The 57974-nt window shown below is 40.0% G+C and overlaps 1 protein-coding gene across 1 annotated transcript; it reads left to right on the top strand.

Moving 5' to 3' along the window:
* Nucleotides 1-5209: 5209 nt before the first annotated feature.
* Nucleotides 5210-30747, top strand: LOC104072182 (opsin-3-like; the record flags this gene model as incomplete). The annotated part of the gene is made up of 4 exons (XM_009572882.1): nt 5210-5546; nt 29036-29361; nt 29843-29930; nt 30653-30747. Coding segments are annotated over exons 1-4 (846 nt in total), but the record flags the coding sequence as incomplete, so codon positions are not given.
* Nucleotides 30748-57974: the final 27227 nt, after the last annotated feature.

Below are 57974 nucleotides of genomic sequence, written 5' to 3' on the forward strand. Positions count from 1 at the left end.
TGGGGTGCCGGGGCCCCCGAGCGTCGCCGCTCAGGACGCCTCCGCCGAGGAGCCTCAGGTGGCTTTTTTTACCTTTGGTTGCTCTGGATGATCGATGCAGGTGGGTTTTTCTTCCAGTTTTGTATGCTCACCCCCGCCCCTCCCAAATAAGTGGAAAAAAGTTTGTGAAGGAGAAATCGTAAACTGAGATGGAGAGGCTTGGGCTTGATGCAACGTTTAAAAGCTCGGGCAGAGCCGGGGCGCTGGGTGCTCCGCTCCCTCTGCTGCAGCCATCCCGGCCCAGCCTCTGAAGAGACCCTTCTCCTCGCTTCGGCGCAGCTTAGGAATGGCTCCGTCTCATTTACTGCTAGCATAGACGTTTCGGTACAAAAAATTCCTCTTCGAGCGTAAGAGGGGTTTCTGCACTTACGTTGTTCTCGTTTTCATGTTTGTCTTTTTCATGAATGTGAATTCCTAAAAGTAAGTCTGCATGCAAGAGGTTCTCCCACCGTTTTAGGAGCTGGGAGATACCTAAACATCTGGAGCCTCCTCTCTGTCTTCTAGACTACTTCTAAAGACCTACCTCTGGGTCTCTTAACATCTCACGGTGTGACTTAGGGCATGGAAAAAACAGTCCAAGAATTTTGTCTGCGGTGTTGCAAAGTCCCACGCAGTCCCTCATCTTTCAACTGTGTTTGAAAAAAATATTTCAGGTGATACCTCTGGTTGTGGTTGCTTGCTCTTAAGAATAATTCAGTTTCTGATCAGGAAAACAAGGTTTAGAGTATAAAAACTTAAAATTATAGTATTTCTGCCATAATTCTGGCGTCAGGTCAAAAAATTGATTCCTCCTTCGTAAGATTTCAGCTGGGAATGTCTTTGAAATTTTATGAATATTTTTAGATTTTAACTTTTCAGTAGAAAGCTAAGTTCATAAATGAAGGAAAATCACCGTTTTAAAATTGATTTTAATAACTCAACAACAGGCTTATTAAGGCTGTGTGCATACATAAATGTAAGGGGTTTTTATAGCTCCTCTATATCACAAGAGAATAATGTAAGTATAATGTAAGAGTAGTGTAAATTTTTTAGCAAAAATTATTTTGAAGTTTGAAGTTTGATTTTATTTATTTTATGCAATTTTATCAGCTGTTAAGTATTTAAATTGAATTAAGCATCATCTTTGGCATGTTGCAGAACTTTGCAAGGGAAGATGGTGAAGAATTTGACAATTAGAAATAATGAATGAGTTCATTTAAGAAAAAAAACCAAACCAATCCTAAACCCTTAAAGCTAATGTGTTCAATAAGTTAGTACTTATTCTGAGGCAAAGTGAGAAAGAAAAACCAGCTTCACTGGTGTAGGATACTGCTCAAACTAATGTGTGGTGGCAAGTGCAACAAGAAGCCTTACACACTCAGTATGAATGCCCCTGTTCCCAGAAGCTGATACAACATCTTTTGAAACCTTTTTTTCCGACAGACTGCTTCAGAGAAAAGTGCAAGCAGCGATGGGTGTCTGTTTTGCTGTATCTTTAGATTACTACTGTCAGAACCGGTTAACAGATGAAACATTTAATAACTGGTGACGTTAAATGAACTTTTGGCCTGTTTCACCTGGCCCTATGTTTTGTATCACTTTTGGGTATGTTTTCCGTTCCACATCAACTCAAACGAATTCAAGGAGACAAACTGGATGCTCATTTATTTGTTTTGAATGCAGTTGTAGGTTTCATTGGCTTTTTTTAAACGTCTTTTGAGAAGCAGAATTAGCAGAATTAGATAGAGTTCAGTCCTGCAAGCTCCTGAGTTTGCCAGAAATCAGGAGGGTTCAGGATGTCCTGCTAGATCGTGGAGACTTGGGGAGCACAGAGTGTCACCTGTAAGACAGGGTTGTCAGAGTTACAAAGTAACCTCCATTAAACCCAGCTGTCTGACTGGAGAAAAAAAATCAAGTGAACCTTCGAGCACACAAGCCCATATTGAGGTATTTTTCAGCAATAATGTGTATAATTCAGTTAAATGGTAACATTAGGTAAGAGTTAGACCCATTCCTCAAGGGATTTGTATGGGAGTTTAGAAGCCTTATTGAAATCTGAATTTGGCTTGTACTTCATCCAAAGGTGTGAAAAACTTAGCACTTTATACATGAGCTAGTAATAAGAGACTTTCTCCTACACAGCCCAGATCTTCAGATGTTTTCCTCTGCAGACCCCTCTCTCTTAAGTTCGCCCCCAACTTTTCGAAGCACATCCTTTTTGTCATCTTTTGATTTCAAGTGGCCGCGTGGCTCGACCTTCACAATGTGTGTACTAACTTTTAAAAATCTATCTTACACTGAGTCGCCAGAGCCTGCTCCTCTTGCCTGGGCGTTACGGCATCCTTCCCCGGCGCACCAGGGCAGAACTCATCCCGCTGAAGCCGGATGGGTTGCGGTCAGCGGAGAAGTGACCTGGGCACCGGGCTGTGCCTGCACACCCGGTGTCAGACTGCTAAATTGTAGTCAGCTGAACCCCATCCAGGGAGTGAATGTCCTTTTACTGTCACTGTAAATATGAGCTCTTAATATGTCTTTAGGAATGCAGGATGTATGTGACTGTGTATAAAAGATCTACATCTTATTATTTATATTTTGAGCATAATAGAGATACATATATAAAGTCAGTCATGTTTGCTAAGGGGATTATAACCTTTGGCTTTGTCTAACAGCAAGGCTGTGATGCTTTAACGATAATATTATTCAGACCCTTTGCCTGTGATTATTCTGGTGACGTTAATTCCCACATAGAAACATTTGTGATGGCATACTATAATCTTTGCTACAGATTATCTAGGTGTAACCAGTTCAGCTTGAAAAAAAAAAATTGCATCTGTAACTGAAATTAATCTGCATGTAAATAAGACTTAAGTCTCTTCAGATTTTGAAGCCAGATTCTGCAATATGCTTTGCAGAAGGGAGGAGCAGATACAACTGACCTTAGTTGCATTTCTCAATAAACAGTCATGTGCAAACAGATTAGACAAAACTGTCTTTGAAGTGATGGAAAAAGAATAGAATAGTTTGGTAGAAGCTAGGGCGTAAGCAGAATTATTAAAAATAAAATCTACAAATGATTACTTACTGAGTTTATTTCAGTGTATGTCTTCTTTTTCCACGAGTTCTTCCTTCTGAAGCCCTCCTTCAGCACAATGCCACCATGCTTTCTTCCTACCAAAAAAAAGTGCAGCTATTTGCCTTTTCAGTCATACAATTAGTGACTGAGAAACGCTCAGCATTGTATTTTTTAATCAGTTGTTATTTCATTTGTGTTTTATTCCACTAAACTTTAACTCTGTTCCTTTAAACAGTTATGAGTAAATTTAAAGTATATTGATGGTTAATCCCAGTTAGTTTCCTTCTATAACCTGCAACCAGAATAGGACAGGGGATATTTTGTTTCAAAATGGTGGAAAGAGGATTTCAAATGTTCTTTCTCTTAGATATGCTACCTGAGACACTTACCAATTTAAATTACCATGTACCTCCTAAATGGGGGAAAAAAGCAGAAAGCATCAGCGTTTCAGATTGTCAATGACCAAACGGTAGAAGGTCTGCAAAGTGTACATATTTACTCATCAGAAGAGAAAGTAAAGACAGACTGTATACATTAGAGTTCAGAATCACTGCAATAATGAGACATATTTAGCACAGTGAGTTTGTGGAAGTAGGGAAATAGTAAGAAGATATACTTGCTGTAAACATTCACCATGACACAAAGATCTGATAAAAGAAAAAAACCAAACAACCTCTGTGTCTTCCGTAAACTCTGAACTCTCATTTTTCCAGTTGGTTAACACATCTTTTCCTACAAGACAATTTCCAAAAAGCAGTAGTTAGGAGTAATATAGAAAATGCTTCATTTTAAAATGTTTGTAATCATTCTAGGAGCACATGACTCATGAAAGATAAGTTTTCATATTTTTTAGTTCAGCAAGCTATGGGCATCATGCATTTTGCACCGAGGAGTGGAAAATCCTACATATAGATATGTATATACACACACTTTACATATATCCATCTCTGTTTTTATAGAAATGCCTGTGCAGAATTTGCCTGCAACCATGCAGAAGGCTGGCTAAGCAGTTACGCATCCACATTAAGCACTCTGCTATTGCTTCACAACACGCACACACAGAGTATATTCACTGCGTGCAGGTATACAAATTCATGTCTGTGGTGGAAGAGATATGTGAAGCTTTGGGTGTTTGGCTGCTTTATAAATAATGAAGGAGAACATCTGTCCACTGGTAAATGTGGGAGAAGTGAAATTGATATCACAGCTCTGCCAGCCTTTGTAAGCACATGGGAGCTTCAGGGACTGCGCTTGAAGTTAGTCTTCCTGGGTAAAGAAATACTTTCTTCTCCTCCTAAAATTTTCATCGTTTTAATTAGCCAAGACTGAAGCTTCACTTGGTGTGGATTGACTTAATGTAGAGGAAGATACAGTTCTTCTTCTGGGAAGCTGTTGCAAAAGATATGTCTTACCATGCATTTTCTCACCTGAGCAACTTCGCTAGAAAGGTGCAAATGGCCTTCTCCATGCTAAACTGTGAGCTAGGGAAAAACTGTTTAGAATAGCCAAGGAAATATCAACAAACTGATTTTTCTGTTGAAAATCAGAGACAAAACTGAGAAGTGTTTGTTACGGTTCAAAAAGGGAGGAACTGTTAGTCAATTATGTACGTACTTTTTGGTCTTGGTATGGAAAAGGTTGTTTTGTTTTTACCATTTGTTTTCTTCTCTATTTTCAGAAGGACACCCATTGTCAGAAGAAACAACGGTAGCCGCCCTTCGGTAGAAGGGCTGCCCATTTGCTCTGAAGGAAGAGACCATGCTAAAGCATCTTTTTAAGATACTTTCCGTTCTGAGCCTCAGAAAAGATCATCTAACATGATCCTGGGTTTAAATAATAAAGGTGAATTTGAGGTGATTGTTTGCTTGGCTCTGCTGTGCTGGAGTTAGCTGCAGAGCTGACCACTGGAAAGGCACAGCGCAGGAAAATACGCCTGTGCTGCAATACAGTATTTCACACCTGCATAACCATCTAAGAGGTACCTCAGCTGAGTGAAGATCGCAAGACTCCTGAGATGATTTGACCTGTGATGGAGGGACGCTTCTGGGAAACTGCTGGAGGACTTCAGCACAGGGCACCTGGCGTCTCTGCCCTCACCCATCTGTGTCAAAGTCCGAAATGAACCACACTTGGACATACAACCTGAGCTTTGGTGCACCTACAGATCCTGTTGAGCCAAGGGCTGGACTCTCACGAAATGGGCACACAGTAGTGGCTGTTTTTCTTGGATTTATCTTGGTTTTCGGTTTCTTGAATAACTTGATTGTCCTCATCCTCTTCTGCAAGTTTAAAACCCTCCGTAACCCAGTCAACATGCTCCTCCTGAACATCAGTATCAGCGACATGTTAGTGTGCATCTCAGGCACCACCCTCAGTTTTGCATCTAACATCCATGGCAAATGGATTGGAGGGGAGCATGGTTGTAGGTGGTATGGCTTTGTCAATTCCTGCTTTGGTAAGAGTTCAATGATAATTCTTTTGTCTTATTCTTTTTAACACTGGTGCGTGAAGCAACTTGGTCAGTGAGCTCACTGCTGCTCTATGGTAAACAGAAGGATGCTTTGATTGCCTTGTTATGGTCAAACACAAGTGAAATGCATGGTTTAAAACATTTTAACAAGAGACCTCATGAAAGAGTAGCACAGATCTGATAAATATTTCCTGACATACCCCATTTTTTGAAATTACTTGTTTTTAAGAGTTAAAAATGGCATCTAGAAAGAGGCAAGCCACTGAAAGGAGTTTGACTAAGTGTATGAACATACATAACACTTCCCTCTTTTTCAGGAAAATCTGTGCCAGTGCTGAACTACAGGCCCCTCAGTGCTGCTTCTGTCATGAACAAAGCCTCCTGAAAGTACTCCATTTACCATTTGTAATTATCTGTCAATCTGTAATATGAATTCCCTCATGTCCCAGATAATGACAGTTTTCATCATTAGATGCTTTCGGTTCTCCCCCAAAACAAAATCTTTATTTTAAAATTACATGCTTGCAGATTCAATAGCAAATTAAGTCATAGGATTAGATTTGTCGGAAATAGTCAAAGTGTGCATCAAAGCCGCAGTAAAATAGTGTTCAGTGTTCTTCTCCTGTCCAGACAAAACTTTTCCTGCAACCAGCTTTTGCACTGCTAGATTTAAGTGTTTTAACTGAAAATTATTTTAATTATTAAAAAAAGATAAAGGAAAAAGCACAGTCAAAGGGCAGCCTTCATCCCTCCAAGGTGGCTTTAAGAATTAGATCACCAAGCAGTGACCCTTTCTGCATTTATTCCTATGTTCAAAAAAAGGTCCACTAAAGCATAAACTGGCCTGTGGGTGCACATCTAGACGTGATCCTTATCCCACCCAGACCAGGGGACCTGGCGCCGCTCCCTCTTGCTGTACGTCCTTGCTTTGGTGCCTCCCGGCCACCAGGACAGGACCGAGCTCATCCCTGGCTCTTCTCCCACCCTGGAGCTGCGGTGCATCTCGTGCAGGCACTTTGGCCCGAGACGTGCTCCCGCAGCCCTTGATGTAGAGTCAGGCTGCAGATCCAAACCCACGTTTTCTACCTGAATTATAAGCTCTCGCTGCTTCCAATGGTGTGGTGTCTGGAACCCTTCCCTTCCTCAAACGTATGCTCCGCTGGTGACAGTTAACTCAGCCTGGCAGCTTCCCCTGGGAGACTGCTGCTTTGCCCAAAGTGAGCTCTCAGGAGTTAGCAGTGTTGTATAATATAAAAGGACTGATTTTGGCCATTCCAAACCAGACCTCATTATCAACAATGCCTTGGCTTGTTTTGATGGGCTGTTTTTGGTTTGGTCTGTGCAGAGCAGAACAACATGTCTTCTCCTTCCACGTTTCATTTCCGTTTTTGTGAATTTTATGAATTCCAACATTTCAGTAAGTAGTCTTCTCAGGGAGAAAGAGGTTAGGACTGTTTTTTCTCCATCCTTTGATTTAGCCTCCTTTTTTTTATTTAGGGGTGGGAGGGGAGAATAACATTTGAAGGGAGGGGAAAAAAGGTATGCGTTTAAGGGATTAGAAAAAACATATGTTGAAGGTGCCCTTCGAGCCTGCTGGCTTGTCAGGATACCTGTGTGTTACCACCCCAGTAACTGTGGAATTACACCAGAAAACAGATGAGTTTGATAAGTTTCTCCTAGGGTGACTCGCTTATGGGATAATTCTTCTAAGTCAGCTCTTCTGTATAAATCAGATGGATGGCAGGAGTGCAGATTTGTGTGCTGTTGTGACACCTGTGTTCATGTGAGAGTTTCTGGTGTAATTCTTAAAATTGCTTAGATCATCGAGGAACAAGCAAGCAAACAAAACCACAAAACCCAGATTGCGAAAGGTGACCTTAGCTCCTCTGAGTGGTGTTGGTGCTGTCAGCAGGGTGTCCTGGGCGGCTGAGGCAGCCTAAATGCAGGTAGTTACTGACCTGTGCACATGGACACTTCTCGTGACAGAGTTAAAAAAATTCTTTTGCAATTCTTTTCTCGAAGTCTTGCAGTGCTCACAACATTTTTTCTTTCACTAGTGTGTATAAAGGGCATACTGAAGAAGTTTGCTTGCAGAGTTATAATTAAAAAATGTTCACTGGAAAATAACATGAGTAAAAGCAAATCATAGTAGCAGGTTGCCTAACATTTATATGTCTCTATGGACAGATTCCATCTGCTGATAAATACCATTATTCATCAGGTTTTTTGAATTTCTGTACTCCAAAGTGTGCTTAAAAAGAGCTACTGTAGGTTTGCAGTGTGTTGATGGCTTTTCCAGGTCTTCGTAGTACTTGAAAACAAACTGGTTAGGTATACGATTTTTTTTTTGCATTCAGTGCGTGCTATAAGCATCACAGACTGAACGAGGATCCATTTAATGGAATGGTTAATTTTTTTTATGGCTATTGAAAAGTGACATGAGAGAGTTGTGAGCTTTTTATTGAGACTTGCAGGTATTATTGCTAAAAGAAAAAACAAATAGCATCTCATTCATTGTAGGATTATTTTCCTTGTCTTCTGGTGACTTTGGAAAAATTGCATAAAACTTATCAAAGTGACTCAGAAACTCAAGTGGCGTAAAATCAAGTGTATTCTGTGTCATAAGCTGGTGGCTTAAGACCTCACTGATTGGTGCAGCGTAGTTACTGAGGATAAGGAAGCTTTTTGTCAGCAAGAGGATTTTTTGGCACCTAAGTAGTCCAGTTTAGGTCATAGCCTTTGGCCTGATCACTGTGACTACCTTGTGAGTGGCAAAGCTGATTAGATTTATAAACATAAATGCAAAAGCCACAAAGACTACAAAATACTGTATGAGGCTATGGTATAAAAGGAGCATGTAAGAACACAGAAATGGCAAAACTGTATAGGCCGGGAGGAGAACATTTCTTTGTGTTATTTACACTTTCTTGCAATCCCTTATCTATTCTTAAAAAAAAAAAACAACAACTTTCTATTTGCTAAAAATTAGCTTACCCTCCTTTTTGCCTCATGTCTGATTTTGGCCTGTCAAGGCTAAGAGGAATGGTCCCAATGCTCAGGGTGCAGAATAGAGATGTGTAGTAGGAAAAGTAATTAAGAAGAACTGAAGTTCAACATCAAGCTTTGTAAGAATAAACACGTCAATATTCTTATCTGCTCCTTTTTTTCTCACGGGAGAGATCCTATCCTACTAGGATAAACATCAGTATATAGGGCCAGGATTTCGGATGATGTTGCAGTAAGTTCACTGGCTTCAGCAGAATTCCACACTCTTGTACCAAATGAAGGTATGTACCTTTTTTTTAAAACTGCAGTATTTTCTGAATGTTTCCTTCATGAAGAAATTTTAAGCGGGCAACTAATCTTCATGACTTGGTGAGTATTTGATGATGTGTAAACCACACCTGAGCCAACTTCAAACTGCTGAAATATTTTAAAAGGCTTCTGAGAAGGACTGTATTTTGGTGGTTATTTTTTTCCCCCTCTCGTTTTGTGATGCTATGAAAGCCTCCTTCTTCCTCTTTAAAACCAAATTGAGAGTGAAGGTGTTACCCTCCAGGTCTGTGGCCTGGATGAAACCTGAGCCAGTGAAAGTAGGAAGCTGAGATTCTTTTCTCTAAAGTGTCTTACCCTTTTGAAAATCACGTAACTGTTGCCCTGGGAGGTGGTCTGGAAAGCAGATCTGATTCTCCTCCAAGCAATATCGACAGTGCAATGTACATTGATGTTGCTTACTGTGGAATCGAGCTGTAAGTTCTTTACTGGGAAATCCATTGCAGGCACTTAAAAACCGTGACCCAAGAGCCAGCGCCAGGGGGTTGCCATGGGCACAATGGAAAAAAATATGGACAAAGTGTAGGTGTTTGGTTTATTTACTTGCTGCTTTCCACACGTCTGCTTTGTGATTTCAAACCATTCACAGAAAGCAGGAGTTTTAGAAGCTAATGGGAAGTGCAGATGCTGATCGATAAGCATGTAATGGGGATTCTAAGGAGAACATTAAATATCGTGAGACCCGCTATGCAAGCGTAAGAGCTGTTGGGTCTTGATCTGGGGGAGCATTAGGGATGGAGCTAGAGGAGGAACAGCATGGGCTCTTCCCAGTGTAAATGATTTTACCCTGGTGCTTGTGCCTATTTGCAGTTTTGTCAAGTAGGTCACTGCAGTGGAAAATGCACATGTCGCTGGATTGGGGAAACGGATGGATTTGCTAAATTTGCTCCCATTACCCACCGCTTAGCCACGGTTTGACAGGCTCATGGTTATACATTTAAGCAAACATGGAAAGGGACACAGGGACAGGACACATTTTCCTAGCTGAACTCTGAGTAAACTTTGCAAGCAAGCTGAAATAAGAACTGTTAAATATATCATGAAATGATTAAGCATTAGATTTTAATTTAGGAAAAATACATTATTTAGTAACACACTCCCATAGAGACCATATATACACAAAGTAATATGCCATCCTAAGATGAAGTTTGTCACGCAGCTTTGGCCATCTCGCACGTAATCTCTCCAGTGCCTTATTAAACACTTCAAATCCCCTGACAGATTAAAACTTTCAGAAACATTTCATCTTTTCCCAAGATACTTGCACTAATGTAGACTTCCCAAACATGTAGGACAGGCAGAATTTGGGCTCAGATGTCTTCTGGAGTTCATTTTCAGAATCCTTCATATAAGGATTAAATATTAAATAGATTAATACATGTGGGAAAGATGAAGCTTTCTCTGGCTCAGGAAATCCAACACTAGATTCTAACGCTGGAAAAGTTTCAAGGCACATCACTAGCAAGGATATTTTTGTGACTGTTGAACTCTTAGCTCATGTTTTCAAGTGTCTGCTGGTTGTTTTCTCTTCCTCAACCTTCACGGTTGTTAAAATACCTGGCAGTTTGTCTGAGAAGTTGATTCCAGTATTTCATTTTAAAAAATGGATTCAGATTAGTGTTGTGTAAGTGAACATCACTATATGAGAGGACACAGAGATGCCTATGCCGTGTGAAAGCTGTGCAATTCAAGGCCGTGTCTTCCTGCACAGCGTCCTGTCTGTCCTGGACACAGGAGAGGGCTACGTTCTTAAACCTGTTCGAACTAAAGTAAGGCATGTATATGTGTCTTTATGTCCATTGATAAACCACGGTTCTGTCTAAACAAGGACTTTAAAACTATTCTTTTTAGAAACCCCATAGTACTCAACTATATGGGTAGCTAATCTTTTCAGTCACATTAAAGCAGTTATTGATCTATTCCCTTGCAAACTGCCAGAGAACACGCTGAATGAGAAACAGAGCTGCTCATGATTTTGTTTTAAAGTTCATCTGCCTTGTGACCTTAAACAAATAATTTTCTTCTTAATCTTTTACCTTGATTTTACAAGCTGTGGCTTAGACTCACTGCACTAAATTAAGGTACTTGAATTTAGAGTACAGACTTCTAACATACTGGAAACGCTCTGCTTACGAGATGCAGTTGAGACCTCAGGTGAAATGAATGTGAGAAGATACATTTATTTCCAGGAGTAAATACATAATCTCCATTGGCTTGATCCTGGAAGAGCTCAAGCCTGAAGGTTTCTGAGCCCTGATACAGCAAGTACTCACCACCCAGTGAAAAACCACTCTTAGCAGCTCCCCACCTGCCCACTGAAGGTGGGTAGCTCCTTTTCCAGTGGGCTTGGAATGGAATTAAAAGTTATATTTATATAAATAAGGCTGATAGTAAGCACAACTAATCAGTAGTGTTTAAGAAAACGTTCTGCATCAGGCCCCCAAAATGTTCTCTGTTTGAAATGCGCACAACATGACTCATGCAAGCTTTCCTAGGTAGTTATTCGTATCAGAAATACTCTGTTGGTTCAAAGAGAGGGGGGAAAAAAGGGGTCTGACTAACGGGAATAGGTCAAAGGTGCTTACAGTTCCTTTATCTAAAAAAGGAGAAATGTTGTCATTGCCTAGAGGGCTTTGCTTATTTTAATACAGCATTACAACTGATGGTTTGTCCTGAATTTTTCTCCTTAATTTCAAGCAGCTGATATGCGTTAGATTGTGTAGTAAATGGAAACACAAAAGTACTTATTCAGGAGATATATAATCTGAATTCCTCTTTTGCATCCCTTCTCTAGGGAACCTGAAGTTAGCCTGCTATTTTTTTTATTTAAATAATTAATCAATGAGGTAGTGGTATATTATTAAATACACTTCTGAGGGCCATATTTACATGGGAAAATGAAATGTTGAACCCCTTAGGGACAGATGGGAATCATCTGGCTAAAACCAGACATTTTCCAATCCCCCAGGCTTCTTTTATAATCAATAGAAAAACAAATTTGTGCTGCCAGCGTGCAAATTGTCTGACATATTTGAGATGTTCTCTTCAGGGTGATGTGAGCTGTGCCCTACAAGTGCCCCTTTATGTCCCCTGGCTAGGAAAGGACCCCAAGGTCAGGGACAGATATTTGCTCTGTACCTCTCTGGAGTCATGAGATGACCCTCACAAAGAGGGTGCTTATTGCTCCTTTTGTCTTTCTGTCATTTTCTTACTTTTGCTTATAATTCCCTCCCCACTTCAGTGTCCTCTTCCTGGATGTTGGGTTTATTTCTTAGTTTATTTCTAGTTCCTATAGGCATTAAGCACTGTACAGTGTTGAAATCACTTGGCATAGTTGTTCAAGAGCAAGTATTTGGAAGACAACTGTTGTGTTTCCATGAAGAGGTGCCCAAGTCCTCTCTCAGAGCTTGAGAACCCACATTCATCATGTAGAAAAAACTGTCTGCTCTCCCTACAGATAATTTGTAGAGTGCAAGTATTGGGCTTTTGTGTGCAATTTAAGTGCTTGAAGCAGGGAGTCAGCTTGGGCAAAAATTTTGGAAAACCTGATAAAGAATGATTCTATATCATGCAGAGAAAGTGGAGACGGAATACCTGATGTGTTGCTTTGAACATTATTCCTGAAATCAGAGACCTCACTCTGGTAGGTGGTTTAACACCGATTTAGGTTAAGAAAGGTTTTGCCTTTGTTATGGCCTAAGGTGTCATTCCATTTGCCCCTGTTTTTAAGTCGTTGCAGACCATGGGTGTTGATGCTAACAGCGTTACGTCGGATCCTGTGGTGTGCAGTCGGTGTCTGTATTGCCAGGCGTGGTTGCTTCTCCCTGCCCTGGTCTGGGCAGCCCCAGCTCAGCCCTGTCTCCACGCCATACTGCAGCGGGACTGTGGGGTCCAGAACCCCTCCACTTCCCTCCTCCTCGCCCCTCCCAGCTTTCAGCACAGTGGAAAGTCAAGCATATGGCTCAAACAGGAGCTGGAGCGTGCTCTGAGCAGGTCGCTGATCCCCAGGTGCCCTCAGCATGCACCAGCAGCCACGTGTAGGTTGGGTCACCATATTTTCCCTTGGCTGCCATCCTTAACGTTTTCTGCTGTGCTTTGTTGTATGATAACCTAGAGTCTATTTTCCTAATGCTTGACCAAAAGAAAACAGCAAAACACGTGCAGAGATACCAACAGTGAAGGGTGGACAGCAGCTTGTGTACGTGTCCCTGGAAAGAGGGACAGAAGGACAGAAGAATTCTGTAAGGAGATCGATAATTTCTTTGGCATTTTTTGTGCGTAGTTGTCAGCTGTCCATGTAAAAAAGTGTTCTGCCCATGCCCAAAGTCTGTTTCTGTGCATGTGCAAGTGACTACAAATTTCTGCCAATGTTTGATGCTTCCTTATTGAGCAGCCATGCTTGCAGTTTAGTTGCATACTTTTGGTTCTGGGACATCTCTCTATGTTATGGCCACAAGTTGCAGAACACTAAGGACTTTATGCAAGGAAGTACACAAACATCACTTTACATAGAGACCTGGAATAGGAGCTTAAAGGCAAAGACCACATCGGATTTCATGCAAAATTATTCTGACGGTGAATTGAGTCTAGAAGGTCATGGCTGTAAGCTGTGTTCGAGATGATGGAACAGCATTTCTGTCAGACTTAAGTTTAATCATTTGCGTTTGCAGGCCCTTTTCCCTAATCCTGGGTCACGGCATTAACCCAGGCAACACTGTGCCTGATGTCGGTTTTCTATTACTTTAGGAAAAAGCAGAAACCAGCTGTGCCGGTAGCTACTCACATGTGAAGAAATATGTTATGAAAATGTAGCTGGCTTTCTGGTCCCTCAGTGGGTAAAATGAAATAAACTAGAGCCCGGTAAATAAGCAATATTCAATCCAAAAAAGTATATTGGAGAGCAATGGACTTTGCTTGTGAAAGGCTATTAAATCATGTTCTATTTAACTATGTGTTTAATAATCTCTAGTAACTCTAGTTTAATAATCTCTAGTAACACACATCATCTGTGTGCTGACACACCTGAACAGAATTCAGTAATTTTTTGGAAAACTTTTAAGCTTCCCTTGTAGTCCCTGAAGTATACCAGAGAAAGGATATTATCTCTGGCTATTTAAATCGAAGTTATGTATCTAGTGGCTTTTTCTTAACTGATGACATTCATTTTCTATGTCCATTTCTTTTTAGGAAGCATTTAAGCAGAATGCTACATCTTCCAGTCTAGTAAGCAAATGAATAGTTACAGGCTTTTCAGTGATAAAAGGGATACAGGACCATTGGCATAGTTCCAAATAATGACACGATAATAGGTAATAACTACCAATTTAATTTCTTCCCCTTTTTCTCAGCCGTGGTCAACACTTCACACTTAAAGTAATCACCAATTTTTTGTGTTTTTTTTTCTCTGTTACTGTGTCTGCCACTTTTCTGATTAGGAATGTTTATTAAGATGAGAGAATAATTCGCAGTAGTTTGTTAAAAGAGTGTGCTGACATGGAAAAATAAGTTTCTTCGAAAGCTGGAGCTACCCCATTTAGATTTGTGTTTTTTAGGTATCAACACTAACTGAGAAACTGTTTCTGAAATGGGATATTCAGTAAATGTCTAATAAGTTAATAAATATAGCCTCTATTGATTCACAGACCACTGATTGTTTCTGTTGATTTCACAGCTAACGTGATTCACTACTTAAATAATCCACATGCCTCCTATTACTGGAAGGTTTGTGGGTTTGGTTTTGTTGTGGTTTGTTTGGGTTTTTTTACTACTAAGTCAAAATGACCTCTGGCTGCTGTAAGTTTTCCCACAGCTGACAGAGGCAGGATGAACATTTGATACCTGCCGACAGCAGATGGAAGGGAGCACCATTCCAGGTAGCCGCTTCCTCCCCCTGATGTCCCACCGTTCCTCTTCTGTGAAGCGTCCCTGTGCTTTGACTCCTGAGTGGTTTGGGACCTGGTTACCCCCCTCTCTCCCCGTGCCGTGCTGGCCCAGGGCGGATGAGCGAGCGTTCGCCCTGAACAAGGGGGAAGCCTCAGGTTCCCGGGGGGTGCCCGACTCCCCTCTCACCTCTCGGTGGTCCAGATGGTAATGCCTCTAATCAAGGTTACCTGGGCACCATCTTTAAAACTGCTGTGTTATAAGAGTGCCAGACTTCATGTCCTTTGGCTGAAGGTTTCTCATGCCAGCTATCAGCATCAGGCTCAATTGCTGTGGGCAATTTCAGCCAACAACTCTTCCCAAAATGTGGCAAAATTCCTTTACTTCTCCTGCTTGTGGTTTCTTAAACCCATTTCACAGACAGATGCCAGTACATCGGAAGTACAGTCTCATTCCATGGCCAGATGCAAGCTTTTACTGTTCCTTATGAAAGCATAGCAGCCACAATGCAGAAGGCTAGTGACTCACTGGGGTAAGCTGTAAATCTTTACATATATTTCGCAGCATTTTATTAGAGGCAGATGTTCGCTATGTGCTAATTTTCTGGTGTTGTTTTTCAATTGTATTTTCTATTCTGTTTCTTTTCTTTTTCTATTGTTCTATTGTTTCTATTGGTTTCACTAATGCAATCCAGAGCAGAAATAGTAGATAACTACGGGAAGAAGGGATCAAAGTGAACAGGCCTCAGATGAGCCAATAGATGGAAACTGTTTTATGTGAATTATTTTTGTAGAGATTTATAACAATAGAAATTTGTTCAGGACCAAATAACTATCAGAAAAAAAGGGTAGAAAAAAGCAGAGTTGATTGTGGAAAATTTTTCATAAGGAATAGTTTGATCATCTTTAAAAACAGCAATGTGAAACTTTGCTTAGGTTAGGGCTCTAACAATTTCTAAGATTCAAAATCATTAGTTAATTCACATACGCGGCATTTTATTGCTTGATATCTAAGCGTTGTCTGAGTCTAGGACAGAACTCTGAGATAGTACTGAAATAGCACAGTAACATCTGGCAAGATTTGCTTTGACCTAAGAAATGGTATAAATTTTACAAAAACATAGATAATCCCCTTTAACTTGTCTGTATCAAAATTTTAGAACACACAACAGTTGAATACGGTTGGGTCTGCATTAGACTTAACTCTTACATGCCTGTGCACACTGAAGCATAATTGTTTGCCAAATTTACGGTTTGTGGGTAATTTCTGTTCTGCGTTCAGACTGTTTATGAAGTTACCGGGGGACTTCTTTACACTGACACATTTAATCACCCGAATGAAATTATGCAAGCTGCTAGTGCACTGTGCAGCAGGCAGCACAAGGCAGAGCATCCTGGAGCGGGGATTTCGCGTGGTGGTCGGGAGCGCTGCCTTCCCCTCCGCGAGCACCGCGCGGGAGGCTGATGGCCATCCCCGCGGCTGAGCCGTCTGCCTCGGTGTGAGCAGGAGTTAATTGGAAACAGTTCTAGGGTAGGAAGTAGTATTGTAGGGATGAGGAGCTACAAATTCTGCCTCTTAATGAAAGGGTGGTGTATCTACATGGTATGTGGGGGTGTGTTATGTATGTGTTCTGTAGACTGGCCATGGCGCACAAAGCAGCTCTTCTCCATGCAAGTCTTTGTAACAAATCCCAGCAGTTTGCCTTAATTTATCCAAACTGCCAGATTTTTCTCTGTTTTTTGTCTGCTCAGTTTTCAGAGAAAAAGCGTGTGGCAGCGCAAGAGGGCCGAGGTCCAGCAGTGGCTGCGTGAGGATCTCAAGGATTGCTTTACTGTGTGTACTTCTTAAAACCGAAAGTGTATTTCTATTTAATATCCTTGTGAGAGGCAAAGACTGCATCAGAGCAGTAGGATGAAAGGCTGCCAGATAAATATGCCAGTCAGGATTTAAATGGGCTTTTTCGAATGGGTCGAAAGCAGGTTATGAGGCAAGACAAAGCGATAGCTTAGTATTATTTTTGGTAAGAGCAGTAGGCACACCACCATCTGGTTTGCCCCATATAACGGTTTTTCTGTATCGGTCAGTGCATCAAGGGGTGTTTAACAAGGAATTTGAGGATGAGAATGAGTAGGAGTTTTACAAGTATTAATATATTTTCTGGGTTTGGGGGCACTTGGACCTTTGGGAAAGAAATATTAATAGTAGATACAAGCAGGTAATGGCCTCTTACTGTGCTGTAATTGTTTCTTCTTATCATTTCAATAACTGAATGATAGTTGCGCCTTGCAAAGTGTTGTGTATATACATACTAAGTGTTTGCCATTCAAAAATACGTTACCCAGCTATGCTTCTAGAATACTAACCTTAAAGTTAGGATAACTTTCAATATCCATGATATTTTTCCAGTATGTAGTCCCAGCAGCCTGTGATTTGTGGTGTAGGGACTTCATCCCTGACATAGTACTTTTGAGTCTAATAGGTCTTCCTGGATTTATCTCCCAGGCTGCTTGCTCTCGGGAACCCTGCAAAATTTTGGTATGCACGATATAGTATGTCAAGGAATTCCACTTATTAACTATGTACCATGCAAAGAAAAGTACCTTCTCCTGTTTGTTAATTCTGAGTCTGCAACCTGATGATTTCATTTGAAAACACAGTTCTTGTATTATGAGAAACACTAAATAATCTTTCCCCATCCACCTTTTAACCTTTTCTCTTCTTTTCTCTGTTTTCCTTTTTTAATAAGCCCTGATACTTGCTTTTCTAAATGCTGCTGAGCATTGCTGCTTAGTGGTTTGCATAAAGCTATCTATCATAACTCTCTTTGCAGAGCAGTAAGTCAGTCAGAAACAATCGCTGTATATTTAAAGCTAGGACCGTTTTTCTCCACATATGACAGTTTACATCAGTATTGCATTTCATCTGCTCAGTGACTCAGTTTCATGCGGTTGTTCTGCAGTACTCCGCAGTCAGCTTTTGTTGATTTTGAGTTATTCAGCGTAGTATAATCAGCAGACTTCACTCTTTACCATCTTTTCCAGATCATTTATTAATGTGATGAATAACCCAGGGCCTAGAACAGATGCATAGGGGACTTTGCTGGCCACAGTTTCCACTGAGAAAACTAATTATTTTCTCCTGTTCTTTATTTCCTGCCTCTAATCAATTATTTATCCACGTGAAGATCTCTGTTATTGCAAGGCAGCTTACTATCCTCACGAGCCTTTGGGCGAGTCAAAGCTGTTTGGAAATCCAAGTAGGCTTTATCGAATGTATCACCCCTGTCTGCATAGCCCTGCCAAGGACCTCTAATGAATTAGTGAGGGATGGCTTCCCCCCGTGGTAGCCATGCTGGCTTGTCCCAATATGTTAGACCTCCTTATACAGCCACTACTATATTCTCTAGCGCGATTTCCAGTGTTGCCGATTAGACTTGTCGGCTGGATGAAATGTACTGCAAAGGATTTCTGTCTGTATCAGTTACAAACCATTTGTCAATGGATGTAGCAAAAGTTCTCCTCTTCTGAGGCCCTTCTGAGGGGTTAAGGAATGGAGAATACACTTCTCCTCACTGCATATTCTTTAGCCAGCAAAGTCATCTTGGATAGAGATAGGAGCAGCCTTCTCCAGTCTTTCATCCCACCTCCATAGCATGTGAGGTTGCTGGGTTGTAAAACTGCACAAGAAACTCTTGGCCCAAGAGCAGTGTAAAGACTGGTCTACATATTTTGACACTGCATTCGTATTATCAGATATGCCTAGTTATTAACCCGTTAATAGCTAGTTATTATAAAAAACAATTTGACCTCTAGACCTTATGACAGAAACTTGACTCAGAAGACTAAATATTTGTAGTGTGTTTCATCTCTAGGAATGATAACTGCCAAAAAAAGCAGATTATAGAATCATTTTACAATCTCTAGAAATATACCTTTATTATTAAAAATGAGCAGTTGCAGTCAGTGAAAAAGCAGAGGCTCATAGGAGGGAAGTTAGCTATGTGTGCTCTGGTGGCAGTTCAGCTCCCTGGCTGGCAGATGATAATACATTGTAATCTCACCTCTTAGCTTACTTGGTGCTATATCACATACGTAGAAAAACCCTGAGACTATATGCTACGTGTTACATGTGTGCAGATGCTCAGCATGAAGGAAGGTCCCGGGGATCTCCCCCCGTTTGGAAAGCTAAGGAGCAGTCCTGGCGGGAGATGGGGGTCCTGCAGGACAGCGTGGGCGTGGACATGGGGATGCTGCAGTGAACCTGACCACCCTGAGAGCATCCTCCTGCTACTCCAGCACTGTACATCCATCCCTGCTTTCCACATGCACAGAAGCCCCGAAGACTTCTCCTGAGATGTTGCTGTACAGGAGCTCCATCTAGTGCTGACATTATTTCTTACTCTGACTCCCTAAAGCGGCTGGATAAATACACTGATACGGAGGCAGCCAATTTAGGAGGCTGAATTTGCAAGTGCTAGCCTGCTTTCCAGAATGCAAAGGGATCCTGCATAACATATGGAATGTGAGACTGAAATTAATATTCGGGTTTTTTTTTATACTGTGCTGGTATCACTGAGATGCAAAAGGGAATTCTTTGCTATATTTATGCCACTAGGAGTAGTTGTTGGTTGGTTGGTTGATGGATAGGCATATTAATAAGATAGCAGAAAAGCATAGTACTACTCAGTGATGCACATTAAGTCACAAGATACAACTAAGAGTTAAGATCACCCTTAAAGCACAACATATACATCTTTAAAAATTCAGCAAGGGGGGAGAGAAAAAAAAAAAGGATAATTCTTTACTATTAGGAGTAACAAAAGGATAATTCTTTACTATTAGGAGTAACACATACTGTCTGTCTTGACAATAACATCAAAGGAAGGGTATGTCGTACAAAGGATGAAACAGAAAAATGACTGCTGAGAGAAGAGCAGGAAAGATTTACTGAACAGGACCACTAATGTTTGCTGTCAGATTTGTCCCAGCAGGCTGGATGCAACAGTGATTTCGCAGTGATTTCTTTCAAGCGCAGAGTTAAACTGTGACTCCCATTAGAGTTAAGCAGGAAGAGAATTCTTTAGGGAAAGGAATGATTGTCTGCTCTAATGGACTCACAACTACAAGTCATCTAAGCAAAAGAAAACAAATAATTACAAGCATTATATAAACAGCAATTTACTTCTATTCAAAGTGAATTGTTGATATTTGAAGTATTTTGAAAGCCTAGACTGCCAGCATTTAAAAACTGATTGTAACTGCTAATGTGTAACAAATGATTGTGGAAAATATTTTCTAAATTTCAAATCAGGAGAAATGCTTTTAATGCCTTAAAAATCAAAAGGAAATGGTGATCTGATCACTAACAAGTGGGAGCGTTCTACTAGAATAGGAGTCACCAAATGCAAGAATATTTGATTGCTTTGATTGTTTATTCTATTTTGTAACACAGATATTTAAAAGGCATATCCAAATACAGCCAATGGTGTTTTGGAAGCACGTTCCATTCTCAGCTGCTTCTGCCGGTTATTGAGGCATCCATGCATTCCTCTGCAGTTCGTATCATTTATATTAGCATTGAACTTATCAGGAGTTGTTATATTCACATTGTGATTTTGCTGTATCATAAAATGATTTATTGTGATTTGTTTATTCGCTGAAGTGTAGATACTGAGCTGTAAAGTTCAAGCAAGTCAGGCTAGTACTGGCTGGTTGTCCACCAAGGCCAGTGCTCACTTTGAGTCTATTCATCTTAACTCTGTAAAGTCTTCTAGGTTTAGCGGGCTTTCTTTTTCACTCTGGAAGTGTTTGGGGTCTTCTACCAAAATCTGTTGGCAGCTGGATTTTGGCCCTAAAATACGTATCTTTCTTTTTGTTTGGGAGGGAAAAGGAAAAAGTGGATAATATTCTGGGGGCTAGCGAGGAAGGAACAGCAGCCACATGTGTCTGCCACTCTCCAGACCTGGTTGCATCCCTTCTGAATATTCATTTGTGCTTCTCCTCTCAAAAAATGAGAGAAAAAACCAAACCAAAACAAAAACCTTGATAAAAATAATTTTGTGAAATTCCATATTCACGGTCTCTTACTTCTTTCTCTTTCAGATTTTCTCATTTGATGCTACTTTCCCACTAGCCCCAGTGGCTGTGGGAGTTGTTAACTTACTTAATTAGCTTAACTGAGTTTGTTTCATTCTGGGCTGCCTATCCCAGATTTTGCAGGCTGATCGGCATTCTCATTGCCACTTGTGGCAATTCTGGAATCACGCAAGAAGAGGAGATGTAACCTGCAGAACCTCACTGGAGACTGTATATGGGATAGGTTTTTCCCGTCTTGACCATAGGAGGGAAGAGTGTGTTGTAAGACTTGGAGCTAGAAAGCAAAACAGAATACTTTTTTTTTTCTAAAACAATTAACAAGTTCTGTTCATTCTTCCTCCATGATGCTGTGCCTCAATAGCTTCTGATTTTTTGCGAAAGTGCATATGCTCTGAGGAGGTCAATGATCAGGTCAACAAATCATAGAAATGCTCCCCCCCTTCTGCCCAGTGAGTCAGCTTTTGAAAGTTTCTGCTTTTATCATTATAATATTCTTACCTCCTCACCTGCAAGGAAGCCCCTGATGGCAGCAACTGCTGTGGTGAAAATTACTGTATTTTTGTGGAAGACATGCTTTGACTTTAAGGTAAGCAGAGCCCAGTAGTTTTCCTTATTAGTATTAACATTAACCAGTACATAAAAAATAGAATCAAAACTGATGATAGAACAGATTGCTCCATGTGCACTCTCCTAAAGTCTCCGATGCTGTGGCAGGTGTTAGGTAAGGTACTTTGGCCCAGAGCTGACAAAATTTTGCCTGAAGATTAAGCTACCATTAGAAAGAGAGCTTGTTGCTTTTTCCTCTTGCTGCTTCCAAACCTCTCTTGTGAATACTAGACTTTCAAATTGTTTCATGCACAGTCCCTGAGGGATGATACTAGGATATGTTTTCAGAAAGGCGTCTAAGGAGATATAGAAGTGCAAATATGTTGGAAAGGTCATATCTTTGAAGTTGCTTAAATTGTTTATGTTTCATTTTCGTGTGTGAAGTGCTTCATTTCTGTAGAGAACTAATAGAAATGCTCTCATTTAAATTCAGGAAGGTTGTTTCTCTTGAAAACAGCACTGAGTCACTGATCAAACTAGTTTTGTATAACTCAATAACATATTTATGTAATACCATTCGGTAGCACAACTTGGAATTAAACTTGAAACCTTAAAACTGAGGTAGTAAGAGCCTTCATTTGAAGAGGTTTGTTTCGTACTGCTGTTTTTCTGTGTTTGCCTCTAAGTCCTTGGGCAAGCACAATGAAAGACGTCAGCCAGAAAAAAGCAGAAGAATACCTCAGGATTCCCCAGTATTCCCAACTTGGGGTGCATTTAGTCACAAAACCCTTTTCCTCCTTTTACATCTTGCTTATCTCCATCTCAGAGTGCCACAGAGCATTTTAGCATATTCTCCAGCTAATGGAGCAGCAGATATATCAGCTGAAACCTAGAGGACTAGAGGGAAGGGAACGCAGCTGTGTTACATACGACACATAACATCATTGCTGAGAAACCTACTTGCTGCTGGCGTTAGGTATTTACCAACACAGCATTTCTAGGAGACCAGAGCACACTTCTTCCTTCCCTGCAGATGTCCTTACCGCACTGTGCTCTTCTGTGCTTGCTGTCTCTCCCGGATCACTCTTCACCCCTACACGGTGGCCTGGCTTCAACAGGAGGGGTGCAAGGGATGGCTTTCGGTGAGTCCTAGCCCGCCAGCTGCCAGTTCATGCTCCTCTTCCGCTTCCAGGTGTGCGATCTCCTTAACTAGGATATTATGTTAAAGCTGCCTCATAGTAATAGGTATTACATACACACGTATATATGTATGGAGTCTCATAAATATATGGAGCATCACCATTTTCTCTTCCTTCAGCAACACCTTTGAGCAGTGGTGGCCAGAGTTGCTGTTGGTTAACCTCTGCTGCTGGCAGGTTCCTCTGGGGTTAGCACAGGGTTTGTAGATGGTACGTGGGAACCCCAGCACTTACTATCCCTTTGATTGCCCCCCCCCACGTTTTGTACATGGCTGGCAGATGGTCTGCTGCTCGCCTGGGGTGCTCAGCTGGCTCCATCAGGCCTTGTGTCTCAGCAGCAGCACGACCAGGCGGACTCTGGTTCCCTGCCTTGCACCAGCCTTGCAGCTGGGTCTCGCCCCGGCTCGGTCTCAGCAGCTGGGTTTGGCCTGGCCGCGGGCTGCAGTGGCATCACGAAGTGTAGGGACTTGCCATGGAGTTACTGAGGTTGGTACAGCTGATGTGCGAAGGGAAACGGGGGTAAACGCCAGAAGAAACTGTAGAAGAAGAGTTAGAAGAACGGCCTGTGCAGGTAACGAAGAAAACTGTTCCCAGCTGATAAAAGCAGAGGACAACAGCTCGTCGGCGGAGGACCCTGCACCCCACCGAGAGGAGCATGGCATCAAGGGTACAGCACATCAGACCTGCCATTTCTTTCCCTGGTAGCTCACCGCGAAAGACGGTGCTCATGCAGGGGAGTACGTTGCAGGCAGATGTACTTTCCACATGAGGAAATGCAAACAGGGAGCAGCAGCTTCGCCTGAGACATACCAAGGTTCATGTGGGCAGGATTTGTAAGCAGTGGACCACTTCATAACGACAGTGGGCTCCTAAAGTGTGTGAAAGCTCTATCCAAAACCCAATTTGTTGCCAGGGAGGTACCCGTAAGCAAGAGGTTTCACAAATTGATAGCCGGAGTCCCTTGTTCTTCCTGTTGCACAAAAGAGATCCTGGACAGACCTCTTGAACACAGACCTTTGTGCTTGTGGCTGTGAGAGTGTGAGGGGATGAAAGCTATGGGAGAATGACTGTGAGTGGGTAAAATCAACCTGCATGGAGGCTGGGTGCGATAAAATCATCCTGGCCTTTTGTGACAGCTTGCATTTAGTTTTGATCCATTAATCAAATCAATTCTTCTTGTTGAAGCAGGTGCTATTGCATTCCTCCAAGCTCAGTCTGCCTAAGCTTACCTGTGGCTTCTTTTCATTGCCCCTGGTCCTTGATAACCAGAATACAGTGCAGGATATACATTATGTCATGCAACTGTGATGCTTCTAGGACTCTAATCAAGATGTAGGATAATGACCTTCAGGAGCTTTAAGAGGGCAAATATACATAAGTTAGTAGTCAAAACATTTACCCAGTGTAGGCTGAATCTCTGGGATTCGCAGTTTTTCACAACCTACAGCCCATCGGCAAGCTGCATCCCATTTCCAATTACTACATCAGTGAGCAGTGTAAAACAGCAAAAACTAATACGAAAATGTAATGCTCTTAGTTGAGACTCACTGGAACAAAACAGTGATTTGCTGTGTCCTTCACCTAGAGTCATACTCTGTGCTGTGCTGCCAGGAAGAAATGTACAGATCTTTAAATAAAATGAAAAAAAAAGATAATGTCTCAGATGGTAGTCCTCTAAATGGATGCCTGTCCTAGTTTATGACTTGAAATTTAATTTCTTGCACTCTACTCACTACAACTAATTGTTGTGTAGAAAAGGCTCATGCCTCAGATCCGGCTTGTCTCAGAGTCACTTACTTCCATGGTTAATTTTTGAATAATTATTTGTTCCTGTAATGCAATCTGCAGTGGATTTTTATGTCATCTTTCAGTACTGCTCAGTGAGAACCTTAGCTTTGTTCCTGTATATGCATGAAATGTTGGGGGAACAAATTACATTTCTCACTGTGATTGACTCCTGTGGAGTTATTTTGCTAGGTACCAGCTTGAGGCCCTAAATATTTGTTGGAGGCAAATTCTATTTAGATGTGCAATTCCTGAACTTAATTTTGTTGCAATTTTAGAAAACATTACTCATTTGAAATTAATATACGCAGTCTACCCAGTCATAAATGTTTCTGCAAAATAAGAATGAAATGTTGGCATAAAGCATTGTGATTAGCTTTAAAATTATAATTATTTTCTTCTTTTTATAACTTACATTAATTTTTTTAATTTGTTTTCTGGTTATTAAGACTATGGAGATTACATTCAAGTCTTTTCCTCAGCCATAATTCTAAAGTATTTAATAGCTTTTTGTTTTAAAGCTGAGATTCTCACTAATTCCTATGGCTGCAATAGATAGGGTGTGAAATAGAATACCAGATAACTGCAGAATTTCTGGCAAAGGTCACAACAGTTAAGTGCATATGACATTAAGAAAACTCTGATATACAAAAACAGGAGGCACAATGAAAAGAGAGAAACTTTATTCTACTTTATCCAAACCGGGTTACAAGAAGGGCATGAGGGAAGTCCGAGGAAACTACAGTCTAACCTCAGTACCTGGAAAAATTATGGAGAAGATCATACTGGATGCTATTGAAAGGCATGCAAAGGGCAAGGCAATCATCATTTTTTTTTGCTGGAAGCTCATTCACTAACTGTTACACACTTGATCCCTGTTTTTTACTTCGACACAGTGTCAAACTAAATACTGATGCAAAACCTGGTTTTGCCTTTGTTATGAAATGATGTTGTTTCAGTCCAACAAATTAGGCCTGTATATCTGCTATTAATTGATCAAATGATAGTGGTATCTTCCCAGGATTCAGCTATTGAACTGATAAAGGAGTGAGATTAGAAAAAAATTACTTTTTTAAATTAAAAAGCTGACGATATTCTTAGCCAATAGAGACATTGGAGCTGATAATCTACCACAATATTGGAATAGGGCTATTTCTTGATGTGCATCCTATATTGGTTTTGTCCAGTCTTGGCTTCCATGTTAAGGTGAAGCCCCTTCATCAGCAAGGTTGGGTGGAGCTGCAGTGTTGGGGTGTAGAGGGTCCGGGCACGTCTTCTGACTTTGTGTACGCTGCGCAAGGTCACACTAAGTAGACTGAGAGAGGGTTGCCATGGCCTCTGTTGGTTTTGTTTCTTCCTCATCTGGGTGATAGGTGTTTTCGTTACTCGCAGCCAGTTCAATTGAACGTATCTCACTGTTGGAAAAAAAGTTTTTTGTTTTTTTTTTTTATGGCTCTTAATTTCATCATTTTCTGTTTTTCAAAGCACCAGTTTTGTTCTTTCAAAGTATTTGTAATTTTTCTAGTTAGCCTGGTTTAGTATATTTTAACCATATGAGCCGCATTGAATTCTTTTAATATCTCTTATGAACTACCCCTTCAGTGCTTTCCTCTTTTTCCCTTGTTGTTTTGAAAGCATTAGAAGTCAATACCTAGTGGTGTTAATTTCAGTGATATTAAGTAGTTCAGGTATAGCACAGACCTTAAAGTCTTACTGTGACAAAAAGAAAAAGATGAATATTGACTGTTTTCTGAGCTTTCGTGGTTTGAGATTCCATATATCACAGTTTTTGTCCTCCAGAGAAAAATGTAGTTTGTGTCATGTCAGTGGAACTCAATAATAAAAGGTGAGTAAAGATGAAATGGCTCCTGCCAAGGTGTGTAATTAAGAGTCTCTAATCTTCTTCTGTGTAGTTAAGAAAAATGATTTGCTATAATTTAAATGAAACTTTTGTGGTTTTGTCTGACTGCTAATATTTGATTTATTTTTTACTGACATCGCCATGGTCCTAATTTAATAACTGAGCATTAATTCTATGCCAGTTAAAGACAGGACTCTTCTTTGGCTCAGAGCAAGCAATACTGCATTCATGGCCAGTTATCTTCAGATCCACTCCATAAAGCCATCCATCATAAATACCAGCGTGAGAAAAGCTGAGCATCTTTCTCACATCAGGCAGTAGGCAAAAATGTGAAGAAGTGTAAATGATTGCTGTAAATCGTGACAATATAAACCGTGAGAAGCTGCTGGGCAGTAGCACAGCCACGGGGACGAGCAGGCAGTGCTGGCAGCCAGACGTGACCGGAGAGCCCAACGGCTAACGCAGCCGTCCAGGAAGCAGGGCCCTGAGCTAGGGAAGTTTGAATACTTCATTTGGGTTTTCGAAGCAACACCGCACCCACAAGACTGTAGGATATTCTCAACAAAAGTACATCTCACCTGCCATCTCATCAAAATAGGGACATTGTGCCCTCAGCTGCCATCAGAGGTAAAGCAAGAATAATATAACCTTGCTGGAGAGCCCTCAGCTGTGAGGGGAGAGATTTCTTGTTCCCAAGACTGTTTGCTGTGAGTCCATGATGGTCTAATTTGAAATGCATGAATAGATCTATACCGCCTTACTGAGGCCTAAGTTTCAAATATAAAATCTGGATTTTTGCCTTAGGTACCTACATGAGCTAAGTGTTTTTGATAGCAAGAAGCTCTTTAGTCAAGCAGATAAAAGCATGGAAAGAGGCAATGCTGAGAAAGTGAAGATAAATAAGTGTGGGCTGGAAGTGAGAAGAGAGTGGTAGATTCTTTGTTCTTGAGTCTGTAATTCAGAACCCGCTATTTTTTTCTAAATTGAGATATGTGTTTAATGCAGGACTTATGGCCAAGGGCTTTCAAAAGCTGTGTTATGTGGGAAATCAGATTAGATGAGGGATGATCAGAAAGCCTCCACTGCCTCTAAAATAGTCTAGTCTTAAAATAGGTTTAAAGTTAAGACTCTTAAACTGTATAATTCAGTTGAACTTAGTGGAGCTGTGTCATTTTACAGCTGTAAGTGTATCTACTTTTTGGGTCTGACTTCCCAGTAATAGACAGAAAATAATTTAGCAGGCTCTTGTAACAAGAAAGATGTTTTCTTCATCAAAAGTTGCCTTTTCCTCACACCCTTTTTCCTTCTCTTCCCCTGAGGCATCCTATTGCAGCAAGCAGTGCTTGCATTCCCCCTGGGTCCTTTGCCATACCCAGCTCTGCACAAAGTAACTGCAAATTGTTGTCAGGATGGCAGGAATAGCTGCGCAAGCATCCAGCTAACTAGGAAATGAGTGACTGAGTTGTGGGGGAAAGAGAAGCAAAATGCTGTGCCTGGGGAGAGTATCCTGCTGTGCCCTGTGTGGGTTTGGGGGGGGTTTGCCCAGGTACGGGACAGAGTAGTGCTATCCCCACGGGAGTCTCTGACTCACCTCCATCCCGCACCTGTGAAGGAGCTGTAGGAAAAGCTGACAGTTAAATGGGGGCAAAAATGGATTACAGCTGTGGATTCCTCTGAAGATCATCTTTTTTGTTAACGGATTTGCTGGAAGTAGGTACCGCTCAAAACCAGAGAATTTTGGCAGGCTAGATCTCTATGCTACTGTTATTAATGGCAAGGATCAAGAAGAAAAATTCCTGGAAAGAGCTGGACTGACATAGGTCTATTCAGGTTTTTCATCTTGCAGGACCAAAAGGAGGGGCCTGTAATCCATGGGAAAAGATGGTGTTAAATTTCTTCCGACAAGTTCCTTCTGTCATAAATCCTGGGAAGTGGTATCCAGTGTTGTGTCACCAAGAACTCTAAGGAAGCTGCAAGGAGAACAAAAACATAGGAAATAGCAAAAAAACCCCCCCACTGAGTCATGGCTAAGAACCTGCCATGCAAATCCATAAAGATTTGTGGAGGGGGTCAGGACCCTGAACCTTGAAAGAGAGAGTGGAAATGTCCTACAACCCAGATTTTTGAATCTTCCACTGGAGGATAGAACTGGTCTCCAACACCTAGAGCTCAGTATTGACCTAAATCACTTTTTGACTCATTATGTGATGTATGTGTAAATAAAGTTACAACCTGCCACATCACACTCATGCCAAGGGTTGTCTGTTGTTTCCATATACAAGTGGTCAGAACTGAAGCTATATCTAGCTGGTGGGGCAGAAGTGCAAAAGCTTCTTTCATTTTTGGGCTCCCAATCTTGAATATAAAGCCTCCTGCCTGTATAAAAGTCAATGCAATATTTGAAAATGCTCATGGATGTTAAGAACTGAGTATTTCTTAGCAAGGGAATCTTTCAACATTTTATTAGTTCATGTAGAAAATGGATTTCCCCTGGGTAATACTAAAACAGCTAAATCTAAAAACCTGCCCAGAAGAGGAATAGCTGTCAAGTATGAAAATCTTCCAATATAAGATAAATACGAGTGAAACAAAATTTGACATGACAGACAGAGCAACCAGGTCCAGTGGGGATTTAAGCATAGAGAATAATGGAAATAGTTTTCACTGTTGCCTCAAATATGTAACAGTGAGAAAAGCATCTCATTTCTTGGGGTTTAAAATGGATACTGCACCAAATAATGAAAGTAAGCATTTAAATTGCTTGGTTCATTGCAGGCATTGTGTCCCTGATCTCCCTGGCTGTCCTGTCCTATGAACGCTACAGCACTCTCACCCTGTGCAACAAGCGCAGTGCTGACTACCGGAAGGCATTGCTGGCAGTCAGCGGTTCCTGGATTTATTCCCTGGTCTGGACCGTGCCACCTCTGATCGGTTGGAGCAGTTACGGGGTAGAAGGTGCAGGTACAAGCTGTTCGGTACGCTGGTCCTCTGAGTCAGCCAAGTCCACATCCTATATCATCTGTCTCTTCATATTCTGCTTGGTCATCCCTGTGATGGTCATGATGTACTGCTACGGTCGCCTCCTTTACGCTGTTAAACAGGTAAGCTGCTGTATCCTATTGATAGTGCAAACTGCTCTGAGAGATATGTTGCATTTCTCTTCTATCGAGTTTGAAGCACTGATGATAGAGAGCAAAACAACAAAGCAAAACTAATGGAAAAGACGACAGACAGCCTGAAGGAAGGGGCAGGAGGTCTTCACCAAGTATGTTCATACTCCAGAGCTCCAAACAGTTAGAACAACCAGATAACATCCACATAGATACTGACTTTGTGGTTTGAAAATATTGTATTCTAGGAAAACCAGCATATCTGGGTGAAGGTTGCATTTGTAATGAAGCCAACACACATGTTTACCTGTCTATAAATAAGACATCCGTGCAAACATTTCTTCCTCATTTTTAATCATGACATTTTAATAATTTCTGCTTCTTAAACTGTGGAGACCTAACTCTACAGTAATGCAGTTCTATTGCAATTTGCAGAGTTATCCCAGGGAGCAGCTTCTCCTTGTAATTCTAGGCCACATTTAAAAGTTTCCTTAAATACTACTACCAACACTACTACTATGACTGCTACTATGTCGACCCTCCTCTGACTGGTTTAAGGGGTACTGCAGATATTCCAAAATGAATGTTCCAAAAGACTGTGAAGTTTGAATACTCTTGGGATAGTAGCAAAATGATATAATGATGAACAATGAGAAAGGAGTAAGCGTATAGGTGTTCTTTAAAAACCAGTTCTCTAAAATGTTCAGATGAATTAACTAAAGGTGTTAAATGGAAAAAAAAAGCCAGTAAATCCCTGAATAGAGGCTCTCATACAGAATTAAAGCTTACTTTTGATTAGTCATAAGGAATTAAGGTCGTGCCTTTTACATGATTTGTCAAAACTTTCAGAACACTTGAAGCCCAAATGGGAAATCTTTTCCTGGTTGAGTGCTGAGCGGGCCAGTAAAATCCCTTTGATGAATCACACATTAGTACTCCTCTTAATGCTGTGCAATAGTAATATGGAAAAAATTTCTCTTGATTATAAACCATTAAAGTGAAGTTGCAGACCGTATCTGGTCCCTGGGCAGCAGTATCCTTCACCATCACCTTAAAGAAAGGAGCAGGATCTTGGAACACGTGCTACTACTAATACGCAGAAGATACAACTTTCTTAAACTTTTGTCTCTTCTTTCCTTCAGCCCTCACTGTCATTCCTGACAACAGACATCACCCACAACATACAAATACTTGCATGGATGAAGCTTCTGTAGCATGTGCTTTAGCTTTTAGTTCTAAACGTAGGCTTGTGTTATTTTATTCACCTTTTTTTTAAATTCAGTTACATTCAAAGTAGTAGTAGATCTCACTGATCTGCCTGATGGGATTCAAGAAGTTGTGGCAAACATGCTGAGGGAACAAAGTATCATAGAAAAGGTATGTGCAATCTATAGCCATTTCGTATTTAGATATCAAGACTGAGTAGACTGGGTAGACTGCGTGGAAGACTAGGTTGATTGATTAATTGACTGCCCAGAGAAAAAAATGGGAGAAGGAATAACATTTTCCACAATCCTCTCTCCTCCATCCTCTGTGTGCTTTCGAGAGTGATCAGGAATCCTCTGGGATGCTGAGATTAGAGAGCCCTGAGAAATTTTGTAAATGGTGGAAGTGAAAAAGAGTCAAACTCAATCTTGCATAACCTGTTGGAGGGCAGGTCTTAGGGAACTAATGCTTGTTAAATGCAAAGGAAGTCCAATGACGATTAGATCATATCTCCTCTCTAAAGTTGTTATGACTCAGGGTCATAACAGCTGCCCGAGCATTTGTGAAGTCTTGAATAGCTAAACCCTAAATTTTCACACAAAACATCTAATGCTTTCCTGGCTTTTGTAAGAGATTTCCTTGATAGGTTATATTTCAGCAAAAAGGATCTCAATCAGAAAACTCATCACTCCTCAGCTTTCTTGTGATGTATATACCTCCAGTACCATAATCCTGAAATCTTGCATTTTATAAATTTCCTGTGACGTATATATAAATTTCCAAAGACCATATCATGACACAGTCACTGAAATGCAGACTTTTTTCCCTTCGGTCTAAGGTCCTCTAACTATTCTGTAGTAAACAGGGTAGATTATGAAATGCTAAAGTATCTCATGTTTCAAACTGGAGGAAGAGATGAGCAATATGCAAATAAAAGTACAGTAGTTCTTACATAAAACTACAAAGAGTAGGTAGGGTAATAAAAAAAAAACATTAAGAGAGGTTACTGCATCCATTGTAATGCTGTTACTTTCTGGTGTGGGCAAAAAATCCATTATCTTGCAATATTCTGGCCTCATAGATTAAGGTCCTTTTATGACCCTCTGTGTCATATATTAGAAGAAATGTGGGAGCATTGCAAACATAATAAGTGCATTATCCAAGCTTCAGCTGCTTGGTAAATTTTCTAAAATATGCATTTCATATTTTTGTAAGATACGTAGAAGTTTTTATGTTAAAGCATTGTAGTGTTAATGGTATTGCACCCTGAGATCAAGAGTGCAGAAGTTATTATTAACACTGCAATCTAAATTAATTGAGGTGGAAGAAATATCTTAGTAGATTTGGGATAGTTAATGCAAGAATTGGCACAGTGCCTGCATTTTCTCTTTGCAGGGACAGTAATTATAGGTCTGCTTTTCTCTTTTTCTTCTTTAAATTTAGTCAGGTGCTGTAGCATTCTGTCACTTGAGGCATTATTAGATCTTATGAAGTCATCTGCAATCTGCATAACGGTAAAAGGCACAAGGATTTCGGTAATACAGGTTTTATAAAAGATAGTCTTTTCAAGGAATTACCAGTCAATAGCATCCCTGTATGAATAATGTTAACAGCAAATGCCATTAAACGGTATTACAACATGACTGTACTATTATCTCAGAGCTCTTGCCATTTATTAAGCTCAGAGACCCTCAGGAATCATTCAAGTTGTTTTCTTTAAAGGTATGCGTTTTTTTCCAGAACGGCTTTATCTGGACGGTTGAGTTTGGTTCTGCAGGTGGCCTTTGCTGCCATCCTTGTGCGACACACTCGGAGGAGCCAAGCTCAGCCCGGCCCGAGAGGTGGGGCAGGTTGAACAAGTCCCAGGGAAATGTTAGCTCTGAATAGTGAGAGCATTTCAGAGGTGCTAAGCAAAATAATGCTCAAAATGGAGAGCCGGAGAAAACCTGTGGTTTCAGAAACTGTTAGGGAACTTGGCAGTGCATCAGATTTTAAGACTTAGAGAAACACAAATATTTTATGACTTTTCTTCCCTCTGAGTCCGTATTTTCACTCATGCTGATCTTGTTTCCTGTTTTTATGAAACCTGTTCTTCCATTCTTGCAGATGCTGAAATTCAGTTTCTTCTTTAAGTTTTCCTTTAGAGATGATGCGTCTGATACCTGTAAGTAGAAAGGGGCAAAGTTTTCTCCCTCACAAAATATTATTCACACATATTTTATTCATGCACGTTCTACAGAACAAGGGAAGAAAACTGAGAATGGTTTATTTCTCCTAGGGCAATTAGATTTTTTTTTTCAGTTTTTGGCTTATGATGCTTCTCTATGGCTCTACCATTGTGTTCCCTCTGGAAAAATGTTCTTTATGAAGTCAGTGTCAGTTCTTTACACTTTGAAAAGTGGGCTCCCAAATGTGGAATTACAGAGATTAGCATTGCACAATATGATTAAAATCCTCCACTGAGGGGCCCAAAGAACTCATATGAACCAGTCTAATGAAAATTAGTAAAACTTTTAAAAGAGATCTCTTCAGCTTGCATTATCTCCCACTTGCACATAAAAATCCTGCCCAAGGACAGGAAGAATCCCAGAACATTGTTTCAAGATACATTTTCAGATTGGTTTTGTGGAGACACTCATCTTGTCTCATCTCATTGCCAGTCTTCTTTCATCGAAAGCTGTGCCTAAACAAAGCTCAGCAGCTCTTCACGGAATATAGCTAGGACACGGAAAACAATAAAAAGGATTGTAAGCAGAACACGAAGGCTTAAACACATAGTGTAATACACATCTGACCATGCAATTCTTGCTCAGTGCAACAGACCGTGTGTTAAAGTCGGCAAAGGGCCAGCAGTCACACTGTCTCATGGGGTTCTGGAGTAGATGGACTTGTGACCTGACCTGATAGTACTACTGTGTTGGGTTTTTTTCTTTTTACTTGAGAACAGCAAAGAAAAAGTAGGGATGGAAAACATTTATGATGTTCTTTTGCGTCATTACCCCAGTTCTACTTCGACTTTGTTTTTTGACAAAAAAACAAGAAAATAAATTTCAATGAAAATTCTAAGACTAGCCCATATGAGATAGAAATTGGCCTTACCAGTGTGCCCTGTCCTCCACCCACTAATGCTTAATTCCTCATAAACTGCTAGTTTAGCTAGTGACCAAAATGTAGGTTCAGGTAGTGGAATTACCTGACTATTTCCCTTTACAGCAACTTTTGTTGTTTCTTTTGAAAAATCCCACAGGATTTCTGCCTTCCATGTGTCATAGGAGAACCAGATCACCGTTTTTCATCCCATCCCCTGAACCTTTCTGAGTCCTGTCACCTTGTAGGGGAACGGGGACAGTCAGGGTTACACTGCAGAAAGCTGCCCGGTCCTCTCTCTTTTACTCCTCTTCCAGACTTCAAATTACCAAATTTAGTGGAGGAAAAGTGCTTCTGTCTCTTGTTTAAGAAGTAATGCCCCAGAGTGAAATTGTGACTCGATTATAAACCTGAAGAAACTAATTTTGAATTGTGTGTGGTGAGATTTTGACTCTATTATATTTTTTAAAGCATTGGATATAAATGTCAGTGGTGGTTTTGAAATCTGCCGTGCCCTCAAAGTAAGTCTGAGAGAAAAAGGAAAGAAGAGATGTAGATTTTTATGACTTCCAATTCCTTAATCCTGCTTTATGTCTGTACTATTTGGAACAGTTAAAAATATCTGTAAAAGCAATTATTGCATCATTGTTCATTAAAGTATTCAGGAAAGGATTATAAAGTAGAAGGATCGCTCCTGTGACTGTTTCCAGTTCTCCAGCTCATTTGGAAATGATTGTTTGTAGGAAGACAACACATTAGGGCAGAATGCTCAATGATTTAAACTGAAAAGAAATTATCTTCACATAATACAAAGAATAGGATGGAAAAGTAATAATTGTTCCATCATTCCTTCATATATCTATTTATAGAGAAGCTTGATTTTCCAAAACTTTATCTTTGATGGCACTGAAGTTATGACTTATGTTGAGAACACTGATAAAGCAATTATGTACCATTTACTGTATCTTCTAAAAGCCCTAAATAAAAATAGGTTTATAGTCATAGGCCTTCTTTTAGAAACAAAGCTAATCTTTCTAAATCTTTTTAGTTATTTAATGAAACAAAGAAGTCCTAAGAAATGTAATTCAGGTGAAGATGATGTAGACCTGGTCCTTTTGTTCCTGTAGCTCATCTCTTTCAAATGTGATTAAGTACATTTGGGATTTGACTTAATTTCAAATATGTTTGACCCTAACTGTATCTATACTCAGACAGTCAGCTATACTCATTATACAATCATATCTTGTTATTTTTTTACTCTATGTTCATAAATTTTATTTCTTCCCTTTGGGTCTTCATGTATACTTTCTCTCCTAGCTGCTGGTGGCATAGAAGAAGAATGATAAATAACTTTGCCTTTCCTCTTTAAACCTTGCTGTAAAGATACAATAACTACATATAATTCACAAGCAAAAAGAGATTCAATTTGCATATGAACGGATAGATGTTTTCTGTCGCATCATCGTGAGCATATGGGAACTTAATTGAAATATAAGTCTCATGTTAGGCTGAGAGAATTGGAATAAATCTTTGCGAAATGTAATGAAAAGGGTCTGCTGGATTATGAAATGTTACAAAGTAATGTAATCATATAGCTTATAACCAGCATCATCAAGAAAATAATCAAAATCAATATTCCCAAGTTTTCTGTACAGCCTTCCACTGGCACACAGCAGTCAATATTCAACATCTCCTTACTGGGCAGTTGTTTGACCTTTGTCAAATCCTGCATGTACAAGCCACTGCACAGGTAAAACACAAAGCTGGTAACAGGCCATTTTTTGGATTCTGTGATAACAGGAACATTCTGTGATGATAACACTCAGGACATGCGGTTTTATTGTTTGATTTGCGATTTTTGGTAGAAGAATGGGCTTTAAATCATGAGAGCAATTGACATTCCTATATAATAGTATGTTTTCTCTGAATTTCTAGATCATTTCTCAAGTAGAAAAGTAAAGCAGCTGACTTTTTTTGTTGTTTCAAAAATGAGGAGCACTGAAATCCATTGGGCTGATACATACATATAGTATGTATCAGTGATCAGTTCTTTGAAGGTCTGGTTATTCTCAAGTTTTCTTGGCTTCTGCCATGATGAAATTTTTCAGAATCCTGTAGGTGAGGTGATATCTGGCAAAGCTATTTTGAAAATTATTAATAAAAAAATCATGGAATGATTTGAATCACTTGAAAAAAAAGGCAAAAAAAAAATTGCTCTTGCCATTAACGCGAGAAGTTAATTAATTCTGTTGAATATGTAATTTGTTTAGAATCGGGTCACAACCTGTAAATGGTCTTACATAAATATAAACTTCTTAGCATGTCAACTCTTTTTCTGTTTAAAATTTTTCTGATCATTTCTGTAACCACTCTCGTCTTTCACAGACCGTGAGTCCCATTGCTTTCTTTTTCTCCTTTACCCTGACGCCATTTTTTGCATACATAGATCTCCTCCTTCCTTCTTTCAGTGAAGAGATTTCCATAAAATTTTTCCTTTGACAGTTTGAAAATGCTGTGAATATACACAGATTTTCCAATGCTTTGTGAAGATGATACTACTATTCCTACTCTACAGAAGGAGAGCAGGTAGCATTGAGAACTGTGAAAATTTAAGGCATTTTCAGCATCTATGTAGTCTAATTTTTTTGTTTACATTCCCTCTGTAGTGAATAGAGAAAGAAAGTCACATCCAAGGAGGTTTTTCCCAAAGCAGACAACTTTTGTCAGCTGCAGGCATGTAAGATGAGTCCCACTAGAAGTAAATTGTTGTATTACAACAAAACAAGGAAACACTTTCATCCTGAAAAGAGGATACAGTGTATCAATAATTTCTTTTTTAAAAAATAGTACCTGTTTTCAATTGATTTTAAAAAAATGGTATGATAGTTAAATGATTATGCCATTCTGTTATTGTTATTTAATGCCAGGTCATAATATAAAATAAAAGCATAACATAACTATTGAAACAAAATCTGTAGCATTTTGACACTGAATTTTGTTATTCGTTTCACAGGGACTTTAAAAATACTTGTTTTCATTTTCAGAAGCAATTTTCAGCTGTCAGCATTTCACATTTCAGACAGTTCTATCGTTACATTTCTGTTCAAGGATATTATAATGAAGCAAGCACTGATTATTCCTGTTAGCTGATTTTTTTTTTTTTTTTTTAAATGGGAAGCCTGCTGGAATAAAAAGTTGCTTTGATTAGCTCAGAGGAAGATTTACGAACATGCTTAATTTTTAAAGAGCTAACTTACACTTGTACACTTCGTAACTATTAGGGTTTGCCCAGGAGGTGAAAAGATTGTTATGTAGCTATCATGAAGGCACTTTAAATCCAGCATTGATCTTTGGGGTTCACTGCTTTCAACTGTAAAAAGATTTCAGTTTTGTGCACTGCATTAATACCAGTTTTTAATTGAAGGACTCTGTCCCAAGGGCACAAAATCCAGTGTTTTCAGTAACAGTGGAGAAAAATGTGAAACCCTGTGAAACCCTGAGAAAGGAAGTAGCTAACATTTTTTCTTTGTGTGTAGCTGCAAGGCTTGTAATTGCAGCATCTCAGCTTTTAGGAGAGTAAAGGTATGGTGAGTCAATCCAATGTAAAATACCTTTCAAAGTGTTTAGAGACTTCAGCTGCTGTCAGGTCTTGCATAGACACATGTCTAGCTTATGGGTGGTGCGTATGTTCACTCAGGCTTGTTCTCTGTATTTCTAATTAAAAGGTGTCGACTGACTGTGGAAGCACGTGTGAGCAGATTAGTCTCCATTTTTTGAGGTCTGTGCATGCTGGAAGGGAAATAGGCATGAGAAAAGATTATGATCTTCTTGTCCCTGTGCTTGCATAAGTGTAAACCATTAGTTAATTGTTTGTATTTTGCAGAGAAGCGGTAATACAACTTTGGCATAAATCAAGCACTGTACAAATTCATTGTAAATCAAGTTAATAGTTGGCCAGAAAATAGGATTTCATTGGGTTTGCCATTCTTCATTCTTTAGATAAACTAGGGAGGAAATAAGCCTGTCACAATCTTTAATAACAAGCTAATAGAAATTTAAGATCTGATGCTTTAATCTCTGGGTGCATGATGTCCATAAAGAGCAGGCTGTGCTCTCACAAGTCTTTCAGTTTACAGCAAATGGTGTACATCAATACCAAGCACTAACGACGTCTCAGTTCAGAGGGGTGGTTTAGTAAAGGTTTTTCCTGATAAGTAAAAGCAAAAGATTTTTTGTTTGCTCACCGGTTATAAAACTGGAAAGGTTAAATGTACAGAAGGGTGTTCTGCAGGGTAAAGAACGTGGTTTTGCGTACTTACATTTCAGCACTGAGAACTGAGCCACACTTACTTACTCTCCTGTAGTTTGACTCCACTTAAGAGACCAACTTGTGACCTCAGGCAGAATCCCTGGCAGAAGGCTTGGAGCAAAATAAATTATCCTACATGTAGCACTGTGGCATTGTCCCCCAGAGAAACACTTCTGAGGGTGTATCTGTAAAGGGACGCTGCTGTGCAGTGAAAAAAGAACAAATACGCAATGCCGAAGGGCTTCCTTCTCTGGTGACCACCACACGCTTAATATCACATTAACCGTGCCATTGTGTGAGAGTACTTATGCCAGTCCCCAGCCAGCTCTGTCCAGGTGGGAGGTCAAAGCAGAGGGCCTTGGTTCACTGCATGTAAACCATAACATATATAGCCAAATTTTCAGTCACAGTCCAAAATGTAGTTCTGCTTTTTTTCCTGGTTAACAAGGGTTAAGAGGGTTAACAAGGATGTTTGCTTTGACTTTTTCCACCCTTATTCCACACCCACGTTAGTCCTGTGTTACTTACAACTACAGGATTTGGCCATGGACGTTTGCAATAGCTATTACCATTCCTTAGTTCCTTGTTTTAGCCCCCCTTCCACTGCTGAAAATCCTGAGAGCTCAAGCTATAGTGTCTGAGGCAGTATACGTTGGCAGTAATAGAGGGAAAGAATTTTACCTGAGAACTTAATCATGTATTGAAGAACAATGGCATGCCAGTATGACATGACAAATCCACATGCTACAGAGATATGAAATGGATGCAAATGATGATTATGTGCTTACAGAATGAAAATCAAAAACATGTAAAAGAAGAAAGGTAAATACATAAAATCTAGAATTGTTTCAAAGTTCCTAATCTATTGTTTCATTAGTTTCTAATCCCACCAGCTAGGTAGGATTTTTTGGCTAGCTCAGTTGAATAACTTGTACATCTGCATGAGAACCTCTGCATAAACACGGATTCAAGGTTTATGCCAGAGGAATGCAATTGAGCTGTCAGGCTTTTATTATCTTAATAATAGAAATGTATTAAACTATATAAAGTTATGAGATTGATCATACTTTTTTACCACAATTAAAATAAGGTAAAATTTAGATTTAGTGCCTAGCTACTTGGCACTAAAGCTGTTTCATCCACAAACAAAAGGTGAGAAAGCCCAGTTCATCTCTGTCTTACATCTCCAATGTTTTCTGATCCTATAGCTTCAGCTTAACCTGATAAAAGCTAAGGTGGCCTAACCTACCTGTAATAGATACTCATTTCGCTCAACTACTATTCATATTCTAATATTTTTATTACCTATTATATCCTGTATTTTTTATGGTGAATATTATACCCTGCTAAAGCGTCAGACTTAAACGGTGAGTGAATACTTCCTCTATGAAACCTACCTTTATTTTCAGTGGAGGCAAACCTATGTGTAATATGAATATAACAGATTAAATGAGAATAAGTACAACATTTTGGTAGTGATGTGAGGTTATGTTGTCTTCACAGTATATACTTTAATACTTAACATTTATGTGAAGTGGGCAGGTGGCTCTTTCAAATCGTACACACTCTAGAAGCAGAAGAAAATTTTTTTTTTTTGTGCTTGTGTGGACTCTGCACCTAGGAGCATGCAAGCAGATAACTGTGTATATTCAATGCTGACATGTTTTTACATGGTCAGGGACCTTCCTTGGCCTTGAAGCAAGTGGTACAAGCTGCCTACGTCCATACTACACAGTGTTTGGCCTTGAGCATCCTCTGGACCTTACGTAGTGTCCCTGAGGACCTCAAACATGGTAGTTCCTATTTTCTTTATTTGCCCAAATCGAAGTGTCTGAAATGACACGAGGGCTGCATTCCAGCTCTTACAGTGTGGAGCTGAGAGTTGATATGCTATGCCCTGATCTGTACAGCAGAGGTGTTGGTGAGTGCAAGTCTGCGGCACAAGTCAGAGGACTATATAGAAAGGAGGGAGCCAAACCTGGTGCAGCCTTGTCCATGCCACCTATTGGGAGTTGCCACTGATGCTTTCTGTCTTTCACATAGTGGCTTGAGGGCATCGTCTTAGAGACTGCTAAGGCAAATCTGTGCTGGGGAGCCAAGGATGCAAACAGTTAAGCAAGAAGGATGATCAGGGACAAGAGCTTTATCTCACTTCGTGGACTGGTTTTATTTAGTAGTATAGACATAGCTACTCATGCTTTTAAAAAGATGCACCTATTCCATGTCTTTCTTTTCCATGGAGGTTTAATTTTAATTTTAATGTGTGTGTTAAGAAAACTGGAATTTTCTTTTCTTCCTTAAAGGCAGCTAGTTGTATAAAAAAGTTCATTGTGTGCACATGAATCCAAATTTCTGGCTTTCTTCCTTGACTTCAGACGATTGTGGGTGCTATTTTAAATAGAGCTGGTTGGGAAATAGACTTTCTGGTCTTTTCCCAGTTTGAGATTTTTGATGGAGAGATTTCTTGTCTTGAGTAAGGCGGGGACACACACAAATCTTAACCTCACTATTTTTCACAGATCAGGAAATCAGCAGTATTTTATTTTGACATAATCCTCCACTGGGACATTTAGATGTTAAAAATAAAATAATCTCCTCTTGACCCTGAAACCACTCAGGGTCCTGGTGCCGTTGTACAGCAGTTGCTTAGCCAAAACGATGTGGAACAAAAGGGCCTGGAAATCCTTGGAGGTCATGAGCATGGATGCCTGTGAGGTCCAGCGTCCTGAATAAAATAGCTCTGTGAGGTAACTAGGCACTAAAAGCCCAGGCATTTTAGCTCTCTGTCAGGCATATTGTCAAGGAACAAGAGAGAAGCCTGGGGAAACTTGGGTACCACCAGAAATGTCTCAAATTTACATGTTCCCACAGGATGTTTTCATTTTTGTGATTCAGTTTCCCAGTGCAAAAATGTCACACTAGGAATAATTTTGACCTTAACTGATCTGTAATTTGCCTCTTTGCAAATGAGACACTTCTGTTGTTGCAGCGCAGCCGGCTTAAAAAATGCCAAGAGGGTTTCTGTGGTTCTACCTAAACCTTTTTCCACCTTCTCCATCTTCACCGCCTAGTTCACTATGCGGGACGTGATATGGTAATAAATGTGCAGCTCTCACATTCACATAATAGTTCATTGCCCTTGGGGTTTAATGAGGGTAAAGGTGCAAATACTGGTATTCAGCTTACCGAGCCTCATCAGTATGGCAAAGAAGCGTTGAAAAGTCACACTAATTTTCATGTTCTAATTATGCATTCTATCACGTTCATACAGTCAGTCCAAATCAGTATTATTACAGGGGGTTGGGTTTTTTTGTTCTATACTTGTTTTTTCCTTTGTTATTAAAATAAACAGCCAGGATATTTTATGGAATTCTTCCCCTTTACTAAATTGTTGCTGCTTTGCACGCTACTTGGCTCTGTCTCACGGTGAGTCAGTGGAAATTAGCTTCTGTGTTCTGTAGCAGATTAAAACTGGGGTCATACTTCAATTTACAAATATCTCACTATGCAGCTGGCTCTACTTATTTCAGTGGGCTTGATGGTGAAGTGAGGGGCACTGTCACAAGTGAAAAATGATGGCAGAAATAGGGCCAATAATATTTTAAACACAGACACTTATATTTCAGGCAGCATTTTATTAATCTGAGTCAATGAAAATAGACTGGCAATATTCTGAGTGCCTTTACTTACTAGCCTTGATAGAATATAATCCTACAGGACTCAGTACCCAGTGTAACTCAGTTGGGTAAAGCACTGGGGCAATCATCTGGCTGAAAAGTAATCATTTTTTTGCATGCGTGGCAGGGGGATAAGGTGGGAAGGCAAGGCTGGAGTGGGAGGAAGGGAGTGGTGCCGCTGCCCTGGCAGCAGCAAAGACTCAGAGCAGCTTGTGCGGGGCAGGCTCCCGCGCTGGGCAGCTCCGGGGCGAACACGCTGCGCCCCAACGGAGAGCAGCTTCCAGCAGAGCGAGAACAGTCCTCGTGAAGTATTTAGAGTAAAGGCTTCTGAGGCTTTTTTTTTAATTAAGTACTAACATATGAGTCTTCAAAACATCTGGTCCTGCTGGAAGAAAAGAGATACTGTTCAGGCACTTTCCAGTTTGCAGCTGACACTTCAGTTTTACAGGGAGCCTCCTTCACTGAAGGAGCGCTTGTCCGAACCTTCCCAGGAGAAATGATACTGATCTATCACACCACATACAGGGTTTTACACCTCTTCTTATCAGGCACATGTTTCATTTGAATTTCTCTTCACTAGTAATGCAGCTGTCAGATGAACTCTTCAGCTGCTTAATTATAGAGATCTTCAACTTAAAAATCTCAGGAATCCTTATGCAGTAAATCAATATCCCTCTGGACAGGTGAATGATGATAGGAAAGAAAAAGATAGGATCATAAGTAGCCAATGTTTCCTTTGGAGAAATATGCATAAAGTGTATTACTCTATTTCTCAAGTTATTTTTAAGATGATGACACTTAATCCGTTGACTCTCCAACGTTTCTATTTCATACAGTTTTCATTGTAACTTAACTACTGTCCCCTTTGTGGCCTTAATTCATTCTTCCTTTGTTATTACAAGACATAAAAATAATAAAAAAAGAACATTCACTCTTAATTTTTAAGATTTAGGGGTCTGAGGCTTCACTTTCCTGTTCATCAAGCAGCTTTTTTTCCATGGTTCTTCTTTCAAAACGTCTACACCGTATGCATCTTAAAACAAAGAACAACGGTCTCTGGCTTGAGGTAGGGTCATCTGAGCTTACAATGAATGGGCGAGTGTTTGGCTTTTAGAAGTACAACTGACATCTGCTAAGCAGCTAGATTAGTCACAGCTGAGTATGTGCTAGGGCTGTCTTTAGGGTATATTCCAGACCTTCTGCTGTACTTGAGTGGTAATCTAAATTCAAATGGGAGATCTGTCAACTAAACAGCTTCTCAGATAATAAAAGGCATGTAAGGTGTTTACTAAGGGGATCTCAGTAATATTGGACTGTTTTGTTTCTAGTCACGTACGAGGCAGAAGAGGCACAACATTGCAGTGCTTCAGAAGGCTGTAACATCCATTTTATGTGGTAATGTAACACTTCGCCTGAAACTGCCCCAAATGTGGAAAGAGAAATTTCCATTTAGCTGAGCTCTTGCTACTTTTATCTGTCCTATTAAGGATTAAATATAAACAAAGTGTTAAATATAAACAAAGTGTGAATAAAACCAACCTACACAGAAGTAGAAAAGAAAGAAATTCATAAATATTTTGAGCCTAAATTAAAAAATAATTGAGCAAACACTCCTATGATGAATGGAGCTAAAACACTGAAGTATATGCATTTTTTTTATTCCTATTAGCAATCCCATTGAACATGCTTAAAGGTTGGTTATAAGTCTGTAAAACTCTGCATACAAGCCATTGCCTTTCACAGAAAATAGAATGAGTACTGCCACTAGTTTCTGATCATAGCTATCGCTATCGTTAAACACCAGTAGCACTCCGCTCTGCTCTGATGCCTTCGGTAGGAGCTGGGCCTTTAAAAACACCTATCATCTCTGGGAAAGTTCACTCAACTAATTCATCTGGATATTGCTTTCTAGTTTCTCTATTGGTATGGCTGCAAGCGCTCACTAAAAGCCTTTAAAGGCCTTACCTGATACTTTTCTTTCTCTCAATCACTGAGCAAGTTCAGGATATTAGTTCAGTCTAAATGTCAGGTTGAAAGGACTGACTTTCACATCGTTTCAACCTGGCCTTTCTGCATCAGCCTTTAAGCTCTTTATGAAGGAAGTTCGTAACTGTGGTTGGCAATCTGGCCTTGGCCTTTTATTAATTGCATGCTACTCCTGGGAGCCTTTTCTTTCTGCATGTTTTCTTTCACTATTCAGTAGTGACAAAGCTCTTCTGCCCTACTCATGCCTATGTCCCCCAGGACAGTCAAGGCTCAGTAGGTGCTCAGTCACGTCAGCCTGGCACATTTTGGATTTTCTCAATATAAAACTAAATGGATTTGCTTTGAGCTCTATTGCTTGCTGAGTAAGTTCGGGATGTTAATTCAGTCTAAATGTCAAGTTAAAAGAAATACGATTCTAGCCTGCTGAATCATCTTGTTAACTCAGTATTCTTTTTACTTTGACCTTTCCTTAGGGAGGTACAGATATTGCTCGATTAGTTTCAGTCTTTCCAGAAGAATGGTGGAATTTTATAAGATTACATCATCGTTTTCTCTCTGAGGTGATAAAATTCACACTGGACAGGCTTCATACTGGCTCTGACTATATCCGTCCCTACTTACTCATTGCATTCTAAAGGATTCTTCTGTCACAAAACTCAGAAATGAAAGTGTTGCTCAAAAGTGAGCTGAATTTGCAATATCCATGTTTAACAAATACTGACTTGAAGGGGCCTAGGCTTATTAGTGAATCATTCCTAGAGTAGTTTGTATCTTGGTACTAACTGTCCCAGACATGTGTTGGACCCCTTGAAAATGGAATTAGAAGGAAATATAGAGAATTATTTAAAATTCCTGTGTTGCTTTTCCTGGATGTAATTGTCAAAACCAGCATATCTAGGGCAAAATTAGGCTGTAAAAGAATATTATACTAGTGCTAACCTCTTTCTTGGAAGATAAAGGACGTGTTTTGCAATTGGCAGTAGTACTAATTTGCAGACTGAGAGAGTGAAACAGGGATCTGACCACTTGCTGTGTGCAGGGATGTGTTCAGAATCTCCAGCCTCACCGTGTGACATCCCCAGGAGTTCTGTTACAGCCCCCTTTAGCAGACATGAAGCGAAACAGTTATTGTAGTAAATAACCATGGAGATCATCAGCTGGGACATGAGTGCCGTTGCTTGGGAAAGCAAGGGATGATGGCCCACAATGATTGTCTGAAGCGGGAAACCTGGGAACGAGGGGAGCGAGTAGCTTTGGCAATGGTGTCACAGACCAAGGGTGGGGTGGGCAACACTGGCCGTGGTACTGCCGGAGGAGAAGAACAGAGTTTGCAAGGCCTACAAGGGCAGAGGGGATAACAGCACCTGAGGTCCAGTTATTTGTGAGGAGAAAAGTAACTGTAGCGTGTATCGTCCATATACGTACATATATGATGAAGGGCTCTCAGTTACCACTTCTCAAAGAGATCGTGGAGTCAGTTTGAGTAAGTTCATGAAAAATTCAGTTCTCTGTTCAGGAAAATCAAAAGAATAAGTAAGATGTTAGGAAGTACTAAGAAAGGGATTGAGAGAAACATCCCCAATGTTGTTATATCATTGTATAAGCTTGAATATTGCAAGGAATTCTATTTGGAAAGGATATAGGAGAAACAGAAAAGGCACAAAAAAGGGTAACAAGTGCAATCAGAGCTACAGAAGTAGCTTTCAAGTAGAGATTAAACAGTGAGAGAAACATCTGTAAAAAACCAGCGTTCAAACATTATCATCTTTCAATTGTGGTGTTACATTTCAGAATAGTTCCACATTTTGACTCTTTGTCCTTCATTCTGGTGCTTGTGACACAGTTGTACACATAAAGAGGAATTGCTAGGAAATACAAGAAGAAAGGTTGCTCATTAAGCGAAAATAGCTGCTATGAAAAACGAGGTTTTTACGAGCTGTGGTACGCTGATAATACTCTGGACAGGCTGTGTGTCAAATTCTGCCATACAAGTAAATAAAGGCATTGCCATGTACATAGATTTTTGGTGATAAGATTCACTGGTCTCACTCACCTTCCAGGTTAAATCATAGCAATTAACCAGTATTTATAATTAGCTGTATTTATGTTTCTAAACATAAAAGAGGTTTTTACGAGCTGTGGTATGCTGATAATACTCTGGACAGGCTGTGTGTCAAATTCTGCCATACAAGTAAATAAAGGCATTGCCATGTACATAGATTTTTGGTGATAAGATTCACTGGTCTCACTCACCTTCCAGGTTAAATCATAGCAATTAACCAGTATTTATAATTAGCTGTATTTATGTTTCTAAACATAATCACTTCTTTTCACTTAAACTGTCTTCAGTTTCTGAAAAGTAACCCGTAAAGAAAAACAAAGCTCAAGAAGCTCTCTTTCTTTAAGATGGGTTTTCTACATTATTTTTATTGTTGTTTTTGTTTGCTTATTGTTCACATTATACTCACAGATCCTGTTTACTTTAGCAGTCTTATTTACAGATTTATAAGAATTCAACTGCAGAAAGGATTCTTAGATTATCTAGTTTCTGGCCAGATTATCTAGCGGCCAAAATGTTTCTCTGAGTTCCTCCACATTCAAACTAATATGTGTTTGACAGAGCACAAGTCCATCGTCCAGAAATGCATCCGTGCTTGATGCAAGGAGATTAAGAAAGTTTCTACTACTTTCCTGGAAACCGTGGTTCAGAGGTTAATCGTTCCAGTTGTTAAAAAGGACAGCCTTTATTTGGAAAATGTGTTTTTTTCTCACTTCAGTTTTCTCACTTGGCATTGGATACCAAGTACTGTATGAAATCCTTTAGTCTTGGCGTTTTCCATGGCCAACTGGAAAATTATGACACTTATGTAGCAATGTGATTCCAGATTAAATATAATGGAAAACAGTATTTATTTACTCAAACTTACTATTTATTTTATAATTAGTTCTCTGTGACCAAGCCTATTTATTAAAATATTTAAGAGAAAACATTTGTCTGTGAAAGATTTAATGCACCGGCCCCTTCATCTCAGCAGAGGAAATTCATTCCAAAATGAATTTAGGCAACTGATGACGAAAATGGCAGAAATGTGGCTTAGCATTTCTTTTATCTTTAAAATAAAACCTATGTTAATTTTCCAGACCTTTTAAATAAAAAAAAAAAAATCAACAGGCAAAAAGGATGCAGACTCATACTGCTACATTGCTTCTTTTTCAGTGTGCCCTTTGTAGAGGAAAAGATAACAGCCATAACTGCTGTTGAGAAACTGATCACTGAGCTGACCAGTCACTTAATCACTGAGAGCAACTAATTGGGACCAAAAAGAAATATTTTTTTGGAAAGAGAAACCTAGGGAGAGACACTCAAGTTCTTCAAGCTGAAATCCCAGACTCCAAGACTGTAATATGATCCAAGTTGGAAAGCAGCCTGGCCCGTATACAGTCCCACTGAATTGCATGCGTATGTAGATAACGTTTCAGAAGCAGGGCGTCAGCTCTGAATTTCCATGTATACCTCCATAAGTGAGCAACAGCTGACTGTGTCACACCGAGTCAGTTTCTGAAACTTTCCCTTCCCCTTCCCTCGTTGCCCTTCCCTTTTCCTTTCCCTTTTCTCCTCCTTTCCCCCTCCTCCCCCCCTCTATTTTCCCCCTCTCTTCCATCCTCTCCTCTCCTTTTCCCTCCTCTCTTTCCTGTTCATGTTAGTGTCAGTCAACAGAAAGCTTGCTGATAACAACTGTTTTCATCTAAATTAAGGCACACGTTAAGGTATAGCTACCTGATCATGTTTGCTGACTGAATCATTCTAATGGCATTATACCTTTAACCTATACATTAGATTACTCTAAGATTGCTCCTGAACAAAACCTGCAGCTGTATGACCTGTTACCTTCTTAGATATAGTCAGTGGTCTCACTGGCAGAAGACCCGTTTGTTATCTGCTAAACTGCCACTTCACTCTTACAAAATTTTAACCACCACACAGAAATATTAAAATGTGCTAAAGAATAGCCATCATCTAGTTTTGATTCATAAAAGTCTGCTGCTGCACCCTTATGTCTGTCCCCTCGGGGTATGTGAGAATGCATGGCAAATAGCTCAAATGAACCATTACAGTGTGGTAGCAGTTTTTCTGCTTGGATACAAAATTTGGAATCTGTATTGATTTTTTTTCAGTTGCCATCAGTAGTGTGTTATTCTTCTTGTTCCCCTATAACCTACAAATCTGTGCTACCTGCAGAAATCATTTATAAAAGTGCTACCTTTTGTACAGCAGCAGAGTAACAACAATATAGTAATGCACTTACTATACTTCTCCCCCTCCACAAACTAGAAACAAATTTGAGGGAAACCCAATATTATTTGGAGCTAAAGTTCCAATAACAGCTATCTTATATTCTAATCATCTTCTAAGAGGTTACTTTAGTCTTTTTCTTACTGAAATTGTTTCTTTGCTGTAATAATGCTAATTTACAAGCTCAGAGCACTTGGAGCTGTCAAGATTCAAAAGAATGAGTAGTATCAAAGCCAGTATAATGTGATGGGCTATTGGTGTTTTCACTGTTTTCTTCCAAAGTTGGTATGCCTATCAGAAACCAGTCATCTCCTACGTTTTACTTTACATATGATTACAGTTCACAGATAAAACTGAAATGGAGTTTGCCAACTAACCAATTTTTGCAAAGTTGAACATTTTACTTTTAATGTATTTCTCTTCCCTATCAACACCATAATTCAGCATCAGTACACTTTATAATTGTGCTTCAGCACTATCTGTATCGTGCTCTTTCTGCAGAGAAATTACAAGGATTTATCTAAGTGTGGTGAAGTTTCACACAGCTCATCACTTTTATAAAAGCTTGGGTCTCTCCTAGAAATGCCAGTAGGTCTCTAGCTGGGCTATTAGTGCTATAAAACTGCCACTTCTTCCCTAAGTGATGCTGGTGTCTCTATAGAAATCACTGACCTGCCTTAAAGCGAGCTTGGTGAACTTTGTTTCAGTGAAGACCGGTGGCTGCCTGTTGCAAAGTCAGCTGCAAATATTCTGTAGGTACCCCCTTCTCGGATGAATGCTCTGTGCTCTGAGCAATTTTAACTATCACCTGGCATTGATAGGCTCAGTAGCTGCCTAATCTCATGTTCAAGTTAGTTACACAAAAATATCTTTGAGAGGAAAAAAAAAACTTTCAGAAGTCTGTTTTTGTCTGTCCTCTTCATTATGTGTCCACAAGATGAAATAATTGTGGCTATTGCCTTCAGAAGAGGATTAATTTATTTCCTTTATGTCAATAGCATACACGTAAAAAATGTCATTCTAGGAACAAGGAAGTATATATAGAGAGTGAAGTAAATTATGAAGTCAGGAGTGCCCCTTCAGCATAAAGTGACATATGTAATGATGTCTGTTATTCTGGAATACAAGTAAATTGTGGAAGGAGATTCATCTTAAAGATCCAGAAGAATCTTAGACACCGATAGCTGAAGTGTTCATAATCTCTAGCTTAATTTTTTCATACAAACATAGTAAGGCAAAATCTGCAATGAGGCCATTGTTCTCTATACTGAATTCTCTATGCAGTTCCCCTGGTCATCCCCCTGGAGCACAGGGGTGCCCCAGCAGTGGTCCATCACCCTGGTATTCCGCTCCTGACAGTGACTATGGCAGATACTGTCTAAGGAAGTGTGTGCAAACCTGGCCCCTCTCTGCAGCCCATTCCCCTCCAGTTCCCCAACATCCACTAACATATTTATTTGGTCTAATACTTCTTGCATTTTTACAGCAAATTGGTCTAGGTCCTCTAGTATATCTGCTACAAAGAATTCACAGGATCTTCCCAACATCTTCGGCAGTGAAGACTGGTGCAAGGAATTTATGACACTTCCGTCCTGGAGCCTTCTCAGCCCTGAGTACATCTTTTATACTTGATCATCACATGATCTCACCAGTTTTCTATCTGGCTTCCTGTTTTTCTTATATTCAAAGAACTTCTTAATGCTTAGGCTGTTCGTATCATTTTTAAAAAGAGAGCTGGAGATGATATCCACTCATGACAAGAAAGAGCAATCTTACCAGTTATGGAAAATAACGATTTATAAGAGAAGACCATCTTTGCTATCCAGCAGTCTGAGCATTTACTGCAGAAATGTCAGCCAAGGAGTTTTGTTTCCCAAAGATCTGTTACCTGGACGTTTTCAACTACCTCCTTTCTATAGATACCCCATTAAGTCATGGTTGGGCCACACCAAACAGGAGGTAGAGTTTTTTTCCTTTTTTAAGTTTGTTCCTCCTCTCGCTACTCTAAAAAAGGCTTCGGTCCCTTTGCAGTTGAATAGTCTGGGTCAGAACTGCCAACATGAGTTGGTCAAAAGTTGGCCAAAACGAGCTGTACTCATTTTCATTTTGACAGGTAACCTGGTCTAGCAGATCGAAGGGAAACTGTAGTTGTGATATAACTCAAGTTCTTGATACATTGCTCTTAGCAATTAGGGAGATACTGTCTTAAAGGAGTCCCTGTAAGGTGCCCATTTCATGGAGATCTGTCAAGTGCTTTCAGCATTTTCATTACCAATTTGGATGATGGAGTAGGGATCTGTCTAAAACTGTCAGTGAACATCAGGATTGGTCAAGGCAAGGGCAGAGTTTTGCTTAGATGGGAGAAATCATACAGGGTGGGTAAACACAGGCTGGCAATCAGTACAATCTAAAGGATCTAATTTGAATAGCGAGTCACAAACAATATGTCAGTTTGGGAACACAATACCTTTGCAAACAGAATAGATCCTATGGTGAGACAGGTGAGCAGAGGTGTGGAACACGCGACCTCAGGTGTGCTCTGTTCTGTGTTCTGGATACGTAAATATTGAGAGCAGACATGTGAACAGTTTTCGAGTGTAAAAACACTGCTACTAGAGAAAAGCAGTTGTGACTAATTGTGCTTGCACACCCTTACAGTAATGGAAAGACAAAAAGAAAGATTTCTACAAATGAAGGTTTAGATCAGATGCTACTGAAAGGTTTGTAAGGATATAAGTATTGAAATCATGGAGCAGGTTGTTCAAGGGATATGAAATATCTTTCTATTAGACAGTAACTCTCAGGCTGGTCAAGGAATACTTGTCCTGCATTTAGTGCGTACTGGGGAAGAGGGGTGATGGACACTGCCAGATCTCTTCAGAAACCTTCCAGCCCTCTGGCTGTATGATTTCAAATGCATTAAAATTCATGGCATTCCCAACATTTATTTGCAAAGATTGTAAAACAAATTCATCAAGGAAACAGGAAATTTACAGTACTAGAGTAGTTTATGGCAATATGAAAATGAAATGGTAGAAAAGCAGAGAAATTCTGTCCTTTGCCTCCACCAGCTGCTATTTATTTTAATGTGCATCTGACAAAGTAAAATAAACTTTCAGAATGCCAGATTTGTGAATATGTAACAACAGCTATAACCAAAAATTTTGCAGAAAGAGCTGACTCTGTCACGTTTGGCATTTGTTTTCAGTTAGTTTGAGAATACTTTATGACATGTTTATTATACTTTGTGATGCATATTTCAGTGTTTCTGTTGCATTAGAAAACATGTATTTCCTTTTCTTTTCAAATATTGTATCCAACTTTAGAAGACAGACAAAGGACAAAATTTGGCTTAATCTGAAGTTGAAAAATCATGTCCACTGGTAAAAATATAATTCAGAGACATTTTACTAAAAACCCCATACATACATACGTTTTGTCATACTCCTTTGCTCTATTTTGTGATGATGTTTCTGACTCTGCAGGGAAGACATCTAGATGGCTCCACTTTAAGTCATGATTTGGTGTAAAACTGAAACAAAGCAAAAAATGGCATTTATATCCCCCCTCACCCATATGTATCTATGACTTACAAGTTTTCATGCATCGTTGCTTCCACAGGCTCCATCAGAGAGGATACGTGGGGTAGAAATTGAAAGTCTGTCAACAAGCCCATCCTTTTAAGTTGTAAGCATTTGGAAAACTAGAATGTTTTGACCCATACAAGAAAGCATAGAATCATAGAATCATAGAATCATTAAGGTTGGAAAAGACCTCTAAGATCATCAAGTCCAACCGCTAACCCAACACCACCATGCCCACTAAACCATGTCCCTAAGCGCCTCATCTACACGTCTTTTACAAACTTCCAGGGATGGCGACTCTACCACTTCCCTGGGCAGCCTGGTCCAAGGCCTGACCACTCTTTCAGTAAAGAAGTTTTTCCTAATGTCCAGTCTAAACCTCCCTTGGCGCAACTTGAGGCCATTTCCTCTCGTCCTGTCGCTTGTTACTTGGGAGAAGAGACCAACCCCTACCTCGCTACAACCTCCTTTCAGGTAGTTGTAGAGCGCGATGAGGTCTCCCCTCAGCCTCCTCTTCTCCAGGCTAAACAGCCCCAGTTCCCTCAGCCGCTCCTCATAAGACTTGTTCTCTAGACCCTTCACCAGCTTCGTTGCCCTTCTCTGGACACGCTCCAGCACCTCAGTGTCCTTCTTGTAGTGAGGGGCCCAAAACTCTTATTTTTGTTGGTCTTGTTCATAATTCTAACAAGGAATAGTATTTAAAACCCAGCTTCCCATCTTTTCTGTATTTCATAGGAGCTATAGTCTGGTTTTACCCATGTCGTACTGTGTACCACAAGCCAAGAACATATAAATGCCAGATCTCACATGTCTCCAAGTCAACTGGGTGTGGGTAGACTCCAGTCACTGCTTTTAGATTTGGCACTCCAGGACTTGTTTTTCTGATGCCTTTCTTTCCATGTCATATTGCTGCCCTCCAGCTGCCTTACGCTACATCTGACACCTTCAAAATCCTTCTCATCATTTACGCCTGTTTTTCTGGTGGCCTCTTGTCCCTTTTGGGGGTAGGATGTCTTAAAAATCCTGCAAAAGCTGTTGAAGTTTATGGATCTCTGCAAATAGCGAAGCTTGCCTTTCTGAAGGCATGATGATCATGAGTGTTGCAGGCTTGGACAAGTTGCTCCCACCCACAATTTCCTATGTCTTGTTTTCATATGGAGCGATGGCTGGCTGCCCACATGCACAGGATTCTCCCCTCTTATAGAAGGTTTCTGGCAGTGTGTGTTTATTCAGACTGAGAGGTCTAACAGGCCTTCCCTTTTTGGTGGGCCCTGATGTGAAGAAGAATGCTGCTTCGTGGAGGTGATCCTCAAAGTAGTGTTAAAGGGATAGTCAGAGTAGATGTTCCCAGACTGAAGCCGAGATGGTGCTCCTACAAGGGCGCAAAGGCCATTAGGAAGGGCAGCATTACAAAGGCAGAGCCTGTAGCACCAGACTAGGAAAACCTCTATGGAGGAATCATTAGAAGAGGCCACATAATATGCACTAGGGAATGGATGTTACTTCCTCCATGTCTAATCATATATTCTTTCCTTACCTATTCCCTGATCTGTTCCTCACAGTTTTTTATGCTATCTTCCCCTTGTAGCATCAAGTCTTTGGTCTAATATTATGAATATCCCAATTCCAATATGAGGTTTTTATTTTGTGGGGACAGAAATTAAACTTTTACCTAGAAAAAGGAATTGTTTGGGGTTTTTTTTGAATAACTGTATTTATTCTAGGTAGATCTAAAAATCAGCTGAAGTGCCTCATGATCTCGTTATTTAAAATAGTCACTGAAGATACAGCTTCTGAACTCACAAGGCAGGAACAATTAGTAGTTTATTGAACAGGGTTTTTTCATAAAGCAGATTTGTTTTACTTGCCTTTTCATGAATAATAAATCAAGAACTGAAAACTACTTTTCCATATTTGTTATACCTATACCATCTTTATTAATAATAAACAGGTTTGGGGCCATCTCTATATATGCAATTCTACCATACCTATACATATATCCAATATAGCATCAGCTTGTGCAAACTGACCAGACGCAGAGAAATATTTATGATGATGTACTGCATAACCCTAACTCTTTTAAAAACCAAGTGCCTCCTCACCATGCTGTCCATGTGCTTGCAGCCTAGGTATGCCTGGCAGGCCGTGGGACCGTTTTGTATTCCGGTGCACACCGTGTTCGGAGACACTTTGCCCTCCTCACCCATTTAATGGGTAGGGGGTTTGGGGAGAGGATTACAGAGTATTTAGTACGGGCTTCAGTCTTGTTTAGTCCTGGATTATTTTGTCTTTAATCACAAGCACAAATTGCTGCGCAGTCAAAGACTGCCTTACAGGGTAATGTATCGAACTCATAAAATTGTAACAGTTTGGATCTGCTTATCTTGCCTTTTTAGTAATCTAAACCAAATATGAAACTTTACAACAGTTTAAGTATAAGTTTCCTAACTGGAAGTCTTAAAACGATACATAATTTATAGAGGACTGTCTGTAATACACAAGCTACAGAAAAGGAATTTATCTTCATTTTCTGTGAGCTAAGATAAATGTTTGTAAACTCCCAGGCTGGGTACAACTCACTAAGCCAATTTCCCCTTGCTCACCCTCTCTGGCATATCAGAGCGAGGGCTAGAGAGACCTAACTTCTTCAGGTGCAACACAATCCTGGGTACGCAATCTCCCGAGGGGGGAAAAAAAATGTGTGCACCCGAGCTTCAGTCTTGTTGCTTAAATTTAATTCATCTAACTTAGCAGTTTACATGAATTTCTCCCTCCTCCTTGTCATTCTGTGTTGAGAAAAGGACGATGTGCTGTAGAGTAAGATTAAAATTCAGGAGGGTGTTGAGGCTCCTGCTAAGAGGAGAGGGATTGAAGACTTCCAGACTTTACAGGGTTGGGTTTGTTTTGGTTTGTTTTGGTTTTTACTGAATACAGCTGTGCCATGATAAGCGTATAGTAATTTGAGGGAAAGGGTCTGTCATGAGTATGGAAGAGAATGCTTTCAGGCCAGTTTCAGCATAATTGCTATATTTTTAAAAATGCCAATGAGACAAGAGCTTTGAAACCACTTTGGATTTATATTCTGTGTAGAGTCTACAGAATCTGACAGGCAGATCCGAGCACATATATTAGGCTCATTTAAATATAAATAGCTACATGTCAAAGGCATACCCACATGTCCTTAATGATGCCTTGCTTTATCTTATATGTCAGTAGAAATTTTCAGGGGGGTGGGAGGGGGTCCCTCAGTAAAGTGTGGGTAAACTTGACCTCGTCCCAGGAAAAGGGGTAATTGTGGTGTGGGAAAACTTGACCTCTTCCCAGGAAAAAGGGTAATTGTGGTTAGGTGCTGAAAGACTGCTGAAGCCTGAGAGATTTTAGCATCTAATTTCACTGCAAGGAGAGCAGCTACCAATCCAAAGGAAAGCAAAGTTCAAGTTCTCACCCACATGTGCTAGCCTGGTGAAAAGTAGTGTTAAATGCGAGTGAGAGCTTTATACATGCATGCAAAATTAGATCTAGGGGAACACCCGAGCTCCATTTTTAGGAAAAACATCATCCTGACACTTTTTTTTGAAATTCACACCCGAGATTCAGAGAAGTACTGGTATTTAGTGTAGAGAAGGTTATGGTTAATCTAATTCAAGAGGTGAAGAGGGCAGTGAGTCATACTTGCATCATAGCTTTCTTCTCCAACCTTGGATGACTCCTGTGTAAAACTTTTCACACAACTATGGACATATGTATGTGTGTGTGTGTATATTATAATGTATAATGTGTGTGCATATATCATGTATAGTGTACATATACATATATACACCATATAAAGTATGTGGTATGTATACATTTTTTACATATATACAAATATATATATACATTCATACGTACACTGCCTTTTTCAGTGAGAAGGGAGAGGTCATAAACCAAACTGCAAACACACCTAAAGGGAGGGGAGAAGGTTTTAATGTGTTCTGATTCTAGCTGAATAAGTTTTCCGATCTCAGCTGACATTTACTCTGACTCTTGTATTTATTGTCCTTGCCAATTACAACACACAGGCTGTTATTTCCTGCTTTAGCTATATCAGTGTTCCAGTCTTTCGAAGCATTATTTTTTGTCACTTTTGATAGAAAACACTTTTCCTTTAGATGCGGGCCAGCGTGCACTCCATTTCCTATGTAGATGGTAGCATTTTATTGCTTAGCATCAAGTAGTAACTTTGAAACATGGGAAAAAATTTTACACCTGTCAGTTCATCTCTTTTTGAAGAGTTCAACCATATTAGCAATTTTGCAGATACACATTCTGCAAGGTGCTGTCTCTGGAAGAAAGTACACAGAAACCAAGAAGGAATTAATGTCTGATATTTTCCTCTTCTGCTCCAGAAATTCTTCAATGCAAAATGCACTCAAGTCAGCTTTAAAAAACAGAAATATGTTTTCATTTTTCCTTTCCCTTAGCTTCAACTGGGCTGTTAGGTCAGTCAAAGCCATTGCAAAAGTTATTAAACCAAAAAGTTTTAAGTTGGTTAAAATAAATAATTGGTTATTTATAAATAAAAAGTCGGTTATTTGAAAAGTAAATCTGTTAAAGATATAATCTGTTGGCAAGCTTTTCAAAAAGAGGAGTCTTAAACTAAATTACTGGCTTGATTTTCTGAAAGTGATCTCAGCACCTTCCACCTTTATAATAGCAAGTTGTGGTGCTAAGCAGCCGCACGTGTAGTAATATTCTTACATGTTATCTTTACAGAACTAGCTGTTTTTTTATTCTATTATTAGAAAGTATCCTTCAGATGTTCAGCTTTTCCCTCCCCAAGGTGCAATTCCTCAGTTTCGCCCTCGAAGATGAACCCTGTATTAGGCACCATGGGTATAGGGTCATTCTCAGTCCTGACTTGGTTCAAAACTCCTTCAGAAGTCTGTGTTGTATTTGCTGACAAAACATCCTTTTTATCACCTAACTTTTGTTTAATTCAACCATGCAATAAAACCTACTGTTTTTTGAAATACCTACTCCACGCCATTACAATAAAAGCAGCCTACAAAAGGTTAGGGCAAATTAATCTTCTAGGCTGCTTCTTCAGTCAAAAGGAGGACAGTGGATCTGCTCAAGCCTTGTAGTTCTTGCTGCCAGGTGCCTGACGGTGGCAGTCTGGATGCTTAGCACCAGGTCAGAAAGGATTCTGGCTTTTGGCCATCAGAATGGTACCAAGATTTGGTACCAAAACCTTCTTCTTCCCTGAAAAAAGTGCAGATAGACCTACATCCAGGTAACTGCAACACTACCTATGGCCTGGGACTGACTTTCAGCTACTTTGAATTAAAGGACCAGAAAAAACAACTGGTATTTGCTATCAGAGAGGGCCTGTCAACATTCAGTTCTTCCAGGGCTCTAAACTTTCAATGCTAACCCTTACGTAGGGGCCATTGCACCTTTCACAACCCCCAGAACCAGAGCCAGCTTTGACCCCATGGTTTTTCAGGCCAAAATAGGTCTCTTCCTTGATCAAAGAGTACTCATCCCCTTTGTAGCACATGCTGGAAGCATAGTGAATCATGCCTTTAAAGCTTTTGAAGTTTCTTTATCACCCATAGGATATAATCTGGTTTTAGGCTAATTCAGTCCAACATGTTCTTCCTGAGCCCATTGGTAGGGATGTCAGCTGGTGTGAGTCAAGGCCAGTTACAACATGCTCACTAGAACTGGACTTAGGCAAGCAATCAAATACAAGCAAGTAATACAGTTTGTGATTGCTGTCAGTTTGGGAAAATTAGACCTGATGGCTTCAAGGGAATGGCTTACTATCTATTACAGTCTCCCAAACTATCTTGGGAATTCGTAAAATAGGGTAAGTCAGATTAGACACATGAAACTCCAACAACCTTACTGTTTTATAGCAGACAGTTTCTTTTGATCATCTTTTTGATAGAAAATTAATTAGAGTTTAAATAACTTTGGACATAACATTTGATGCTTCTTGCATCCTCAGTTTTTTTCAACTAACTATATCTTCCAGATAGCAAACACACTTCACTGCCCTTTCAGTTTCCATTTTCCACATATCTTATTTTCTATACATCTTTGATTTGTTTCAGGCAGGTAAGTGCCACAGAAGTGTCACTGCCAATATCAGAGATAGCAGCTCTGTGCAGTCCAGCAATTACTGAAAGACATACATACAAATAACATTTTTGAGAAGTGCATGTCATCATATACAATATATCTGCTTAAATGAGCTGCCAGGGCTGGTGGCTCTTCGGTGTTACGGTGATTCTGTTTCACCTCAGAAGCACTTTTTTTCTTTATTGGGCACAGGTTTTAACATTTCCAAATTGCTTTACTTGTTGCTGTCATACCTTTGGACCATTCAATGAGTCAGTCCCTTTCCATTTGGTGCGGGCTTCTTATAGCGTGCCGGAGGCAGACAACTTTGCGGGACAACCAGGGGATCAGGCCCA

The sequence above is a fragment of the Fulmarus glacialis genome, unplaced genomic scaffold (assembly GCF_000690835.1).
Source record: "Fulmarus glacialis isolate BGI_N327 unplaced genomic scaffold, ASM69083v1 scaffold5020, whole genome shotgun sequence".
In the NCBI taxonomy this organism is placed as follows: Eukaryota; Metazoa; Chordata; class Aves; order Procellariiformes; family Procellariidae; genus Fulmarus; species Fulmarus glacialis.